This window comes from Sorex fumeus, unplaced genomic scaffold (assembly GCF_029834395.1).
Source record: "Sorex fumeus unplaced genomic scaffold, SorFum_2.1 ptg000122l, whole genome shotgun sequence".
NCBI lineage: Eukaryota > Metazoa > Chordata > Mammalia > Eulipotyphla > Soricidae > Sorex > Sorex fumeus.
The window spans coordinates 62,067,391-62,133,697 of record NW_026606179.1 but is presented as its reverse complement, the minus strand read 5'-3'; the positions used below and the strand labels follow the sequence as shown (position 1 = coordinate 62,133,697).

The window sequence follows — 66,307 nt, the reverse complement described above, 5'->3', positions numbered from 1 at the left end:
CATATTCGCTGCCAGCTGGTGACCCCGACCTGGGCCTCCCCCTGGGTCCCTGAGCCCTGGGGACTGAGGTGACAGACATCGCAGACCAACCCCCTCTTCTCTGCTGGGTCTGTGGCAGCCTGGTGTTAACCCTTTCCCAGCCTGTCTGCACCTCAGGCCCCGTTACCCGCCCGACAGGAGGGCTGAATGCAGGAAACTGAGTCATGGGGGTGGGATGCGTGCGAGCCAGAATCCAGTCTATGACACCAGGGCGCTTCTCAGGACCCCCGGGACCCCCCTGAGCTCCGCCCTGCTGTCACCTGGGGCCTGGCGCTGCCCGGCACCCCTGACGGCTCGCTTCCTCTGTCCCCGCAGAACTTCGCCAAGGAGTTCGTGATCAGCGATCGGAAGGAGCTGGAGGAAGCGGCCATCCGAGATGAGCTCAAGAAGGCGGGCGGCGCCAACTACGACGCGCAGACGGAGTAGCCCAGCCCCGGCCACCGCGCCGGCCCCACGAGCCCCCAGCGCCGAGCTGCTCCTTCCTCCTCCCGCTTCCCGTTTCTGTCCTCAAGGAAAGCCTCTTAACTCGGGGCTGCTCAGCTCAGAGCCGCCCGGGGGCCCCTTCCCAGCCTGGCCCGAGACGCCCGCAGCCTCCCCGACCCCGAGCCTGGGGGCCAGCACGGCCCACTGGCCAGCCACGCTGCTGCCCCCACGGCAGCCTCGAGCACACCTGCCCCTGCATCAGGCTGGACCCCGGGAAGACCCCCGGGCCCCTCCCTGCTCACCGCCTGAGCCCGGGCCCGGCCCGGCGGGGCTCAGTGCATGGCTCAGGCCTGACTCGGAAATTTGCCTTAAACTTGCTGGGCAGCACAGGGGCCCCCCCGGGTGACGGCCCTGCCCTCCAGCCGGGAGCGAGGCTGCCCAGACGTGAGGCTGTCGTGGGACCCCCAGCCGCCCGCCCCGCCCCTCAGGATCGCTTTCCTTCCCGGGTGGGAGACGAAACGGGCAGCTTCCCGGACCTTCCCTCTCGCCCCTCCCTCCAGGGCTCGGGCTGTGTGGGGCTGGGACGCATCTGGTCAGTTTACAGAAATAAACGGTCTGTGTTTTCCAAAGGATGTCGCGTCACTGGGTCGGCAGCCTCTGGGTCTGGCTGCCGGGGGTTTGTGTCCCCCCACCCTGGGGGCCCGTTTCTCCCCCACTGCGGGACGCAGCTGTGCCTCACTGGGCCGGGAGGGGGGTCTGGGCGGCCCCTCGTCCCCTGCTCGCCTCAGGAAGAGCAGGAAGTGCCTTCTCAGCCTTTGGGGCTGCTGGGGGCAGGTGTGGGCCCGGGGGCCCGGGCGTCCAGCTGTCCAACCCGTTGGCCTGGGGTTCTGGGAGCAGCACCACAGCTCCTGGAGCACTGCTTGGAAGCCCAACCCCCTCCTAAAGGAAGACTTCAGGAGGGCCCCATCCCTTAGGGTGCCCTTTGCTCTGGGGACAGGCACTCAGTCTGGCCCTCGGTGGCTGTCAGACAGGGCTGGGCTGTGGCCTGGGGAAGCCGGGGGGCCCATGTTGGGGCTGCACCTCCCCCCACAGCGAGGACAGAAAGGCGGGGACCTTCTCCCCTCACGTCGAGTCCCAGGCAGCACCTGGGGGGGCAGCGGTCAGGGCGACGGAGGTGCCCGCCTGGCTCCTGGCACTCCCCACCCTCGGTCCTGGCATACCAACCCCGAGAGGGACAGAGCCGGAGGGGGCAGCCGGGGGCGGGGGTGGCGCTGCTGGGCCCTGTGACTCGGACCCTCCCCCGGGCTGAGCCTGGCGGGCCAGCTGCTCGGGGCCGTGACCCCTGCGCTGTGACGGCCTGGTTGCAGGAAGGGCAGCGTGCGGCCGTCTCTTTCTGCAGCCGCCTGGCGCTGCTCCCACGGGCTGCGGCTTCAGCTCGGGCTGGGCTCCGCTGAGGCGCAGGGTGGCATGTGGCTGTGCGGGCCCAGGGGGGCTCGAACCCCTCCCCTCACGAGGTCCGAGCCGGGGCCTGAGCTCAATCATCCCCGGCCCAAACACCTTTGCATGAACCCACGGGAATGAATGAGCAGTTCGCAGCCTCGTGGAGGAAACCACTGAGGGGACTCTCTGTCCCCGGGGGCCCGGCCTGGAGGGCAGGTGTGAGCGGGCCCACTGGTCAGTGTCTGTCCACTGACCGGCTCTCCAGGGGCCTGAGCCTGTCCTGCAAGGCTGCCCCCTCATACTGTCCTTGGCGGCCTCCAGACCACCTGGTGAGTCCTGGCCCCAGCCGGGAAGGCACGTGAGGGCAGGTGAGGGCCCAGCTCTGATGCAAACAGGCACCTGGGGGCAGGTGAGGGTCCTGCCCTGAGTGATGTCAGCAGGTCCGTGTGAGCGGCAGGCACGGGCAGGAGGGAGGCGGGCAGCTGTGGGGTCTGAGCTCAGGGTGGGGGGAGGGGCGTGCAGAGTCCCTGAAGCTGCTTCCCGGGAGGGGGGTGCAAGGGGGGACTGCCTCCCCCGTAGGACTAAGGCACGTCTGACCCGGGGCTCCCAGGGGGGCTTCGTGGGGCCCGGGGAGCAGCCAAGGCTCAGGGGTGACCCAGCTGTTGGGGGCCAGAGTGGTGAGACCCCAGGACAAAGCGAGTGTGAAGGCAGGGGAGGGGTCGGCTGAGCCTCCAGGCGCTCTAAGGTGATGGGAGCACTCCAGGGTGGGAGGGAGGACCGTGCTCACTCACCTCCCAACTGCTGTGGGAGCTGGGGTCCCGAGGCATGGTCTGTCCGGAACAGAGACCTTCCTGCCCCCGCGGGACCCCTGGCGGACACACGCAGGCTGAGGTCAAAGGCGCTCTTTCCGCAGAGGTCCATCCCCTGGCAAGAAATCCGGGCAGGCAGACAAGACAGCTGGGGGCCGGCCTTGCACAAGGCCCGCCAGGTGTGAGCGCTGGCACCACCTGGGGTCCCGAGCCCTCCAGGAGTGACCCCTGAGCACTGTGTGAAGCCCTCAGCTGGAATCTAGAGACCCAAACGCCAACCGGGTGAAGCTGGCGGGTCTGGGGCTCACTGCCAGGCCCCCCCACCCCCCACCCCTCACTAGCCCTTGGGAAGAGAAGCCCCCGCAGTTGGCCTTGCCGACCCCTCCTGGCCCAAGCCCAGTGGCTGCTCTTCACAAACGGGGCGCCCATTCAGGCTTGCACCACGAAAGGGGGCGCAAAGGACCCCTGGCCACACGCGGCCAACCCACTTGTGTTTCTGAAACGGGTTCCCAGCGTTCTCAAACTCACAGCAGCCGGGCCCTGACTGGGGGTCCCACCCACATCACAGGGGGCCGGTTCCAGGCCTGGCACTGGCCGGACTCTGAAGCGGCCTCCCTGGGCTGGAAACTGCATCCTACTTGGGGTACAGACCCCCAGGTCGGGCAACAGTCGTTTCCTCCCTTTTTGGAAAATAAACTGGCGTCCCCTGGGACTGGAAGGCCATCTTCTCCGTCCTCTGAGCGTTCCTTACCTGACCAAGGCTCCCTCGAGCACAAATAAATGGGAGGGGCTGGGATGCAGAGACCTGGGTTGGTAACTCGGGAGGACCCAGGGTTAAAGGGCAGGGTCCCCAAGTGCATCATGCTCCCGGGGGGCTGCGTTTCTCTCAGACCGGTGGGAGCGACAGCACCGTGAGGAGGGCACCTGCCTTGCACAAGCCCCGCACGCTCCCTTCATGGCTCCTGGCCCTCCCTGTCTCTGAGCCTGCCCCCCAGGAAAGTATTCCTGCATCAGTGAGTCTGGAGCCTCAGGGACAACGGCAGGACCTTGCCGGGGCCAGACCGACAGTCTGAGCAGCCAGTCGTGAGCAGCCGTGAGCCGGCTGGGACGCCCTCCCCGACGGGGCTTCCCACGGGCAGTGGGACGATGGCTGCCCCCGAGTGATGCAGTGCCCAGGATCCCCCTCAGCACTGGGAACCCCCTCAATGTCTAACGATGAAAGATTCCCCTAAGGCCACCCAAGTTCCAGGGCCGCGGTGATGCCGGGTGCTTTCCCGCGGGGAGGCCGGGCCGAGCTCAGCCGCTGGACAGGGGCGCGGACAGGCCCCAGCACCCGCTGGCCAAGTTCCTGCGCGCTGACTCGCCCCTGCCCCCATATTTGTTGAGTGAATAAAGAGAATCTTCAAGGCCCAGAGAGGGTGGGCGGGACCCTGGTGACAGGAGCTGAGCCCAGATGCTGGTTGCTATGGCAACCCGGGACCGTATCCTGGCTGGCTTTGGGGAGATCGGAGTTCCCCCAGGGAGCAGAGGGACCCCGGAGGCGGGCGGGCGGTTGGGAGGGGACCCAGTTCCCATCTGCTCCCCACAACACTACCCCTGGGTGGGGGCCCCCAGGGCACTCCCGCCTCCGGAGGATCGAAGGATCGTGGGCATGGACGCAGTCTGACCCCTCATTAGAGGAAATCAGGCTCCCCTTATGGAGCGAGGGCAAGTGGCGAGGGAAGACCCTGAGGTTGAGGGGCCAGCCGATGACCTCGGTCCCCTGAGCAGACTGCCCGGCCAGCGCCCCAGGGACAGGTCAGGCCGGGTTCAGGCGCCAGATGGGCGTGGAGTGCTGCCTCCCTGGGAAAGGCGAGCCTTTGGCTGGGGGCTGTGGTTTTGCCTCGGGGACCGTTTGTGGTGCTGGGGTCGGGCTGAGCTGAGTTGTGGCGTGAGGAAGCCCTCCCTGCCAGCCTTGGCTTCTGATCAGCGCCTGCTTGAACCCTGCTCGCACCTCGGTTCCGGCAGACCTGTGGTACCTTCGACAGGCATCAGCCCGCAGCCTGCGACACTCACACCCGCATTCCGGAGCCGGTGTGGGCCTTGCTGTGGAGTTTGCTTGCTGGGGGCAGCGGCGGCGCCTGACCTGTGCTCCGCAGGGTGGGCGGCCGGCTGGAGCAGGTGCAGCCCACAGCCATGCCCCCTTCCTAGGCCCTTGGGCACAGCTGAGAAGCCTCCAGGCCTTGGTACCCCAAGGGCGCCCCAGTGGGCTGTCCCATAGGGCCCACTTCATGCTCCATGGGCTGTCCAGGCTGCTGGGGTGGTTCTGGGGCCCCAGCTAGACGCTGCTCCAACAGCCCCCTGCCAGGCCCTCTGGACGCTTCTAGAACGTTCTCCTGCCAGTGGCTGTTTCTGCGGCCCTGAGTCCTGGCTGGCGGATTCTACCCACAGAGTCTGGGCTGGGGGCTCTGGTAGGGCTCGGGGGAGACGGGGCTGTGGGGGTGCCCTCTCTCCTCACGTCTAGAACTTCTTTCCTGGGGGCAGAGCTGGTCTCGTCAGAGATGCTCAGAGCGGGAAACCAGGTGCCCCGAAGGGTTCCTTTGGAAACACAAACTCGAGTCTGCTCGGCCCACCCGACGGCCTGCATTCTGGGTCCTGCCCTTGCTGGTGGCCGGCGCACCATCCCGGCTCTCTTTTCAGAGTTCTCATTCTTTCTGCCAGGGCAGTGGGGATCTTTCCCGGGGAACACCGAGGCCGTCTCGGAGCGCGCAGGGAAGGCATGTGGGGTGACGGGAGCCAGCCCTGAGGCTAAGCCATGCACTGGGGTTGCCTTGGCCGGAACGTTTGCTTGTTGGGAAAACTGTTTCTGTAAGTTGTGAGGCCCAGAGGATCGAGCCTGGCAGGTGCAGACCCACGGCCCTCGGGGAGACCCCCGGGACACCACAGCCTTCTGTCTGCCCCAGGCCCTCAGCTCTTCCCTCCTCCCAGAAACAGCACCTGGCAGCTTCCGGTGGGGGGGTTCTGGGGAGCGCTGCTGCTAAGAACATTCTGGAACAAGTTCTCACATATGCCAACAGACTTCTGGTGTCTGTCTGTGCCGTTTTAGAGTCTCCCAAGTGGTTAGAACATGTTTGTTCGAGAAGCGACTTTCTTCCCTTTTCTTCCCCTTTTTTCCTTGGGGTGTGGCGGGGGGGGGCAGGCACTGGCTCAGGGCTGGCGCAGGGTGGACGCCTGGCTGTGCTGGTCTCTGCGGGGGCCTCCCGGTGCAGGGTCTGAGCTCGGCCCTTCACGTTCTTGCTCCAGCCCAGGACTGGCTACTTGCTTTTCTTTTATTCTTTCCTTCTTTTTTTTTGCTTTTTGGGTCACACCCGGCGATGCTCAGGGGTTCCTCCGGGCTCTGCACTCAGGAATTACTCCTGGCGGTGCTCGGGGGACCATATGGGATGCTGGGAATCGAACCCGGGTCGGCTGCGTGCAAGGCAAACACCCTACCCGCTGTGCTATCGCTCCAGTCCCGAAGCTCAAAACACTTGAGATTCTATAATTATGTTTGTTTTGGGGATCCTGCCTGCGTGCTTGGGGGCACCCCTGGGTGCTGGGCTGAGGCGGGTGTTTCCGCACACAGCAGCGCGCAGCCCTCGGCTCTCTCAATGAGTGAAGACAAACCCTCCGGTGGTCTCGGCCCCACTGTGGGGTCCAGCTCAGGCCTGACCCCCAGCCGCCCACTCCAGCTCACGCCAGAAGTCTGGACATAATCACGGAGATTTTTTTTTCTTTAACCTTTACGTTTTTGTTTGTTTGGGGACTACATCCCCTCGGTGCTGGGGGCTACTCCCAGCTCAGTGCTCCTCGGGGATCATGTGTGCTGGGGATCACCCCCGGGGCTTCCACACACGGAGCTGAGCTGCAGCCCTGAGTCAGCTCCCTGGCACGAGGTACTTTTATGTTGTTTTCGTTGGGGGTCACACCCGGTGGTGCTCAGGGCTTCCTCTGGGGACCGCCTCGTCTGTGGTGCCTGGGTGGAGCCCAGGTTGGCCACGTGCAGGGCAGACGCCCTCCTTGCCATGCCATCCTGTCCCTCTGGCCACGGGTCATTTTCTTTTTTTTTTTTTGCGTTTTGGGTCACACCCGGCGATGCACAGGGGTTGCTCCTGGCTCTGCACTCAGGAGTCACTCCTGGCGGTGCTCAGGGGACCATATGGGATGCTGGGAATCGAACCCGGGTCGGCCGTGTGCAAGGCAAACGCTCTACCCGCTGTGCTATCGCTCCAGCCCCCCCGGGGTCATTTTCTTAAATCCAACAAGTTGCTGTGCTCCTCCGGGCCCCGTTTCCCCGTCTGTGAACTGGGACTAAAATTCCTCGTGGCCTGCGTGGATGCCACGGGCTCCAGCTGTCCAGCCCCCTGCAGCTGGCACCTCTCCCGTGACCCCGTTTGAGCCCCCAAATGCAGCCTTTTCTGATGCTGCTACCCGCCTGCCCCCTGCAGGGCCCAGCCAAGCATCCTTGTGGGAGGGGGGGCTGGACGCGTCTCTGCACCTGGTCGTCACCCCCACAGAGGTCAGGAGCCCCCGCCCCCTCCCAGGCAGTACCGGCGGGGGGCCCTGGCGGGACACGCTCCAAAGATGCCTTTTATGGTCACAGAGAACCAGGCGGCGTCCCCAAAAGCAGAAGCTCGGGCGGGGCGTGTGCGCGCAGGGGCTGACCGCAGTGACATTTGGTGCCGTGTCAGCCCAGCGGGGGCGGCTGGCTCAGCGACCAGGGTTCAGCTTCCTCCTGCAGGAACTCACCTTCCACCGCCCTCCCCCACCACCGGGCCCCAAGGCGCGGGCTCGGCCTGGGGGCGCCCCCTCCCGCTTCACGCCTGTCCCTGGCAGGGCTGCAAGGGAGGAGGCAGGGCTTGTTGTGTGGGACCGAAGGGCGGGCGTGAGAGATGCTCCCACCCGGGGCAGACGGCGCGGACGGCCAGGGTGTCAGGGACCCTTGATTCGTGGTGGTGTTGAATCACGCAGCGACGCTCAGGGCCGGGTCCTGGCAGGGCTGGGCCGCAGACAGACCCCTGGCCTGGCCACTATTGCTCTGCCCTGTCCCCAGGCCTTGGCAGCGGCTTCTCAGTGGCGTGAGCGCCGCCTTGTGGGCACGTGGCTACACAGCGAGCCAGGACGGACCCCAAGGACAAGTGGCAGCAGAGCCGGTACAGACCGCCTGGCCCTCATCACCTCCCTGACAGCCTCGGTGACGCATCACGCGTCCTCGTCCTGCAGGGCCCGGCCCGCTGCTGGACACGGGGCGGGGGGGCGGGCGGCAGGCCGTCACTAAACGCCCTGTCCCCATCAGAAAGTAGCGTCCCCTCTCTCGGGGCTGACGCAGGCAGCACTCTGCAGACAGAGGGTATCAGCCGGTGACCGCTGTGTTCAGACTCACCGCCGTGGACACCTGCCCCTCAGCGTGGGCCCGGCGCAGTTTTGGGACAGTTTACGTGAAAACGGCTCGTGGCTTACCCTGGATTTGAATGACTTGAGAATCCCGGCTCTTATGTTCTACACGTGACAGTGCTTCTGAGCACTCCGGCGCAGAGGGAGGAGGGGGAGGCGGTGGGGGAAGGAGGAGGGAGGGCAGCAGGGAGGGGAGTGGGCCCTGTCCACCCTCTGTTGGCATTCAAGGTGCCCCTCAGCCGTGCCAGCTTTGAGGGGCAGGGGAAGAACCTGCTTTTATTCTTTTCTTTTTGGGTCACACCTGCCCGGTGATGCACAGGGGTTCCTCCGGGCCCATGCGCGCAGGAATCACCCCTGGCGGTGCTCAGGGGACCTTGTGGGATGCCGGGAATCGAACCCGGGTCAGCCGCGTGCAAGGCAAACGCCCGACCCGCTGTGCTGTTAGAACCCGCTCCTGAGTCCTGTGCAAGCCTCCTGGGTCGGCAGGGACAGGCTGCAGGGAGCCGCGCGGCCAGCAAGACACCCCTTTGGGGTGACCCCCACCCAGCGGCCAGAGGGGGCGGGGCTGGGGTCAGCAGAGGAGGCGGCGTCTGGTCGCCCGAAAGCCTCGGTGTCACCCGGCTGTCTCCCGAGGGGCCCTTCTTTGTGCCACGCCCCCCAGGGCCCCCCGGACTCCTGACCCCCGGCCCGGACACCCGTCGGCGCCCCCCGTGTCCCGCGCCTCGGACACCCGCCGGCGCCCCCGTGTCCCGCGCCTCGGACACCCGTCGGCGCCCCCGTGTCCCCAGCCTCCCGCACCCGGGCTCGGACACCCTTGGGTGCCCCCCTCGTCCCCAAGCCCGGTGGTGCCCCGGGCCGCGCGCGGCTCTTCCCGCGACTTCCGGCCTCGGCCCGGCCCCGCCCCCACCGGCCCGGCCGGCCCCCTTCCCACCAGCGTCGTTGCCATTGGCCGGTACGTCCCGAAGCCCCGCCCCCTCGGCGTCCGCGCCGGCGATTGGAGCAGCCAGCCGCCCGTCAGCGCTGTCCGCGCGGGGAAGGACGCGGCGGGGCCGGAAGATGGTCTAGGCGGGTCACGGTGAGCCGCGCCGCTGCCGGGTGCCCGGGGCGGCACGGCCCTGCTCGGGTGGGCGGCGGGGTCGTGGCCTTGGCCCGGCGGTGTGGACCGTGCCCGGCGTGGGCCTGGCCCTGCCCCCGGCTGCCGCCGCCTCTCCTGGTAGAGGGAGGCAGGGCGGGGACCCCCGTGTGCGGGGACGGGGCGCGACGCCCCCGTGAGCCCAGAGGGCCCCGAGCCGTCACCTCCCCTGGGGCAGGTCTCTGTCCCCTGAGCCTGGGGAGGGCAGGTCTATGTGTCCACTGGGTCGGGGGCAGGTCTCTGTGTCCCCTGGGCCTGGGGGGGGGCAGGTCTATGTGTCCACTGGGCCTGGGGAGGGCAGGTCTCTGCTGTCCCCGGGGCCTGGGGCAGGTCTCTGTGTCCCCTGGGTCTGGGGGGGGGCAGGTCTATGTGTCCCCTGAGCCTGGGGGGGGGGGCAGGTCTCTGTGTCCCCTGGGCCTGGGGAGGGCAGGTTTCTGCCGTCCCTGGGGCCTGGGGCAGGTCTGTGTGTCCCCTGAGCCTGGGGAGGGCAGGTCTCTGCTGTCCCCGGGGCCTGGGGCAGGTCTCTGTGTCCCCTGGGCCTGGGGGGGGGGGGGCAGGTCTATGTGTCCCCTGGGTCGGGGGCAGGTCTTTGCCCGCAGACCAGAGAGAGGGTCTGGGCAGGACCTGAGCGTGTATCGGGACCCAGGGCAGCTGCTCCCAGCGTGAGGGGTGAAGCCAGCCGTGGACGCTGAGTCCACCTTCCGGCCACACGGGCAGGCTGCGGGTCCCGGGAGCGCACAGTGCGTGAGGAGTGCGGGGCAGTGGACAGGCCGGGGAGGCCCTGGGAAGAGGCTGCAGAGCGCGGGCACCAGCACCAGTCACCCCGCCGGGCCGCCCCCGTGGCCAGAGAGCAGAGGGACGTGCTGTGGACTTGAGTCTCTTCTGCCCGGTGCTGGGCACCTTCCCTGCCCCCCCCAGCCAAGGGGTGCTGTGTCCTGAGCTCACATCTCCCCGCCCCACCCCGCCCCAGGCCCCACAAAAGTCCGCCCAGAGCAGCGGGGGGACTCTCAAGCCCCCTGACCCCCACTGCCCTCCCTGGCCCACGCTCATGGCCCCTCCTGCCCGGTCTGTCCCCCGATTGCAGAGCAGGGACTTGGGCGCTGCTGCTCGCGTGGGCGCACAGTGCCACCGGGACCCCGGGGACGGCGGCATGTCCCCTCAAACCCCCGACACCGGCTGTTTGCTCTGGAGCCCCTGAGCCGAAACGTGCTGGGCATTTCTTTTTTTCCCACGTGTGGGCCATTCTGTCCGTCCCTCTCCTGGCTGGCCACGCCCGACATGTCCCCTCCACCAGCCTACGGCAAGAGTCCGGGTCCCAGCCGAGCCCATTCCCCGTGTGTGTAGACCGCAGCTCTTTATCCCGTCGTCTGTGCCTGGACATTGCCAAGCGCGGCTTTAGAGAAAGGAGTGTTCCCTGGACACAGGCCTGTGTCCCAGTCCCCCGGGGACGGGCCCCATGAGGCCATGCAGGACGTGGCGGGTCTCCATGGCTGTGCCCCCGTGGCGCGCCGCGACCCGCCATCCCCTCCTGTGTGACGTGGCGGCTTCCTTGCAGCTCGCCCGCGCCAGCAGGAGGAGGAGAATGGGGAACACCAAGAGCCGGCCGGGGGCCCCCACCTGCCTGCAGCTGCCCCCCGAGGAGCAGGCCGAGGTCAGCAGGCTGTTCAACCTCCTTGCAGCAGACGCGCGGACCTTCTCGCTGAAGGCCCTCGAGGCAAGGACGCAGGGGTGGGGGGGCTGGGGGCCGCTCTGCCTGCGGGGTGTGCCCACCCACACTCCGCTGAGCCCGGGTCCACGTGCCCCCCTGCAGGGCCACGTCGGGGAGGCGCTGCCCCCCGCGATGGTCAGGCGGCTGTATGACGGCATGCGGAGGGCCAAGCCCGTGGGCCCCCACGACGGCGTCTCCCGCGAGCAGCTCCTGACGTTCCTGGCCGGCCTCCTGCGGGGGGGCACCGAGGAGAGGGCCCTCGTGGTGCTTGCGATGCTCTCTGCCAGCCCCGGCCCTGTCAGCACCGCCGAGGTCCAGAAGGTGGGTGGCCCGGCCCTCCCCAGGGCCCCCTGGGTGGGGTGGGGCCGGCAGAGGTGTGGGGGTGTCCCCCAGGAAGCCAGAACGCTGGCCGGCAGAGGCCAGGCCGGTCCCTCGAGGACCGAGGTCCCGACCCCGAGCCCCACGCCCGCGAGGCCCCAAATCCTGTCCCTGGACCACGTGGCCCCAGCTCAGGCCAGAACCGCTCCGTGGGCCCCGCTGGCCGGGACATTGTCCGGAGCGGTCAGGCCCATGGCTCCCTGGTCAGTTTGCAGAGGAGTTGGTGGGCGCCGCGGCGTGGGCGCTGCGGGGCTGGACACAGGCAGAGGGCCCGGACTCCACGGCCAGGGTGCGGGCGCTGGCGCTGCAGCTGCTGTCGGAGCTGCAGCCCCAAGGCAAGTGTCCTCGTCCCCTCGTGCCGGGCTGGCAGGGCCCCTCGTCGCGTCTCTGCCTCGGCCAGCTGGCCAGAGGGTTGCGTCTAGGTCAGTTCGTGGGCAGCAGCAGGGGCCGGAGACCGCACGGGGAGGGCCTGAGACAGCGCCCGGGGTGCGCCCCTCATGGTGGCCCAGGGACACCTGGACTGACGGGCTCCTGGGGGCGTGGTGAGGCCAGCACCCCGGTGCTGGGCTGGGCTGGCTGCTCCCCCGCTTGCTGTGTCCCGTCCGGGGGCCTAGCGTGGCTGTTCCCTCATTTGCATTTGGGAGTGACAGCACAGGTGACAGGAGTGTCCCGGCTTCCCGTGTCCCTGTCGCTGCAGAGCTCAGGGCCTCTCAGCCTCCCCTACGGCCAGCCTGGCTGGGTGGACCCGTAGCCCCAGGCGCTGTTCGTGCCTGTCCCTCTCTCCCCTGGGACTCCTTCGGTTCTGTGCCCGAGGCAGCCGTCCGCTCACCCACTCAGGCTTGGGGCTGGTTCCAGACATACTGGTTTGAAGGGTGGGCAGACGCCTTCCAGTTGAGTGTTTGTGTTCTCTGCCTGGATGCCGGTGGGGTTGCTGGTCCCAGGGGAATGAAGTTGGTGTTTTGTTTTGTTTTTTTGCTTTTTGGGTCGCACCTGGCGATGCACAGGGGTTCCTCCTGGCTCTGCACTCAGGAGTTACTCCTGGCGGTGCTCAGGGGACCACATGGGATACTGGGAATTGAACCCGGGTCGGCCCCGTGCAAGGCAAGTGCCCTACCCCCTGTGCTATCTCTCCAGCCCCTGAAGCTGGGGTTTTAACGGTGGGTTAGACAGGAGGTGCTTTCGGATATCAGGGGGTCTGGAGCTTGGCTCACGAATGTTCCACACGGTATTCGGGCCCTGGGGGCTCCACGTACTGCCCAGGGCTTACTCCCAGTGGGGCTCGGGGCACCCTCTGGGTGCAGGGACTGGACCGGGGGTGGCCGCTGTGGCCTCTCTCCAGCCCCTTCTCTGCTGTGGTGCCCCCTGTGCTGTGGTGCTCCGGCTCCTGGTGCCGACCCGGAGGTGTCAGCGGCCGCTGTCCCCCCCCCCCCCCCGCAGGCGACGGCTGCGACCGCGCGGCGCTGGAGGCCTGGCTGGGCCGCGCGCCCCTCGCGGGCACCTTCCTGAGCCTGCTGGCCCACGGGGCGCTGCTGCGGCGGCGCGGGGCGCCCGGGCCGGGCCCGCTGCTGCCCGAGCGGCAGGTGGAGCCGGGGCCCGGCTTCGGCGGGCTGCTGGACGCGCTGTCCGCCGCCTTCCTGAGCGCGCACCTGCCCTCCGCGCGGCGGCACCGCTGGCGCCTGCTCTTCGCCGCCGAGCGCCACGGGCGCAGCTTCGCGCAGCTCTGCGGCCGCCTGGCCCGCCGCGGGCCCTGCCTGCTGCTGCTGCGCGACCTGCAGGGACACGTCTTCGGGGGCTTCGCCTCCTGCTCCTGGGAGGTCAAGCCGCAGTTCCAAGGTCAGCGCCGCGCCGCGCCGCGCCGCCCCGACCACGCCCTCCGCACCCGCCCCGGCCACGCCCAGTGAGCCTGCCACGCCCCCGGGCCCGCCCTCCGCACGCGCCCCACCCTGACCACGCCCTCTACGCACGCCCCGGGCCCGCCCTCCGTGCCTGCCCCCGGCCACGCCCTCTGCGCACGCCCCGCCTCCGGACCCGCTCTCCGTGCCCGTCACGCCCCGCCCCGGCCACGCCCTCCGCACAGCCCCGCCCCCGACCGGGCCCTCTGCGCCCGCCCCGCCCCTGCCACGCCTCCGGACCCGCCCTCCGTGCCCGCCACGCCCACGGACCCGCCCCCGGACCAGCCCTTCCCGGGCTCGCCCGCCCCGCCCCCAGGACACGACCGGACCCGCCCCCCGGACCCGGGCTCCGCGGCTGGTCCCGGCGGGGTCCGCCGGCAGGGGGCGCCCAGGCTCCGTCCGCGTCCCGGGAGCTTCCCCGCCCGCCTCGCAGGAGCAGCCCTGGGGGTCCTTGCCCGGGTCAGAGACGCCGTGCTCCGCCCCCAGCAGCCCCCTCCCCCGGGCGCCGGCCTGGTGTCACGTGGTCAAGGCTCCTGGGGTGGGGGGGTGCAGCCTCCCACCGGCGCCCGCTGCCCTGCTGGCCCCACCCCGCCCCCAGGGAGGGTCAGGCCCCGGCCGAGGGGTCCGAGGGGCGGGCTGCCCCCCCAGCTCGCCCCCTTCCCCGGGACACGGGGGCGTGGCCACTGTCCGCTGACCTCCAGCAGGGCCTGGGCCCTCCCGCTGTGTCCCCGCGCAGGGACGCGCCCGTGGCCCGCCTGGGGGCGCCGGGTGGCCCGTTACCGTGTGCGACCCTCCCCGCAGGGGACAGCAGCTGCTTCCTGTTCTCCCTCGCGCCCACCATGGCCGTGTACCCCTGCACCGGCTACAACGACCACTACATGTACCTGAACCACGGGCAGCAGACCATCCCCAACGGGCTGGTGAGCACCGCGGGCCGGGGTCTGTCTGCCGCTTGGCCCGCGGGGGCGGTGGGTGGGCAGCGGGGGCGGGCCCGGGGGCAGCCGTGGCGGGAGCGGTCTGGCAGGCTGGACCCGGGTCCACCCGGGGCTGCCTGCGGGGACGGAGGGACGAGCCCCTTCCCACGAGCTCTGCTCAGGCTGGGGGGCTCCCGCGCTGCCCCCTGTAGGCCATGGGGTGGGGCTGACGCTGCCCCCTGCAGGGCACGAGGGTGGGGGTCTGACTCTGCCCCCCTCTAGGGCATGGGGGGCCAACACCACTACTTCGGGCTGTGGATCGACGTGGACTTCGGGAAGGGCCACAGCAAGGCCAAGCCCAGGTGCACCACCTACGGCAGCCCGCAGCTGTCGGCCCAGGAGGACTTCCAGTTCGAGCAGCTGGAGGTGTGGGCGGTGGGCGACAGCCCCAGCACCGAGGAGGTGAGCGGGACCCCCATTTGCCTGCGGAGCGAGGGTCTGGGAGGGACTTGGAGGAAGGAGGCCCCGGCCCAGGAAGTGCCTGGGGCAGGCTTGGAGCTGCCTGGGGGCGCGGGAGCCCCCCCGTCTCCTGGGGTGTGGGTGTCCCGGGCTTCCGTTCACTTGCTCCAGCAGGGCACCCTGCACTGGCCACGGGGACCAGGCACAGCCCCCTGGTCACCTGATGTCCCTCTGGTCACCTGATGTTCCCCTTACCCTGGTCACCTGATGTCCCCCCTGCCCTGGCCACCTGATGTCCGGCCCCCGTCCAGCAGAACAGGAGCAGCCAGAGCATCTTGGACAAGGACCCCGAGGTCCAGGCCCTGCTGGAGGTCAGCGGACTGAGCTTCCACAGCCGGGGGGTGCGGGAGGCCCCCGAAGACGCATGAGGGCGAGCCCTGGGCCCCCCACATCACCTCGGACAGCCCTGGTGGGGCTGCTTGCCCTGTGGGTCCAGGGGCGGGGTCCCCCAGAAACTCAAGACTCAAACCAGCACCCCAACTCTTGGTTCATTTTGTTTTGTTTTCTTGGGTCACACCCGGCGATGCTCAGGGGTTCCTCCTGGCTCTGCACTCAGGAATCACTCCTGGCGGTGCTCGGGGGACCCTATGGGATGCTGGGAATAGAACCAGGGTCGGCCGCCTGCAAGGCAAATGCCCTCCCTGCTGTGCTATCACTCCAGCCCCTCTTGCTGGGGTCGGCACCTGGGGGGGGTGCGTGTTCCTGCCGTGTGTCTGTCTGTTGTGTGTCTGTCTGTGATCATGTGGTCTCTGCTGGGGTTAGTGGCTGTTGGGGAGGTGTGTGTGGGGGGGGGCGGTCATGGCTGGGGGGGTCGTGGCTGAGGGCCCACCCCAGGCCACAGCGGCGTGGGCATGAGCCCTGGCCGGGCACAGTGCTCCGGGGAGAGCAGGCGGGCTGGGCGCAGACAGTGACTGGGGAACGGCACAGGGGGCTGTCGCCACGGGGTGCAGCGCAGAGGGCCTGGCACCGCAGCCACACCAGGAGTCCCCAGTGGGGCCCCCCAAGGGCCACGGAAGGTGCATGCGGGGGAAGGGCCCAGCTCTGAGGGGAGGGCTCTATGCTTCCGCCCCCACGTGGCCCTGAGGCACCTGGGGAGGCCACGCCCCCCAGATGAGGGCCCCCACTCCCTGGCTCGGCTCTGACCACTGCCTTCCGGCAGTCGCTGGCTACAGGACCTTGGCAGGCGGGCCGCGGGGCTTGCCCTGTGACAAGCTGCCCTTAGGTGGGGTCTGCACGGGCCACCAGGAGCACCCACAAAAGGGACCCCACCCCGCAGCGACAGACACGGGCGGTGGGCAGGAAGCTCGTGGACACAACGCGACGGCCACGCGCGGGGTCAGTGCTGCTCCGGCCACGCGTGGTTCCCACCGCCAACAGCACGCGGAGCACAGGCCGGGCTGTGAGCGCAGTGGGGGCGGGGGGTGCAGCTCACGCCGTGGGGGCGGGTGCTGGGGAGGGTTCGGGGACGCAGAGCGGGGGACACCTGAGACCGCTGTGGCCGAGCGAGGCGGGCTCTGCCGCAGGCATCCGCGCGCGCTGCTGGCTTCGATTTTTATTTATTTGTTGTGGGGTCGCATCCGACTGCTGCCGGGACTCTCTCCTGGCGGTTCCGGGGGATCGCGCGGGGTGTCTGGAGGAACTTGGGTCGGCTGTGTGCGAGGCGGGTGCCCTCCTGCGGGCCCAGGGGCCTGCCCGGTGCTGTTTCTGCTTGGGAACCATATTTCTGGGCATGATCTGGTGCAAGACGGGCCCAAAGAAGCCCAGTGCAGGGGAGGGACCCCCCGCTGCCTGGCCGTGCACAGCATGGCCCTGTGGGGACCCCAGACCCGGAGGTGCCCGGCCCAGCCTTACGCTGTGGGAAGTGGGTGCTTCCCTCCCGCTCAGCCCCGGTGGGGTGGGGGTGAGTGCTGGGGGTGCCATGCCTGCCCCCACCCCCAGGGCTGGCTCTGACACGCCACGGGCCCTCGCTGACCCTCGTGCCTGTCCTGACCTGTGCCCCCACCGAGGCCCGGAACCGGGCAGGGTTGGTCCCCCCGTTTCTCCCCGGCTGGGCTCCAGGACACGGACGGGACCTGCCGCCTGCCCAGCACAGGGGGCCCCAGAGCTGCCTCCCGGCGCCCACTTCCCGGGGCCGGACATACTGTAGGTCCAGGTGGGGTCCGGCTCTGGGCGTCTGCCCGCTGCAGGGAAGAAGTGGACAACCTGGGCCTGGACTGAGCGCATCCCCGGGGCCAGGCCTCGAGCGGGGCCGCCACTCCCCAAGCACCCCAGGAAGGAAGAGCATCGTGTCCGTGCCGGGAGCTCCGGGCCCCGCACCTTCTGGGCGGGAAGTGGGGCTGCCGGGGTCCCTGGACTCCCCCTCGCCTCCAGGAGTGGCTGCCCCCCGGGCACTGGGCACCAGGACGTGGGCACCGAGGGTAATAAAAATTGGGGCTTTAATAAATAGGCGTTCTAGGGCTGGTTCAGTTCTCCGGAGGCCCCCCAGGGCCCAGGCTGGCTGCAGGTGGCGGGGTCGAGGCCCCCCCAGGCCTGGGGCAGAATCTTTCACACACTTTGACGAGCTCAGACACGATGAACACAGACGAGGCCAAGCCGGTCAGCAGCAGCAGATCTGCACCAAGGATGAGAGAGGGTCAGCGTGGCCGGGGGCCCCCAGGGACCCAGCCGATCCCGGACGTCCACCCCAGACCTCGGGCTCATGGTCCCTCCTTGGCCCTGGGCCAGTGCCTGGGGCCTGGCCTGGTGACAGGGCAGCCAGCACCCGACAGTCTGCTCTTCGCCTGGGGCTGTCAGGGCCGGGGGTCCCGCTCACCCAGCACCCCCAGGTTCTCCGTCTGGAAGACCCTCTGCAGAGGCGGCACGTAGATGACGGCCAGCTGGCCCAGGACGGAACCCAGCACCGAGAACAGGAACATGCGGTTCCGCAGGCAGCCGAGCTCCACGATCAGCTGGGTCTGCGGGTCAGGGGTCAGGGGTCAGGGTCGGCCGCCCAGGCCTGGCGGGGAGAGCCCCCCGGGACCGCAGGGCCCACCTGAGAGCGGCAGGTCAGGGCGTTGAAGAGGTCGAAGAAGACGAAGCAGGTGAAGGTCATGGTCGTGGTGCGCGGGGTGCTGGACCTGTCCGCGGGGATCTGGGGACAAGGGGGGCGGGGGGGACGGTTCCGTCTCCATGCGGGCCCCGTCTGTGCGTGACCCCACCCCCCCGGCATGACCCTGTCTCTGTGATGACCCCGTCTCTGTGCGTGACCTTGTCTCTGTGCTGACCCCGTCTCTGTGGATGACCCCATCTCTTTGATGACCCCATCTCTGTGGTCAACCCTGTCTCTGTGCGTGACCCTGTCTCTGTGATGACCCGGTTTCTGTGCATGAACTTGTCTCTGTGTGTGACCCCGCCTCTGTGTGTGACCCCATCTCTTTGATAACCCCATCTCTGTGGTCAACCCTGTCTCTGTGTGTGACCCTTTCTCTGTGGATGAACTTGTCTCTGTGTGTGACCCCGTCTCTGCGATGACCCCATCTCTGTGGATGACCCCATCTGTGTGTGACCCCGTCTCTGGGTGTGACCCCGTCTCTGTGATGACCCCGTCTCTGGATGGCCCCGGCTCTGTGCATGGGGTCTCCTCCGTCCAGCGCAGCCCCAGGGGCGTTGGACCCTCACCTCCTTCCAGAAGATGAAGAGGGTCCCACTGAGGATGACGGCGGCCGACAGGAGCACCCGCAGCAGGAGTCCGCGACCCAGGATGGCGTCCTTGGCGCTGCGTGGCGGCTGCCGCAGCGTGTCCTTGTCCACGGGCTCCACGCCAAGGCTGCCGGACCGGGCGGACACCACTGGGACCCTGGCCCGCCCCGACTGCCTCCCCGCGGGGTGCCGGCCGTGCCGGGGCCCCCTGCTCCCGTCACCCCGAGGGCCACCCTCAGTGTGGGGCCGTGCCCGGGCAGCGGGGGCGCTGACCTCTGCGCGGGGGGGCCGTCCATGATGATGTTCACCCACAGGATCTGCATGGCATTGAGGGGGCTGGGCAGGTCGCACACGGTGGACAGCGTGACGAGGCTCAGGGCCGCGATGCTCCTGGGCAGACACGGCCGTCACCCCGCGTAAGAGGCGCGTCACCGTCGGGCGTGGAGGGGGTCCCGCCTCTACTTACGTGCTGAGCTGGAAACGCACAAAGTTCTTGATGTTATGGAAAATTCCTTTGCCCTCCTCCACGGCGTTCCTGCCAGAGAGAAAGGCCCTGGTCCCCGAGCGGCCGACAGCGAGGCTCAGCCTGTCCCCTCGGGGGGACGCCTGCCTGAGCCCACCCCCCGGCCCCCGTTCCCCCCGCTGCTCTCTGCAGACATGCGCCCCTCCCAGCCCTACGGAGGGCCTGATGGATGCACCCCGGGCCCAGAGTCCAGCGCCCTGATCTCTGCCACTAGGATGAGTCTGATGGGGCAGGGGTGGGGTGGGTGGGGAAGATCAATGGTCTTGTCAGAGCCTCTCTGCCAGCGTCTCAGGAAAGCTTGACCTTGGTGCTGCTTGTCAGAGGAAATGGTTTCGTCCCTCTTTTTTTTTTTTTTTTTTTTTGCTTTTTGGGTCACACCTGGCGATGCACAGGGGTTACTCCTGGCGGTGCAGTTACTCCTGGTGGTGCTCAGGGAACCAGATGGGATGCTGGGAATCGAACCCGGGTCGGCCGCGTGCAAGGCAAACGCCCTCCCCACTGTGCTATCGCTCCAGCCCCACGTCCCTGCTTTTAATGCAAACATTTTACCAAAAAGCGAATGAAAACTGCAGAGTTAGATATTAACTGGTGTTTTTTGGGGGCCCAGTTTTTTGGGGGGGCTGGAGCGATAGCACAGCGGGTAGGGCGTTCGCCTTACAAGCGGCCAACATGGCCGACCCGAGTTCGATTCCTCCGCCCCTCTCGGAGAGCCCGGCAAGCTACCGAGAGTATTCGATATGCCAGACACAGTAACAACAAAGTCTCCAATGGAGACGTTACTGGGCCCGCTCGAGCAAATCGACGATCAACGGGAGGGCCTTTACCTTACCTTTTTTGGGGGAAGGTATTTGGGCTCTTAGGGTGAATCCCTGTGGGAAAGTGAAAGCTCTTCCCATCACTGTCAGCCCGGAACCCTCCCCGTGGTTATAGGACCCGCGTGTCAGTGAGGCCCCCGGTGAAGACTCAGCCGGGAGGGAGGGTCCTTTGGCTGGATGGTGGGGACCACACCCAGTCACGCTCAGGGCTTCTTGCTGGCTCTGTGCTCAGGGACCACTCCTGGGGGCGCTCAGGGGACCCCACGTGGTGCTGGGGAGTGGACCCAGGCCAGTGCCTCACCCACTGTGCCATCTCATTGGACCCAAGGAAAGGCACTTTTTTTTTTCTTTTTGGGTCACACCCAGCAATGCACAGGGGTTACTCCTGGCTCTGCACTCAGGAATTACTCCTGGCGGTGCTCAGGGGACCATATGGGATGCTGGGAATCGAACTCATGTCGGCCGCATGCAAGAGAAACGCCCTACCCGTTGTGCTATTGCTCCAGCCCCGGAAAGGTACATTTTTATGGGAACCAGCAACAATAAAAACCTTGTATTTTGGGCCACCCCAGGCTTCTGCATTCGAAGCCTGTTCGCAGCCATTGAGCATCTCTTGGGCCCAGGAAAATCACTTTTCTTCTTTGTGTTTGGGTCCACACCCAGCTCAGGGCCTGCTCCAGGCTCTGTGCGTAGGGATCGCCCCTGGGGTGCTGGAGATCGCACCCATACTGACCACATGCAAGGCCCGCGCCCAGCCTGCCGTGCTGTCTCTGGCCCCCCGGGATCACTTCTGGGATAACCTGGGGTTTTTCTAGGGACGACACAGAGTGGCCTAGGGCCAGCACCAGCGCCTGCTCCCATGTGCGGTCAGCTGAGCGCACAACTCAAATGTGGTTGCTTGGTCTTTCTCCACCCACGGCCACGGCTTGAGCGTCTCCGACGTGGCTCCGGGGCCTGCCTGCTGGTCCCGTCCCCGGAAAGGCTGGGAGTGGCCCCAGTTCACAAGCCGGAAGCACTCACCCTGACAGCAGCCCCGGCCCGCACCTGCAGCTGCCGTCTGGGTCCAGCCGCAGGTGGACGTGGTCTCGGGGGAGCTGGTGTGGCCCACATGCCGTGACCCATGCACAGGGGCAACCCTCAGACAGGGCATCCCAGGAAGTCACCTCAGTGCTCCCGGGAGCACCCCGTCCTCTCTCAACAGCTGACCTGGGACGGCCTCGCCCCTGCCCAGCACTGCCCGGAGGAGCCCCTGAACCCCTGGTACCAACTCGGGAGGAGAGTGCAGTGGGCAGCGTACATGATGGCCGAAAAGTCATCCTCCACCAGGACCACGCTAGCTGCCTCCTTGCTCACGTCCGTGCCCGTCTGTCCCATGGCAATGCCGATATCTGCCGACTTCAGGGCCACGGCGTCGTTCACCCCGTCCCCTGTCATGGCCACGACGGCGCCCGACGCCTGCAGGGCCTGCGTGGGGAGAGGTGCGGATGGGGTCTGCAGCCCACCCCAGGTGGACAGCCCTGCCTGTGTGGGTACTGCCCACGTCCTGACTCGACCTCCCTGGGGACGCTGTGCGGCTGGGACTAAGGCAGGAGCATGGGCCAGGCCCCACCTTGACTTCCGGTACCAGCACTGCCCACTCAGGCTGGCATGGCCACGGGCCCCGCTCCCGTGAACAGGCGCTGGGTGCGTGCAGCTCTGGGACCAAACCCCGGCACCCACAGGCACGTAAGACCACAACCAAGGTGGGACCCGGACCCTGGGCGAGGTCCCACCCACTCTGAGAAATGAGCAGGGGCTGGAGCGAGAGCACAGTGGGGCGGGCATTGGCCTTGCATGCGGCTGGCCTGGGTTCGATCCCCGGTACCCCATATGGCCTCCCGAGCACCGCCAGGAGTGATTCCTGAGCGCAAAGCCAGGAGGAGCCCCTGAGCATCGCCGGTGGGACCCAAAGAGCCAAAAGTCAAAAAGGAAGCAGGGGCCAGAACACAGCTCGGGAGCGGGGCCCGGAGGCGGCTCAGTGAGTGGCCGGGGGTCCATCCCTGGGTCACCCGGTGCCCAGGCGCTGCAGGAGCGACCCTGAGCACTCGGGCCGCGTGAGTCCTCACCTTGATGATCTTGAGCTTGTGCTTGGGGCTGGTCCTGAAGAACACAGACACCTGGAGACGCGGAGAGTGTCAGGCAGGGCAGAGCCGAGTGCCCGCCTGCGCCCGCCAGGGTCCTCCCGCCTACGCCCCAACGGGGCGAGGACTCGCCTTCCCCACGCGCTCCGCCAGCTGCTGCTTCTCCATGGCCTCCACCTCTTCCCCCGACAGTGCGTCCAGCTGCCCAGAGCACAGGCCGATGGTCCTCCCTGGGCCAGAGAATCCACTGAGGGCCACGCCAATCCGCTGAGGACCACGCCAGGCCTGGCCGTGCCCACCAGCCCCGCCTGTCGGCTCCAGGGCAGTGCAGGGGCAGAGCCGGGTGAGCAGCCCTGACTGCCTCTTACCGGGAACCGGGCACCTGGCTGGCCTGTCCCCTCCTCCTCCCCCCGCTCCTCCAGAGTGCCAGACAGGAGGCAGCGCCCCTCAGGGACATGGCGGGGAGGCAGGAGGGTGGTCAGCGGAGGAGGGTCCGAGGGTCCGTGACTTGTGGGCACCCCCTGCTGGTCCCCTGCCTGCCCCCCTGTCTGCCCCCTTCTTGCCCCTCCTCACCCCTGCCCGCCCCCTGCTCATCCACCGCCCACCTATGGCCAAGGCTGTCTCCAGGGCGTCCCCCGTGATCATCTTCACGGCCACCCCGGACTCAGTGAGCACCTGCACAGCCTCCTTGACACCGGCCCGTGGGGGGTCGATGATGCCCACGAGTCCCAGGAAGGTCAGTCTGCCCAGCTCGGGCCCCGAGGCCAGCGCCAGCACTGGGGAGAGAGAGGGGGTTCTCGGGCCTGACCCCCGGGCTCCTCCCAGCTACTGGGGGAGGGCTTGGCTGGTTCTCCGGCTCAGGACAACCAGGGAAGACCCCTCCACCCGCCAGGCTCTGTGTCCACCCCTGACCCACCGGGTCCACATCCACCCTCCCCGCTGGACTCTGTCCACCCCCACCGGGCTCTGCGTCGATTCTTCCCACCCGCTGGACCGCGTCCACCCCCGCCCGCCCAGCTCTGCGTCATCCCTCCCACCGCTGGCTGCCCCCAGACTCGGGGCCCTCGGCGTGGGGGCCGCGCCGCCCGGCCCGCACTGACCGCGCAGGCCCAGCGAGCCCATCCGTCTCTCCTCCTGCAGGCAGCCGGCGCGCTGCTGGGGGGTCAGCGGCAGGGGGAGGCCCCCGTGGTTGTACGTGGCGCAGCAGCGCATCACCTCCTCCAGGGCGCCCTTCATGAAGTACACATCCTCCCCGTCCTGCCGACAGGTGGTCACGTCACCGGGGAGCTCTCCAAGGTGGGGCCACGTCATCCGCCCCCTCGGGACGGGTGAGAGGCTCCCAGGGCTGGTGGGGGCCAACGCGGCCACCAAAGGAGGCAGCGGGCCTCAGAGCCACGCCCCTAACCACGCCCGGCCAGGCCAGAAGCCACGCCCAGACACGCCCACACGGGGGTCAGAGCCACGCCCCGACCACGCCCCCAGCCTGTACTCACCTGACCCTGCATGGCTCAGAGCCACGCCCAGCCATGCCCTACATGGCTGAGCCACGCCCGGCCACGCCCCCACACGGGCTGGAAGCCACGCCCAGACCACGCCCCATCCTGGATCCAGACACGCCCCTACATGGGCTGGAAGCCACACCCTGACCACGCCCCATGCTGGACCCAGACACGCCCCTACATGGGCTGGAAGCCACGCCCTGACCACGCCCCATGCTGGACCCAGACACGCCCCTACATGGGCTGGAAGCCACGCCCTGACCACGCCCCATGCTGGACCCAGACACGCCCCTACATGGGCTGGAAGCCACGCCCTGACCACGCTCCATGCTGGACCCAGACACGCCCCTACATGGGCTGGAAGCCACGCCCAGACCATGCCCCATGCTGGACCCAGACACGCCCCTACATGGGCTGGAAGCCACGCCCAGACCATGCCCCATCCTGGACCCAGACACGCCCCTACATGGGCTGGAAGCCACGCCCTGACCACGCCCCATCCTGGACCCAGACAGCCCCTACATGGGCTGGAAGCCACGCCCCGACCACGCCCCCACTCTGGACTCACCTAACCCTGCATGGCTCAGAGCCACGCCCAGCCACGCCCCCAGCCAGAGCTCAGCCACGCCCCCAGCCCGGGCTCAAGGCCGGACTCCGGACAGGCGTCCAGCCTTGCTCTCCAGGGAGCACCCCTGTGCTCCTTCATCTCAGCCACGTGAAGTCCCTTGGGCACAGGCCAGCGGCGCCCCGAGTCCGTGGGGAGGCTGGGAGCCCCGAGCCGAGGGTGCTAGCCGCCCTGTGGCCCAGCTGAGTCTCCCCGCAAAGTGCCGGGTGGGGTCAGGATGGTCAAGTTGGCCACGGTTCCCCCCGCCCCTCCTGCCGCCCAAGGCTCTCCAGTCGCTGCGCCTGAGCTCTGCTTTATCTGCGGGCCACGGGAGCTGACCCTCATCACCGAGTTTGGGGGCTATGGCCTTGGGCCATGCGGGGATCACTCTGCAGGAAAGGGAAGTCAGCCCACCCTGGCAGAGAAGAACTTCAGGAGGAGACGACGGTGAGGAGGAATAGTTTTATTGAGGAAGGGGGAGACGGAGAGGGAGAGCACGGGGCGCAGAGAACCCCTCACTTGCTTGTTTTGGGGCCACACCTGGCAGTGCTCGGGGTTACTCCTGCCTCTGAGCTCAGGGAAAGCCCCTCCCCACTGTGCCGTGACCCGGGCCCAAGCCCTCGCCTCTGCTGCGGCCCTTACAGGCCGTTCCCCACTGCTTGGGCTCGGGCTCGTGCAGGGGAAGTCTGGGGCAAGGGCGGGGCTTGAGCTTTGGGTTTTTTTTCATCTTATCTCAGGGTCTCTGGCGCCAGCTGGTCCCTCCCCTTGGCACCCCTACTCCTGGTCTGCAGAGGGCCCTGCCCGCCTGGACTGGGCTGGCAACGCTTCCCCTTCAGACCTGATCTGGGAAAGCTGATTTCCATGACGCTCCCGGGAAGGCCGAGGGGTCCAGCAGGTGGACGGCAGAGCCGCCCGTCAGGGCTGCCCCCACTCCTGCGCCCACGACAGACACTGAAGGTTCTTGGGGAGAACATCCTACTTCTCTCTAAGCTGGGACCCGCAGGCCGCTCGGCGAGCCCTGGAACACTCAGACCCTGAGGGAGAAGCCTCTCGGGCCTGACTGATCACAGACAGGGAAAACGCTTGAAAAACTAGTTTTGCTCTTCCCCGAACTGTAGCAAACTGGAGAAGCCCAGAGCACTGAGAAAGGGAGAGCCCAGGCCCAGCCTCGTTCGTCCTGCCCCGGCGCACGGAGCACGCAGCCTGTCTGAGCCCCCGCCACGGCCGAGTAGAGGCCACGGAAGATGGACAGAGGGAGCGGGGGTGGGTGGACGCTGCGTCCTGGGCTGGAGGCCTGGCGGGGCGGCCTGTGATTCCCTCCCCCGCCACCCATCAGCCGCGCCTGTCTGAGCACTGTCCCTGGCCTTGGCACTCCAGGGCTGAGCCATGTCAGGACCTGCTCACCTCACTCCTGAGAGGCGTTACCTCTTTTTTTTTCCTTTTTGGGTCACACCCAGAGATGCACAGGGGTTACTCCTGGTTCATGCACTCAGGAATCACCCCTGGCGGTGCTCAGGGGACCATATGGGATGCTGGGAGTCGAACCTGGGTCTGCCGCGTGCAAGGCAAACGCCCTCCCCGCTGTGCTACTGCTCCAGCCCCGACGCGTTATCTCTTACCCCGGGACCCGCTCACCTCACTCCGGGGGCTGCACAGCACCGCCATCCACTTCTGCTCGGAGCTGAACGGAATCTCCTTCTTCCTCACGTAGGAATCTTTGACGTCACTCAAGTCCATCTGGGTGAGGGCGGGCCGGGTGCAGTGAGCTGGGGGCGCCCGTGTCCCCCCACGCGGACCCTCACTCTGCCCCCGGCCCGCCCAGCATCCTGCTCCCAGAAGGGACACTGGAGTTTCCATATGCGGGGCCACACCCAGAGGGCCAGGAGTGTGGGGTGCGAGGGTCGGGTGCAGGGACGATTGGGGGTGTGGGAAGCGGGGGCCTGGAGGGGACACAGGAGGAAGTCCCGAGGGGCAGCCGTGAGGGAGGGACCAAGGGGCACCCAGTCTGGAGGGCGGGGCCGGCTGGGGTGTCCGGCTCCCCAGGACGTGTCCAGGGTAGCATGACCACTGTGCCCTGTCCCCTGCACAGGTGGGGCCCGACGGCGGGACTTGGGGGGCACACTGTGGGGATTCACTCCATCTCTCTCCCACGCTCCAGCCAGCTCCAAGCTCGAGGGGGTCTGCAGAACTTTCTAGAGCCAGCAGCCCCTCGGAGACTCTCTCGCTCCCGGTGCAGACTGCCAGGACCCACCTTCATGGCCAGCGCCAGGAGGGCACCCTCGGTGGGCTGGCCCAGCACCGTGTCCTGGCTGATGGTGGCGTTGTTGGCCACGCAGCCCGCCTGGAAGGGGACAGACGTCAGGATGGCAGGTGCCGGGCCATGGGTCTCCGAGCAGAGCTGGGCACACGTGTGGGCGCCGCTGCTGCAGGCACTCAAGGTGGGGTGGTGGGAGGATACGGGTTTCCCCCGGGCCACTGACGGGCGCCCGCCCGTGGGAGGCAGGAGGCAGGCGCTGGGCCCGAGGGAGCAGCCCGGCCCCCCTGGGAGCTGCCCCAGGGACGGCCTCGAGTGTGGACACGGCTTGCTCTTTCCCAACCGGCCGCTCGCCTCCCGGGCTCACGGCGAGGCCTCTGCGCCCATACCTGCCCACATGAACCTCGAAGCCAGCAGTGCGACCCCCGCCAGGGCCACGGGCCCGGACATACAAGCTCAGCACATGCCATGGCTCCCCGCTGCCCGCCACACGCCCGCTCTGGGCTGTCCCCGGGTCACCGCCTGTCCTGACAAACTGCTGCTCTTTCCTGTCTGGGTCTCGGACCCGAGCCGGCAGGGTGCGGCCTGGCGCCCGAGGGTCTCTGCAGCGCCCGTGGCCACGGCAGGCTCTGGGGGGCGCTCGGCGCCAGTGAAGGAGGGGGACGGGGGGTTGTGGTTTTGCCGACATGCATGGGGCGCCCGACTCACCTCCACCAGCTTCCCCACCGACACGTTGGCGAAGGCCTTGAGGACCTCACGCGTGGGCAGGAGACACACAGTGCCCGCGCCGTTGTAGCCAACGCCGCTCACCTGCAGAAGCAGTGACATGAGAGCCTGTCCGAGCAGCGGGCACTGCGGGCCAAGGCTGGGCCCTGTCACAGCTGATGGACACCAGCAGAGGCGCAACGGGCGGGCGTGCTCCCGGCCAGGTCCCCCGGGGTGCCCTTGGCTGCTCTCGGCCGGGGCCTTGTTTCAGGGCTCCGGGCTGACTCCTGACTCTGCTCAGGAATCGCTCCTGGCGGACTTGGGAGCCATATGGGGTGGCGGGGCTCGAACCCTGGGCCAGCTGTGTGCAAGGCAAATGCCCTCCCCGCTGTACTGTTGTTCCGGCCCCTCTTCCTAATTGCTTTCTAGAAGATTCCATGTGCAGGATGGAGGGCACGCCGTGGCCTCAGAGTGGTGGAATCCGCACGACTCACCTCGGCGTGGAGCCCATCTGACGTCACCAGCTGGGTGACGGTCATCTTGTTGGCGGTCAGCGTCCCCGTCTTGTCGGAGCAGATGACATTGCAGCAGCCTGGTTTGTGAGGAGAGGGAGTGACCCCCGCCCCCAGCCCCACCCGAGAGCCCTCGGGCCCGACACCAGGGCCTGCCAGCCTCACCCAGCGTCTCCACGACGGGCAGCTTCTTCACGATGACCCTCTTCTTGGACATCCGCAGCACCCCGAGCACCAGCGTCACCGTGACGACGATGGGCAGGCCCTCGGGGATGGCGGCCACCGCCAGGCTGGACAGGAAGGGACAGGCCGCCCTGACCCTCACCTCAGGGTCCCACCAGTCGCTCTGAGGCAGCCCTAGCCTGCGGGGGAAGCCTCTGGGCTCGTGTCCCACCCCACGGTCAGTGCCCTTCCCTGCCCCCATGGCCACGTGCACATGAGCAGAGCGGCAAGTGGGGGACCCGCCCGTGCAGCTGGGCAGTCTCTGCTCTAGCAGGGCCAGACCAAGCCACGCCTACACACCCCCGCAGGGACCCTGGGGGCCTCCGTCCTGAGCGTGGCTGTGTGGCTTGGGGTCACCTGGCGGTGCTCAGGGCTGACCGCTGGCTCTGTTTGTCCCGATCCCTCCTGGCGGTGGCTGGTGGGACCCCATGGGTCCCGGGATCAAACTGGGTCGGCGGCACATGAGGCGAGGGCCTTCCCTCCTGCACAGCCCCCAGGCCCGAACCCCAGTTTCTCTTGGTGCAGATGCTTCCGGGGCCAGACAAGGCAGGAGCAGCCCTGTGGCAGCCCTGCTTGGTGTGACCGGCACGTCCGCCCACTCTGCGCCCTGCTGGCCTTCCCGCGACGGCCTTCCTGTGGGCGCTGTGCCTGAGGAAACACCGGAGGACCCTTTCTTCCTCGAACCCCCTCCCCACCCTGGCCTGGCCCGCGTGCTGACAGGGAGGTGGCCTAGTCGGAGGACGGTCGGGGGCACGTTGGGTGCTGTGGGGGGAGCCAGGCGTGGGCACGGGCAGCAGCTGTGGGCTTTCATGCCCGCCTGCACTGTGTAGAGATTGGCAACAGTGAGGCCTGGCCCCAGCCAGCTCCTGCCCACCCCGGGGCCATCCCCAGACAGCCTGAGGGCCTGGCCCCGCGGGTGGCCCGCCCAGGGAGAGAGGTGCCACTCCCGCCCACCCTGCACGGCTTTCAGACTCGGGGGCAGAAGGGCCGAGCGCAGGGGAGAACCAGCCTGCGTGCAGCGCCCGGTGCTGGGGTACCAACGCCAGCACCACCCAGCCCGGGCCCTGCACCGGGGCCCAAACACCAAGAATGAAAACGGGAGAAAGCTCTGGTCTTGGGATCAGAGACATGCAGCGTATGAGGGCGGCTGTCACCTGGGACAATGGGCCATTCAGCGGCGAGTTTCGCAAGCCTGCGCCTGGCCAGCTCGCTGGGCAAACATTTGCAGAGGGTCCCCACCCCACAGGAGGGCGGAGGTGAGTGAGCTGCCACCCCTGGGATGTTTTCACAGCCGTAAAGAACTTAAGCTGCGCACTAATAAAGATTAGAAAGGGCGGGCGGGCACACCCAGACAGCCCAACACCTGACGCTCCGGGGGCCGCGCTCGCCCTTGGAGGACGATTCCCAGTGCTGGTCTTGGAGCCTGTCCCCTTGCACGGCTCAGTAAGGGAGCACAGAAAGCTCCGGGCCCCGAGTGGAGCACACCTCCCGCTCGCCCGCCTCCCGGGGCTGGGCTGGGGTCGGGGCGCAGGGGCCCTGGTCGCTCGCTGGAAACAGGCTCTTGGCTTGTCCCTGCTGCTACCCCAACCTCCGGGCACCCCCCGTGCCCTTCTCGGGGGCTCTGCTGCGGCTGAGGCCCAGTTCGGGGTGCCCTGAGGAGCAGGTAGCACTCTCCACTCGTGGGGAGGACACCAGTGTGCCAGATGGACTCTCCCGGACCCTCAGGTCTCAGGACCCCCTCCGGCCACTGGGCTTCAGCCCTGCCTGGCCCCTGTGCAGACAGGCACTGCCAGCTTCCTGGGGGCTCCGAGGCTTCGTGCGTGGGGGGCGCTGCGCTCCTCTCTCCAGGGACCTCACGTGCCCATCTCCGCCGCCCTGAGCTAAAGGAGGGGCCACACTGCTCCCCTCCCATCCCGCACCCCTTGGGTTCTGGAAGACTCTGGAACCTTCTCTGCACTTGCTCTGCAGCGCCCCCTGCTGGCCCCGGAACTCAGGCCCCCTGGTGGTCTGTGGCCTCAATAGCTAGGTGAGGTCCCCATGGCGGCCTGTGAGCTGGGCGGTGGGGTTTCTGCAGCTGTGAGCCCCCAACTCAGCGTGGAGAGAGACACAAGCAGCCCCGTGACGGCCAGTCGGAGGGTGAACTGGGGGTGGGGGGGCTGGGGTCCTGCCCCTCCTCGAGGCCAGGCACCCTGTGGGCTGGTTTTGGTGCTCCCGGAGGCTGGGGAGAACCGGGCCACCGTGCGCCCCCTGCCCGGGTCACAGGGGGACACGGCCTGTCAGTGTTCAGGCCGGCTCTGGGGACTGGGCGGGTTTGAGGCTAGTCTGGGGTTAGGGGGCCGCCGTGTCCAGCTCCAACCCTGCCCTTGCCTGTCCTCAAGGCCAGGGAGTTGCACGGACACACACATGCATGCACACGCACAACACGCAACACACATTTACACGCCTATGCTCACATGCACACGGGCATGGAAACACACACGTGCACACACATTCACACAAGGCACCCGCATACAAGACACGGGCACATATATGCACACGCATGTGCTGTGTACACTTTTACGTGCACACACGTGCACAGAAATGGGCACACACGTGCACTAATACACACTTAGAGTTGACTGGAACATGTGCGGCCGTGCACTCACTCGCACGTGTTCCCACAGCATCAACTCCGCCACCCACTCAGCACACGCACTCCCGCTCCCCGCGTTCTCGGGCCTGCTGGAGGCGGCTGTGGTCGCCGGAACCCGCCCTGCTCCCCGGGAGGAGCCCCCCTTTACTGCAGCGGCTGGGGCTGTCTGCCGGGTGGGCTGGCGGCTTCGTGCGGGTGTCCTGGTGCCCGCGTCCGGCTCGGCTTTCTGCCCTCCCCCGAGCTGCAGGTCCTTTCTCCCGCCTCTGACTGTGGCTGCCTGTGCATGGGGCCTTGCGGCCGTGTGGGGGCTTGTGGCCGTGTGTGGGGGCTTGTGGCCGTGTGTGGGGGCTTGTGGCTGTGTGAGGGGCTTGTGGCCATGCGTGGGGGCTCGTGGCCCTGTGGGGGCTTGTGGCCGTGACAGCATCTGTCCAGCCGAGGCTGTGAGGTGCGTCCCCACTGCCCCTGCGGCCCTCCCATGGGCCACGTGGCCACCCTGCCTGACTTCTTGCTCTTGGCAGATGCCCCGAGGGCAGCCAGGCTGTCTCGTGTCTCTGTGCCACATCCCTGGCATCCCCGCCTGCCAGGTGACTCATGTCTGGCTCTCTCCTGCCTCTGGGCAGTGGCATTTGCATGCATCTGGGTCTGACGTGTGGGGGCCATGCGCCGATGTGAGTGGACGGACGTTAGTATCACATGTCATGGCAAGGGGCCACCGTCCAGGGGTCCCAGGCCAGGCCATCACATCACCCTGGGGCTGAGCAGACCGCCACGTCCTGCAGCTCACTGGCCCTTCCCTGTGAGCCCGGGGCTCCGTCCCCTCACCTGCCACTGAGGTGGTCATGTACCAGCTGCGCCACCGCTCAGCGCCAGGCCCCAGGGTGGACACTGCTCAGACCCCCCTGAGTGGCCACTGGTCTCAAAGCCACGTGGCTCCTAGGACTGCCCCTGCTGTGGGGCTCAGTGACGCCTCTCGTCCTCCCGTCACCCCTGAAACGAGGAGGGCTGGGGGGTCTCGCGCTAGTGACGGGGTGGGGGCAGGAGGTGGACACACAGCCCCCCCAGCATACACACCGTGTCCCTCCAGCCGTCCCCCGTCTCCACAGGGGGGCCCAGCAGGGTTGGGCCCGCAGACGCACCCCAGGCCTCTGCAGTCTGTGACACTGGGATCCTCACCCCCTGGGCCTCCTCCCCAGGCCCCCGCGGGAGGGTCCCGGCCCTTACCTGACCCCGACCGTGAACATACTGAGCAGCGGCTTCCCCTGCAGCCAGCCGACAAGCACGATGAGCCCTGGGGAGAGACGCCGTGAGCGCAGTGACACATTCTTCCCGGGGTTTGGTTTTGGGGTTTGTTTCTGGGCTACATGTGGTGGTGCTCAGGGCTGACTCCTGGCTCTGTGCTCACTCCCGGGGGGCTGGAGAGATAGCACAGCGGGGAGGGCATTTGCCTTGCACACAGCCGACCCGGGTTCGAGTCCCAGCATCCATAGGGTCCCCTGAGCACCACCAGGAGTAGCTCCTGAGTGCAGAGCCAGGAGGAACCTCTGTGCATTGCCGGGTGTGACCCAAAAAGAAAAAAAAAAGATTCACTCCTGGTGAGACTCGGGGTGCCGGGATGAAAGCCGGGTTGTGGGCCTGCAGAGCACACAACGCACCCCGAGACTCCCTCCAGGCCCTTCTCTTGAGTCCGAAGCCTGGCTACTGGCAGGTAACATGCCTCTGCCCACGGGCCATGCAGAGCTGCGGCAGGCGAGAGGGGGACCTGGATCCCACGGTTCCGGCCACTGCTCTAACCAGCAACGGCTCAGGCGGTGGACCACATGGGCCCCTGCGGCTGCAGAGCTGCCCGGCTGTCAGGCAACCCCAAGACTGGCAGAGGTTGGCGGTGCCCTCCGGCTGCTGTGCACGACTCCCGTGGTCTTGGCCACCGCCCCCCACGATGCTTCAGAGTTTCCCCGGGAAGGGGCTGAAAGGCCAGGGTTCACTGTGGCAGAGGGGATGTGGGGGTGGGGGCGAGCCCCCCTCCTGGCTCCGGGGCAGGGCAGAGTTGGGGTGCGGGAGAGAACACAGGGCTCAGGCACTTGTCCTACACACAGCATTCGATACTCGGCACTGTGGATGGTCCCCAAGTACAGTTCGGAGTGATCCCTGAGCACAGAGCCTGGAGTCGGTGCTGAGCACCTTGGGGTGTGACCCATAAGACAAAAAGACCAAGGGAAGAGAGCAGCAGTGACCCTCGTGGGCAAGCGAACTGGGTCAGGGCACGCTGCCGGAGCGGGCATTCGGAAAGCAGATGAGGAATTGGATGTGGGAAGGGGTGGCAGGGAGGAAAGGGACAGCTGTCTGTGCCCGGCATGGCCCTGGGTGCCAGGGCACAGCACTGGAACTGCTCGCTAGCTCTGCCAAGCTGGAAGGCTGGAGAGGAATCCCCGCCCCCTCCTCAGGGAGACTCCTACACATCCTGAAAAACCCCTCCTGAAAAACCCATGTTAATGTCGCCTCCTCCTGGGAGCTTCTCAGCCCTCTCTAGCAAGACTGACTGTGACCTTCCCATGGCACGTGTGTTCTGGTGTCTCCTGTTCTCCTGCCGCCCCTCAACGAGGAGAGGCTGTGTCTGACTCTCCGGAGGGATGCCAGCTCCTAACCCTGGGTCTGATCTGCCTGGCACACTAAACAGTTCACGGCCTGGTGGCTGGCACGGGAGAACTCTCCCTGCCCCGCCGCCTGCCTGACCCAAGGTGCCGTCTGCCTCCTGCGTGCCCTGGCCAGTGGTTTGCTGGTCTGCTCCCGGACCCCTGAGGCTTGGGTGAAGGCACAGCGTGAAGCCACGGCTGCAGACAGGGGGGGGGGGGGGGCACGTGGAGGCCCTGCCACGCCGAGGGGAGACCTCAGTTTACGTCTGCAGCACCAGGAGGGCACTGGCTGGTGTGTGGCCAGCACTAAGGGGCTTTAGCCCCTGACACAGACCGCCAAAAGGCCAAGCAGCTGACATGCGGCCGGGTGTATCACCGAACTACATTTCCCAGTGTCCTTTGCAGCTGGGTCATGTGACTCCTTACGACCAATCAAGAACCAGTCACCGGGAAGGGGCCACTGTGACCCACTTCGCCCAGCCTCGCCCGGGTTCCCACCCGGCCTCTCCCCTGCACGCACCGATGATGCCGAACGAGAAGAGCGTGAGCTGCTTCCCCAGTTTGTCCATGCTCTTCTGTAGGGGGGTCTTGGGGGTCTGAAAGAAGAACGGGGTGAGGACAGGCCCGCAGAGCCCCGGGGTCGCCCGCCTTGCTCATACTTGAGCGAGTGACAGTTACAGGGGACACGCATGTGAGAATTCACTGTCCTCCGGCTCAAGATTTTCCCACGTGCTCTGGGTGCGAGCTGAACCAAGAATTCCCATGAGGGCTGGAGTGATAGCATGGCGGGGAGGACATTTGCCTTGCTTGTGGCCAACCGGGTTCGATTCCCGGCATCCCATATGGTCCCTGAGCTCCACCAGGAGTGATTCCTGAGCCAGGAGTAACCCCTGAGCATCGCCAGGTGTTACCCAAAAATACAAAACAATTCCTGCGTAAGTTCGGAAACAAAACGTTTGCATGCACATTCCCAGGCCCCCAGGGGCCTCGCACCAGGGCGCTGGTACCGCCAGCCCGGAAAGATCTAGAAGAACCCCAACCCCAGCTTGTGGGCAAGCAGGGACCCCGGGCACCCACCTCTTCAGCCTGCATCATCTTGAACACTTCTCCGAACTGAGACTTCTCCCCGGTGCCAATCACGACCCCCTGGCAGGAGAGACGGTGAGGCAGCCGGGTGACCGCAGGCGGGGGGGTGGGCGGGGGGTCCAGCCCAGCCAGCCTGGCCATCTTACCTGCCCCTTCCCGCACTGCACCAGGGTCCCCATGAAGACGATGTTGTTCAGGCTGCTAAGGGCCCCCTCGCCCGGCAGCGGGGCGTCTGTCTTCCCGCAGGGCTCAGCTTCCCCCGTAAAGCTGGACTCGTCCACCAGGAGGTCCGTGACCTGGGGAGCCGAGGGGGAGCCCGACGGATTGGGTACTGCCATGTTGCCTGGCAACGGGATGCCATCAAGGCCCACCCACCCCAGGGGAGTGTCAGGGGTGGGGGAGGTGCCTCCAGGGACCACACACAGGGAAGGCCTCAAGTGGGTCTTGGCTCCAGGAGTGACCCCTGAGCAGAGCAGGGTGTGGCCTCCCCCAGGTACAATGTAGTAAAAATAATGGGTCAGTCCTGGGAGGGGGCTGGAGGCTGGCTGAGGGTTGCTGGTTTGGGTGTGTGTGTTTTTCATGTTTCACTTACACCTAGCTGTACCCAGGGCTTTCTTCTGGCTCTGTGCTCAGAATCACTCCTGGTGGACTCGGGGCACCCTGTGAGGTGCTGGGGGTTGAGCCCAGGTGAACTGTGCCCCAGGCAGTACCCTACCCACTGCGCTCTCTCTTTGACCCCTCTTGGCTGAGTGTAAGCTGCCGAGCTGCTCCCTGGCCCCAGGGAGAGACGCGCTGGGAGGGCAGGGGGCCGGAGGGGGCTGCAAAGCTCTGTCTGATCCTGAGTGGGTAGTGGTGGGCGCTGTCCCGGGTGCTGAACCACGGGCGCGAGAGTTCCCCGCACTTGGGAGCACTCAGTGAGGGCCGGAACTTTAATGGGGGGGGCATGGCAGAGCCAGGACGCCGCCCTCAGAACACAGGGGCAGGAGGGGTGGGGCAGGGGCTGTGCATGGGAGACACACTTGACACTTCAGCCCAACTCTGAGGGCACCCGAGGGCCGCTGCCGTTTAGGGCTGAAGCTACTTTGTGAGTTTAAAGGAAAGGGCCAGTCTCCCCCCAATTCTGTGTCTGTGGGGCTGGAGCGATAGCACAGCGGGTAGGGTGTTTGCCTCGCACGCGGCTGACCCGGGTTCGATTCCCAGCATCCCATAGGGTCCCCCGAGCACCGCCAGGAGTGATTCCTCAGTGCAAAGCCAGGAGTAACCCCTGAGCATCGCCGGGTGTGACCCAAAAAGCAAAAAAAATAAATAAAATTCTGTTTCCGTGCCGAGGCTGAGCCTGCGCCCTCGCCTCTGAGCCCCGTCTGCAGGTTCCCGCGCTGTTCCGCCACGCCGGTACACGGCACGCGGGCACCTCGGCCCTGCCCCTGCCCACTGCACCGAGACGGGGGCTGCGCCCTCTGTGAAGTGAGAGGAGTGGGGCGCTGCTCCAGCTGAGGTGCTGGCCTCCGAGTCCCGTGACTTCTCTGAGGGCAGCGGGGGTGGCAGGGGGTGGGGGCATTCTCACAGGGAGGAACCAGGGTGCGTGTGTGCGTGCGTGTGTGAATGTGTGAAAGTGAATGTGCATGTGTGTGTGTGAACATGCATATGTGAGTGTGTGTGCAAGTGTGTGTGAATGTGTGAGTGTGAGAATGTGAGTGTGCATGTGTATGTGTACCAGGAGTGAATGTGTGTGTGAGTGCAGGTGAGAGTGTGAGTGTGTGCGAGGATTTATCCAAAGCCTTCCCTGAGCCTCCTTTCCGGAGCTTTTCTGAGTCTCTAAGTCCCCCAGCCGGGCCCTAATCGCCGAACCATCCCCTGAATGAACAAAGCCGCTGATTGTGCGCGGAGCTAACCACCCCCAGGCTTACTGCAAGCAAATCCTCCCCTCCGCCCTCTGGGGCAGCTGAGGGAAGTGGGGAGAAGGACACCAGGGGCAGGAGGAGGGGTTTGGCCCAAACATGGTTCCAAAGCAGTGGGAAGCCGGAGAGACCCTCAGAGCCGCCTTCTGAAGCTGCCTCAGGCTGCGCGCCAGGAGCAGTGAGGGGAAACGCGGCTCTCCCCTGACAGGGCAGATCCCCAGGAGAGCAGATCCCCCAGAGAGTAGATCCCCGACTGAGCAGATCTCCTGGAGAGCAGATCCCCAACAGATCAGATCCCCAGGAACAGATCCCCAACAGAGTAGATCCCCGAGAGCAGATCCCCAGAGAACAGATCCCTGGAGAGCAGATCCCCAAACAGAGCGGATCCCCTGACAGCAGATTCCCCAATAGAGCAGATCCCCAATAGATCTGATCCCCAACAGAGCAGATCCCCAGAGAACAGATACCCAACAGAGTAGATCCCTGGAGAGCAGATCCCCAGAGATCAGATCCCTGGAGAGCAGATCCCCCAAAAGAGCAGATCCCTGGAGAGCCAATCTCCAACAGAGAAGATCCCCCAGAGAGAGATCCCCGGAATGCAGATGCCCAGAGAACAGATGTCCCAGAGAGCAGATCCCCTGGAGAGCAGATCCCTGACAGAGCAGATCCCGGAGAGCAGACCCCACAGCAGGTCAGGAGCGGGTCTGGGAAAGGTGGCACCTCTGCCAGAGCTGAGGGATTGGAGGCCCCCGGGTCACAGGGTGCATGAAGGGGAGCCCCAGGGCCACAGTGGACTCAGGGCCACTGACTGCCCGCATCCAGGCTCCACTCTGGAGCTGGGACCCCCACAGCGGAGGAGGAGCCAGTTACTCCTGAGGGAGGCGTATCTAGAGGTTGTGCCTCTGTGAGGGGTGAGGCGGGGAGCTTAGGAGGGCGGAGGGCAGGGAGTCTGCCCAGGCAGGGCTGGAGCTGGGCACCCAGGCCGGGGAGCGTTTCTGGGAAGCCTTGACGGACTGACTTCTGCCCCCATCCTCTGAGCCTCAGGCCTGGCCTGCGTCCCCTGAAGCACCTCTCCCCGCTTCCCCACCCCACTGGGCTCAGTTTGCCATGGTGGTTGCTTCAGCTAGGAAATCACGCAAGTTCGTGCAGAAATGAGGGTCACTGGTGGAATATGGCTGTGCTCACGGCTTGCTCCGTCACTTGGGGGGTGTGTGTGGGAGGGAGAGAGACAGAGACAGAAGAGAGACAGAGACAGAGGGAGAGAGACGAGGAAGCGGGATAGAGGGAGAGAGAGGGAGAAAGAGAGACAGAGACAGAGAGAGAGGAGGGAGCGGGAGGGAGGGAGAGAGGCAGAGAGAGGGGAGGGAGCTGCAGAGACCGTCTTGCATGTGGTCTAACTGTTCACTCCCCTGCCCTGAGCCCCACCAGGAGTGAGCGTAGGGCCAGGAGTCGGCCCTGATTGTGGAGCCCTGGGGAGAGACGCAGGAGAGAGGGAAGACAGAGACGAGAGGGAGGAGGAGGAGGAGAGGAAGGGCAGCAGGGAGAGGGGGGGAGAGCTGGTCGCCAGCCACCCTGTGCGCGGCCCCCCGCCAGGCAGGGACACTCACCTCGGTGAGCCGGATGTCGGCAGGGACGCGGTCTCCGATGGCCAGGGACACGACGTCTCCGGGGACCAGGTCTCGAGCCAGCACGTGCTGGAGTTTCCCGTCTCTGATGCTGCATCGGAAATGGGTGCCCTCTGGGACCACTGGCTTCAGGGGCAAGACGCCCCCTCAGCCCCGGCACTTGGGGAGGTGTGAGGTTGCTGGGGAACCCGGGCCTAGCCTGTGTGTGTGACGTGTGTGCATGTGCATTTGTGCATGCAGGCATGTATATGCACTGAGGGTGCAGGTGTGCATGCATACGTGTGTGCATGTGTTTGGCGTGTGCCCACATGCGTGTGTGTGATGTGTGCGCGTGCATGTGTGTCCAGCTTACCAATTGCATTCGGGAGGCACCAGCTTCGTCAGCTCCTCGAGAGACTTCTCCGACCTGTACTCCTGCCGGAACCACACCAAACACTGAGGGTGAGACCCGCTGGGCTGCCCTCACCTGAGTTGGGGACCTCGGGGCGACAAATACGCACCTGGACGAAGGCTACGGTGACCACGATCAGCACGGCCTAGAGGGGACGGCGGGGGCGTCAGGGCTCAGCACATGAACTGAGTGTGCTGTGCAGGGGTGCAGGGAAGAGCAGCCTCGTCCCAGAGAGCAGAAAACCCAGCCCCGGGCCCGCCACTGTGTGTGGGGAAGCCTTCTAGAATGTTCTGTGGATCCTGCAGGGTGGCCATCGTGCCCCTGAGCTGCCTTTTCACGCCACAACATGCCATCCCTGTTCTACTGTCCTGGAAGCAGCCAGCCCAGCCTGCGAGTTGGGGTCTCGAGCATCAGGGGACCCTGTGGGCCTGGAGACTGCACCCAGGCCTGGTGCGTGGCACCGTCTCAGGAGAGTATGGGGGGGGGGGGAAGGTAGCCTACATGGCAGTGCTCCGGGGCACGATGGAACCTGGTCTCCCGCACAGAAAGCACATGCCCCAGCCTCGTCCACCTCCCCGGGCCCCAACAAGGTCATATGGGAAGGTCTGGGGTTGGGTGAAGACCCTCAGTATCACACACGGGAGGCAGGAGACCCCATGGGGTCTGGGCGAGGGGCATCCAGACACACCCACCCTGGGGGCATGAGGGTGCAGCCCCGTGGGGGTCCAGCCAGGGATGGCAGGTGACCCTCCTCACACCCCTCTCCAGGGCCGTGGGTTTGCATCTCGCTATGGGTTTGCGTCTGGCTGTGGGTGTGCATCTGTTGTGGGTTTGCGTCTGGTTGTGGGTTTGCGTCTGGCTGTGTGTGTGCGTCTGGCTGTGGGTGTGTGTCTGGCTATGGGTTTGCATCTGCTCTGGGTTTGCATCTGCTCTGGGTTTGCATCTCACTGTGTGTGTGCGTCTGGCTGTGGGTGTGCGTCTGTTGTGGGTGTGTGCCTGGCTCCCCAGGCCAGCTCTCACCATGGCGATGCTGACGGCGTCCTCGTACTCTTCCGTGAGCACGCTCACCAGGGCCGAAGCCAGCAGCAGCAGGATCAGCGGGTTCTTAAACTGGAAGGCAGGAGCGTGCCCGGCTGCCCTCTCGGCCCTGGCCCCCTGCCTGAGCCCCCCCACCCCCCATGTCGCTGCCAAGACACCGGCCGCTCCCACGCCCGGCTCCTGGCAGCCCAGCCCTCACGATGCCCCGAGCAGGGCTGCTCTCTGCCCACTGCGGCCTGCAGCCCTGGCAAGGACGGGCCCCTCTACCACACCTGCCCCCAATCTCTGTGTCACTGGCAACAGCCTGTCCCTGCCTGGGGGCGCCCTGCAGCCCTCCTGAGAGCTTCCAGACGCTCCCGGGACCCTTGCTTGTCTTCGCCTTCTGCCCTCGTGTCTTTGACAGGGCCGGGCGAGCACTGCACTGAGAGCACGGCCCAAGATCAGTGCGGGCGGGAGCTTCATGTCAGCTGAGCTGTGGGCCAGGAGAGGCTCGCTGGGCCCCATTCCCAGCACCATTGCTGCAGCCTGCCAGCTCGGACCTCGCAACATGGCATCTGCAGGCCCTTCCTAAAAGTGCGCCCCCCCCCCCAGCTTCCCGAACAGCCCTCGGGGACCCCCTGCCCCCAGCCTCCCACCCGCCCAGGCGCTGTTTGTCCCTGGGCATGGCACAAAGGGCAGTGGGCAGTGGGTGTCCGGGCTCTGGTCGCCCTTTGACGAGCAGCGTGAAGACTTCTGCACCCGACTTCCGCCTCCTTCCGCCCATTCCCAGGCTCCACACAGACGCACAGAAACAGTCCTGGGTCACTGACCATCCCTGGGTGCCTGCAGGCAGGGTGGGGGGAGGGAGGGCTGGCGGGCCCCTCGTGGCTGACCTGGGCTTGAGCCCCAGCACCTCATTTGCTCCCCAAACCGCTGCAGTGAACCCTCAGCGCAAAGCCAAGAGTCAGCCCTGAGCACTGCCAGGGGCATCCCCCCCCCCAAGGGGTCAGTGAGCAACGCTGGGCAGGAAGGTTGGAGAATGACCCACCCGGGAGGCAGGTGAAGACCGAGGCCAGCCTCACCCAGGGGGATCGGAGCAGGGCACCGTGCATTGGGGGGTCTGTGCCCGCTGCTCATACGCCCGCAGGGCCTCTCCTGCCCACCCCCTCTCACCCTGGCACCAAGCCTGCCTCCCGCAAAACACAGGACCCCTCAGGCCTGTCCTGGGTCTGCATGGGAAGACGGAGGCCAAGAGGTGAGAACAGGCTCAGCCTCCGACCGCCACAATGCGGGCAGGGGTCGCGGGGGGCGGGTGTGGGTGCTGAGGGGTCATGGGGCAGGGGCCCCGGGCGGGTGCGCGTGCTGAGGGTCGGCGAGCCGGGAGGAGGGGTGCCCGGTGCGGGCCAGGACAGGAGGGGTGCAGCCCCGGCCCTCCAGAGCGAGGTGAGCTACGAGAGGAGAGCGGGTGCAGGTGGCAGGCGCCCTGCGGGAGGAGGGGTCCCCCGGGGCGGAGGGCCGCCGCCTTCCCCGGACTCCAGCTCCCAGGAACTCCCACCTCGCGGGCATTCCCAGAAGCTTCTGGGCCGCCCGCAGCCAAAGGCAGGTGCGCCCGGAGTGGGCGGGCTGCTGCCGCCCGGAGCTCTGATTGGCCAATCAAGACCTCCAGGAACCAGCCGGGTGCAAAGGGCCGGAGGAGACCCCCGCCGCGGTCCAAGGATGGGGGGGGGGGCTTCTGAGCTGCGGCTGGCAGCAGGGAGGGCCAGGCCGGGCACCACGGGCCCAGCCCTGCCTCAGTAGGGGACCCGCGCCCCTGCACTCATGCCGGCCAGGTGCGGGCCGCGGGTCGGGCCAGGTGCGGGAGGGCTCCCGCTTCCCACGTGTCGGGGGCAGCGATGCCGCCCAGGTCCTCCGCCCACCGCGGGCCGGTGTCGGGGTCCACGCCCGGGCGCGGCCGGGACACCTGGGTCAATATTGGGAGAGCGGCCGCCCCGCCCTGCGCACGCACCTGGTCCAGGTATTTCCTCCACACGGGCTCCGCGTGGTCGGCCACGAACTCGTTCCAGCCGTGGGCTTTCCTGCGCTGGACCACCGAGAACTCGGACAGCCCCGCCTGGAGGTCCACCTGGGAGGCAGGTGAAGACCGCGGTCAGCCTCGGCCCAGGAGGACCAGGGGGGCGGGTCACGGCAGCCAGTGGTGACAAACAGCCCTGCGGCAGAGGGGGAGTTTCCTCAGAGACCCCCAGGCAGCGGGGAGAAGCGCGGAGACCTGAGCGCCCTGCCCTCCCCCCACCTGCCCAAGAGCTGCTCTGCCCTGCCTGCAGGAGAACATAGCCAGGAAGCAGGCCAGGGAGCACCGCGGGGAGCACAATGTGGGGAGCACGGAGAGGTGAGCACAGCAAGGGGAGCACGGACTCCGGGGACTCAGGGCCGTGCCTTTCCTCTTTTTCTAAGCAAGCCGGCCTTGAGCTGGGGAGACAGCGCAGGGGCTGAGGCCTGGCGATGCTCACAGACCCCGGCTTGATCCCCACACCCGCCACCTCAGGTCCCCTGAGCCCCCTGGGAGTGGTCGCCGCGTGCAGCGTCCGGAGTCAGCCCCAGCACGGCGGGTGTGGCCCCAAAACTAAAACTCCGAAACCAATTTCTTTGTGTTTGTTTTTGTTTTGCTGCCACCCCTGGCGATGCTCAGGGAGCACTTAGGGAACACTGCGAGCAGTGCTCGGGGGGCCATATGGGACGCTGGGGATGGACCCCAGGTCAACCGCATGCTGGGGAAATGCCCTCCCCGCGGTACGACCGCTTCAGACCCCAAACATTTTCATTTGAAAAAGGCGTCGGGAGCACACCGTGATGCGGCTATGGGAGAGGCCTTTGAGAGGCCTGGAAGGTTCCACAGGCAGAGCACGCGCCCAGCAGGTCCCAGGCATCTGCCCTCCCGCTGAGGGCCATGGGAGCGCCCCCGCTCCCCCAGCGGCCAGGGCTGAAGCAGCCCGTCAGGGCTCAGCTACCCAGATGGGGTCCAGAGTAGGACCCTGAGCAGGGTGGGGTGCGGGGGGGCTCCTGCCTGGGTGGAGTGCGGGGCAGGGCTTCCCTTTCGCAGGGCGAGCAGGCCCTGGACGGGGCAGGTCATGCTGTGCTGAAGCATCCAGGCCCGAGCTCCTGGCCAGTGTCTCATCATGGACATAGTGCCTGGGGTCCCACAGTGGGGACCTCGGAAAGGCGCATGAAAGGACAGTGCATGGCCCTCGGGGGTCATTCCCGTGGCCTGGAGACCATGTTTGGTTCCAGGGACCGGCTGAATGAACCCGGGGCGGGATGCTGAGACAGGGGCCTGCCTGCCCCGCCATCGCTCCACCTGAGTCTAAACTGTCTCTCAAAGGCAACAGCAGCCCCCGGGGCGTGTGGGGCTACTCCTGGCCCAGTGCTCAGACCTTTGAGCTATCTCCCCGCCCCGAGTAGCTAGATTCTTGAACGAGAAAGAGACGCCCACGCTCATGTCCAGTAAGGGGAAAGGAACAGTCATGTTCTTCCCTCTGCTAAGGGCAGGGCCGGCCAGGCCGGAACCAGCGTCCGTCCGAGACTCTCAGCAGAAGAGCTTCAAGGAGGCGGCGGCCCTTGATGAAAGAGCTTTTGTGGGGTCCAAGTGCGGGGCTGAGCACACACTAGAGTTTGCTCCGTCTCCTGAGTGAAGATGATTAGAAGCAGACCGAGTGCTTCAGCCTTAGAGGCGTGTACAGGGGGCCGGGGGCAGGGGGGTGTCTTGGCCGGGCCTGGCTCTGGGGGTGGGGCAGGAGTTTCCCTGGAGGACCTCTGGGGAGGCGGGAGGGGAGCGGCTGGGGCTCAGTCCTTCCCTGCTCCAGTGCGCCAAGGCCGCAGGGCGTCTAGGAGGGGGGTCTCTTCTCCCCCACACCCTCAGCTCCCCCCCCCCAGCTTTGGCTTCCAGACCCGGAGACAGCGGCCCCGGCGCGAAGGTGGTGCTCACGCAGAGTGCTTTGGCCAAGTCCTCTCGCTGGCACTTGCTCGCCTCCCGGGGGGCCAGGCCCACCACCAGCCTCTCCCTCTCCACGGCCTTCAGCTCACATTGGTCCCCGATCTGCAAGGCAAGCGGGACGGGTCATCACGCAGCACATGGGGGCCGGCAGCCCCTCTCCACGGGGGTGCACAGAGCCCGCGGCCCCACCACTCCCTGCGCCCCTCTTCCCCGAGGAGAGGGCCACCTGGTTAGTGCCCAGCGGGTCCTTCCACAGCTGGGTTCCAACTCTGTACGGGTGACACCGGCACCCCACACTCGCCACACTCCCAGGCACGTGTCACGTCCTGCCTCCTTCCACCCTCCCCAGGCGGGCAAGGGGCCCACAGGCCTGGGCTATGACTCTGAGAGCTGATGCATCGGGCTCGGAGCACGGAGCTGCCAGAGCCAGGCTGTCCGCCCGCTCCCCAGGCCCGAACCCTGAGCCCTGGGTCTTGGCGGTGCCCGAAAAGGGGGCTCAGTGCTGCAGAGCGCCCCCGCTGGCGGCCCCTGGTACTACAGCCTATTCCTCCAGCCGTTTTGCAAAGGGAGGTCTCCAGTAAGGGGCGCCGGAACTGCCTGGGAGTGTGGGGGTCCGCACCGCAGAGGGGGGGATCAGCACGGGGATGCGGGACAGCAGGGGAGAGGTAGAACCGGGAAGCGGGCGTCTCTGGCACCCTCCTTCCTGGTGCTCAGTCCTGCCTGTGATAAGGATCTTTCCCTCCCGAGGTTCTGGGAAGGAGGAAGGGGCCTCAGAGGGAGGCCCCTTCCTCCTCCCCGACTGCTGAGCCTGCCAGTCCCTGCTCCCCTCAGGCTCCTGCCCTCCCCCAGCTCCCCTGCCCCACCCCTGCTCACACCCTCCCTGACCACCCCTGCTCACACTCTCCTACTTCGCCCCTGCTCACATACTCCTGCCCCACCCCTGCTCACACTCTTCCCCCTCACCCCTGCTCACACTCTCCCCCCTCACCCCTGCTCACGCCCTCCTGCCCTTCCCCTGCTCACACTCTCCTACTTCGCCCCTGCTCACATACTCCTGCCCCACCCCTGCTCACACCCACCCTTCTGCCTCACCCCTGCTCACACTCTCCCCCTCACCCCTGCTCACACCCTCCTGTCCTTCCCCTGCTCACATTCTCCCCCTCACCCCTGCTCACACTCTCCCCTACCCTGCTCACACCCTCCTGCCCCACCCCTGCTCACGCTCTCCCCCTCACCCCTGCTCACACTCTCCCCCCTCACCCCTGCTCACACCCTCCTGCCCCACCCCTGCTCACACCCACCCTTCTGCCTCACCCTTGCTCACACTCTCCCCCCTCACCCCTGCTCATGCCCTCCTGCCCTTCCCCTGATCACATTCTCCCCCTCACCCCTGCTCACTCTCTCCCCTACCCTGCTCACACCCTCCTGCCCCACCCCTGCTCACACTCTCCCCCTCACCCCTGCTCACACTCTTCCCCCTCACCCCTGCTCACACTCTCCCACCTCACTCCTGCTCACACCCTCCTGCCCCACCCCTGCTCACACTCTCCCCCTCACCCCTGCTCACACTCTTCCCCCTCACCCCTGCTCACACTCTCCCACCTCACCCCTGCTCACACCCTCCTGCCCTTCCCCTGCTCACACTCTCCCCTGAGAGATCCCTTGTGCCCCTGCCGGCCCCTTTGACCAGGGCCTCTGGGCACACTGTTGGGGGACTAAGGCTGTGGGACCTGGCGGGGCCCAGTGCCCATCTCTGTCAGTGGGGCGACCCCTCAGCACCCCACACTTCCTCTGCGTCCCCCTCGACCCCCCCGGGACCAGCCATGGACGCTGACCCTCTTGGCACACCAGCCCAGCAGGCAGACTGTGGGGGCTGTTCGGACCCCAGGATAGGGGCTCACAGCTGTGCCTCAGTGACCCCACGCTGCTGCCCTGGGCAGAGGTCAGTGCCATACGCCAGTGGCACCTGGGCAATGCCCAGCTCTGGCCGCTGCTGCCGAGAGGGCACAGTGCTGTAGAGAAGGACGTGTGGACACTGCTCCCAGACCCCCGGGCCGTGTGGGGCCAGGCACAAGGCAGGGATGGCGGGGGGGGGGGGTCACAGTGCAGGAGGCTCAGCCTGGCTCGAGAAACTCCCCCGCAGGAAGGGACCCAGAGTGAGGGACACGGCATGCGGACACTGCCCAGCGCCCAGGGCCAGCAGGGAGACAGGTGTGTCTGTCTGGGTCTGTCTCAGGAGCGAGCCCCCGAGGGCTTGCAGGTGGCGGCCCTCCCGGAGTGGAGGCATCGCCTGTGACCTGGCCTGAACCCTAGCTTCCGAGGGCCGGGGAAACGGTACGGGGCAGGCGCTTGCCTTGCATGCAGCTGACCCGGTTCAGTCCCTGGCACCACGTGGTCCCCAGGAACGCAGATGGCAGAGGGAGCCGCCTGCTGGACACAGGCTGAGCACACAGCATCCCTTCCTTTTTCACGGTGCCCTGAGCACAGAGCTGGGAGCAGCCTGAGCACAGAGCTGGGAGTAGCCCCCCAAGCCCTGCTGGGCCCCAAAACAAAAGGGGAAAGTTACCAAAAGGAGCCACCTGGCAGGAGGGATGAGGGCCCGGTCAGACGCCCCCACCTCTGCCAGGAGCCCCAGTGGTGATGGTGTGGCCGGACGGGCCCCTCACACCGTGTCAGTCCACCCCTGCTCTGGGCTCGTGGGTGGGCTCTGAGCCTCGTCAGACGGTGCTGGGAGGGACAGGACCCCCTCGCCTCGTCCTCTCCAGCCCTGCGTCCCGCAGCAGAGGGGGAGCGGCAAGCGGGCACATTCTTGTGTATTTGTAGGAAAGAACAATCAGAGTTGGTTGGAACGGTCTGAACGTCCCCTCCAGAGGAAACTGCGAGACGGGGGCGGGGCAGCACGGATCAGTGACCCGGGCACCGTCCTGGCCTCCAGAGGCAACACCGGCTGGTGTTTGAGAAGGGAGGAGGGAGCCCTGCAGAGAGCCCGGGAGGGCAGGTGGACAGGGAGGCTGGGGTCCTGCCCCAGGCCGTGCCCCAGGACACACACACACACACACACACACACACACACACACACACAATGCCACTGACAGAAACATCTCAAGGACAAATACAGAAGACCGGAGGCCAGTTTGCCAAGCCGATGCCACCTCGTCCAGGAAGTCTTCCCAGACTGCACTGGTGGCAGCACCTCTGTACACAGCCTCTCCGACTTCGTTTTCCTTTTGTTCACGGGGAGGCGTCCGAGCCAAGAGTGGCTGGATCTTTGCAAAAAGCCGGTGGAAGGCTTCACTGGGGGCAAGGAGGAAGTGCAGGGCGGAGACAGCCTGGAGGGTGCAATCCAGAAAGGCTTCCTGGAGGGGCAGCAAACACTGGGCAGAGACTTTCCCTGAATGTCACAAGAAGCATCTGGCCCTTCAGACTGGGCGTCTGCGGGTGGGAGAGGGTTAGGGGCGCTGGCCCCACCAGACCAGACCCAAGCTTCCTGCTCAGGAGGCATCTCCCAGCTGATGCCCCTCCAGCTGCAGCCCCTCCCCCATTCATTCTCAGTGGTCCATCCTGATCCAAGGGGGGCGCCCATGGCCAGCCAGAGGGACTGACCCCAAGTCCAGCCCGCTCTGCAGGTCCAGCTCGGCATCACACCCTCCTCTGGCTGGGCTCCCTCCCAGGGAGGTCATGGGAAGGTGACCGAGCTGGAGAACCCAGTCTGGCCGCTTCCTGTAGGCCGGGAGGCCGGGTGCCTGCCACCTGTCTCGCAGGCCTGTGCTGGCGGCCGCCGCCTCAGAAGCCTCCTTGCAAGGGGCCTCCTGTCCAACCTGGGCCGGGCAGTGCTGCCACCTTCAGACAACGGACGGACCCCGGGAGCCCAGGCGTGGCTGTCTGTGGACACTGAGGCTTTGTTTGATTGAAATTCAGTGGGGGGGGGGGAGCGGAGCGATAGCACAGCAGGGAGGGCGTTTGCCTTGCACGCGGCTGACCCGGGTTTGGTCCCCAGCATCCCTTATGGTCCCCTGAGCACTGCCAGAAGTAATTCCTGAGTGCAGAGCCAGGAGGAACCCCTGAGCATCACCGGGTGTGACTCCCCCCCCAAAAAAGAAATCCAAAGGGGGCATGTGGATGTGTGCTGGCGCTTCCTGGCCAGCAGCTGAGATGAGGAGGGCAGAGGGTGCCATCCAGGGAGGTTTGTCCACACGCCCGGGTCAGAGGCCACTGCTCAGGGCTGCTTCCCACTGCCCATATGGGAGGCAAGAAATCCCTGTGGCCACAGGGTCACAGGACGCCCGTATCCCTGGACGCACAAACGCTCAGATAAGCAGGCCGACCCCCAAGCTCACAGGGGTGGGGGTGTCACCGAGGGGGAGCTTCCCTCCCGGGGTCAGCCCCCAGCTCCCCTGAAAGACAGGGTGGGGGAGGGGCAGGGCTTGCGCCTTCATTTGAACACAAGCACCACCCAGCCTGCTGTGCTGCACCCACGTGGCCCCCAGGTGCCAGGCGAGGGGGTGACCCCAAACCAACACCCCTGCCCCCAAACTTCATATCTGCTGCAGGGACCCCCACCAGAAAGCCTTGTTCCTGCTGTCGTCGGCTCCAGAACTGGGGTTCCAGCAGCTGGACCCTGAGCCTGCCCCCGCCTGAGCCCCAGGAGACCAGGGACCTACCCAGTGGCTCCAGGCATGGCCCAGCCGGCCCTGAGCCCCACCGCCTGGCCAGAGGGAGGGAGTGGAGAGACCGTTCCTCAAAGATTGTGAAAATCAGGGCGACGCGTCAGGACAGACTCAAACTCCCAGCAGGACACACGCGCTGGCTCGGGGCTCCTCACGGAGGCGCCCGGGTTCAATCCCCAGCATCCCGGAGGGTCCCGCAAGCACCCCCAGGAGTGATCCCTGAGTGCAGAGCCAGGAGTAACCCCTGCGCACCGCTAGGTGTGACCCCAAAACCAAACTGAACCGAAGTGTCTAGTCAATCCTGGCTACACTCACTCACACCCACTCACACATGCTTCCACTCCCCAAGCACTCACACATGCTGACACCCACATACATGCCCACCCGCACATGCAAACGCCCCTCCCTCGTACACTCAAACATACTCCACACCACAGGCGCTTGTGTGCCCAGGCGTGCGCGCACACGCCCACACCCGCGCGTGCACACGCCCGCACCCCCGCGCGCGCAGGCGGCGTCAGTCACCGCACCCGCGAGTGCCCAGCCAGCCGCCTGCCGGGCCGAGTGTCACGGCTCCTCCGGGCACGGCACAGGCCGGCGTGGTCCCGCGTCTGTTTCTCGGCCACTCCGGCGGCATCGAGGGCTCGCGGGTGCAGTTTCCTCGGGGGTTTCCCTCCTCGGCGCGGCGCTGGACGGGATCCCCGAGGCCGCCTTGGGCATCCCCAGGGGGCGGGAAGGGGGAGCGCAGGGGGTCTCCGGCCGCCGGGGCCCAGAACCCCGCAGCAGCCCCGGGGGGCACCCGGGGGACACCGGGGGCCGGAACCCCGTCGGGGGGTGGGTGGGTGGGTCCCCGACCGCCGCGCGCCCCGACTCACCAGCGTCTCCAGCTCGCCGCGCTCCAGCGGCTGGTAGCGGCGCGCCGCGGCGCGCGGGCAGCGCAGAGCCCGCAGGAGCCCGGAGAAGCGCCTCTCCACCATGGTGAGGCCGGGGCCGCGCAGTGCCCGTCGCCGGCCAGGCCGGACCCGGCCCAGGAGCCGCGGGGCCGCCTCCCTGCCCGCCCAGGTGACGCCCCGCCCCGGGGTGGGGCCGCGCCCGACGCACCTGGGCGCCCGCCCCGCGGGCCCTGCGCCGGGGCCGCTCCGAGCGCCCCGCGCCCACGCAGCTCTCGACGCGCCTTGCCGGACCCCTCCCGGCCGTGATTCACCCGCCCGGGCCGGCCCGACGGACCCCACCTGCCAAGCCCCTCCGCGGGGACCTGGGCCGGCTTCGCGAATGTTCCCAGCCTTGGGGTCACCGGGCTGCCCAAGGGCAGAGCTTCCTGGGAAGGGTGGTGGCGGGCACCAGGTAAGGGGAACACCAGGGTCACCATCGCTGTCACCGCGCAGGGAGATGTGGAGCTAGGGCTGGTGGGGGCGGGAGATGACCCGCCCACCCTGGCCTTGCAGCTGCTGACCCAATTCAGTTCTGGGCACCTCATGGTCACTCAAGCACAGAGCCAGGATTCAGCCCCGAGCACCACCGGGCGTGACCCCTGAGAGAAAGCCAAGTGGGTGGTGGGTGCAGTGTAGACCCGGCAACCAGCAGGTTCCGGCTTCATCAGAGGGGACAGGAGCCTAATCAGGCGGCCCCCACCGCACTCCTGGCCCTTCTGGTCTGTCCAGCACAGTCACTTGGGGCCACTGGACGCCGGGGCTGCCCCTGGGGAGCAAATCAGGCTGTGCCTGAGTGCGGGGACCCCAGCCCTGCCTCCCGCACCCCCTTCTCTGCTCATGGCTGTCACACGCTCACTCCCCACCTCCCCAGCCAAGACCCAGCTGTGGTGGAAGAGCCAAGCTGGGCGGGGCGCTCCCTGCGACCTCCGGGCCCTGCCGCAGATGTGCGCCCTTCCCCCATCCTTGTGTGGCCAGGAGCCCAGCCCGAGACAGATGCCACCCAGGGCAGGCCGGGGCGGTGTGAACGGGCGGCTTCGCAGCCACACCCGGGAGCCCGGCGGGGAGGGCAGCTGAGGGCAGGGCAGCCGGAACTGACCGCCAGGTCCCATCGCAGGGTCCGAGCTGGTCAGGGGGACAGAGGCGGTCCCCAGGAAAGAGCCAGTGATTGTGCCAACGCGGGGTCCCGCCCCCTTATCTCTCCGTCTTTTGGAACCAGCAGGGGCGAGCGGGCTGGCGGCACCTGGTCCTGCGCGGGGCAGTCCATCGGGCACTGCAGGCCAGGGGGCTGGAGGCGAGTGGAGGCCGGTGCTCCCCAGCCCCTCAGAAACGTCCCGGCTGGAGGCCTGAACCCGTGTGAGGAACAGGAGCAGCCGAAACCCCCACAGCACAGCAAGGAGGCGCTTGCCTGGCATGCGGCTGACTCGGGTTCGATCCCCAGCATCCTGTACGGTCCTCCAAACCCCGCCAGGAGTAATTCCCGAGTGCAGAGCCGGGAGCAACCCTCCCTGAGCACCGCCGGGTGTGACCTCACAAACCAAACCAAACCAAACCAGCACCCCAGGCCCCAGCCAGCAGCGGCTGTGTGAGACCCTGTTTCTGGTTCCCCGGGCGCGGCCCGCCCCCTGGACAGACTGAGTCGCCCTCTGCTCTCTCTCCCTCTGCCCAGCCACCGTTGATGGGGACCGTGGGGGCCCACACTGCAGGCGTGGGGAGCCCCCTCCCCCCTTTGGTGACACTGTCTTATCGGTGTTTCAGGGGCGTCGCTCCCGCACCAAAATTGCTTTTCGCGGCCCGTCCAGCTGCAGGAAGACGGGAAAGTGGCCATTTCCCAGTCCAGCTGCTTTCCTGGTGGGGCTCAATGACAGTCTGGGGCGACACGCTGTCCCGTGAGCACCAGTGAGGGGCCTCCTTGGCCCTGCCCCTCGGCCCGCAGGATGGACTGTCCACACTTCCTCCTATGCCCGTGCCGGGGACTGTCCACCTTACTTTTGAGGGGCTTGTTTTTGTCTTGTTTCTATTTTGGCATCACACCCAGCAGTGCCCAGGGCTTACTCCTGACTGCGTGGGAGTCACTTCTGGCGGGGCTCAGGGGTCCCTCTGGGGCCGGGGATTGAACCCGGGGTGACCGCCTGCGTGCAAGGCCAGTGCCCTCCCTGCTTGCTGTCACGCGGGACCTTGAGGGGCTGTTCACTGGTGGCTCTGTGCTCCATGAGCGTCCCCCTGGGAAGGGGTGTCCGTACCCCCGTCCCACCAAGCGTGTCACTCAGAGCATTGCCTGTGCTGTCTCATTCCGTGATGCTGCACCACAGGCATCGGGTCTTCAGCTTAAAGCCGGGGCAGCCGCCGGCTCTAGCAGCCTGATCGGGCCCAGCTCCACTCCCCGAGCCCGTGCTCTGCTGTGTGCCAGGCCCTTTGGTGCCAGGGCTGGACGCTGGGCTGCCCGCAAGCAGAGCTCCGTGACTCCGCCCCTCAGCACCGTCCCCAGCCCTGCTATAGCTTCTTAGTCTGGACTCAGGACAAACCTCATGGAATAGCCCCCCACGGAGACTCCTAGCGGGATCTGTCTGAAAGCGTTTCGGAAACAGACGCAGAGTAGCGCTGGGCTGTGGTGTGGGGGCGTCCCGGTTCCCTCGGGGGCTGCCCCAGCCGCACCCGCATTTCCCGTCTTGGTCGCCCGTCACCCTCAGCCCCTGGTTCCAGTGCTTCTCCTTCAGGTTTCCCCGGTTGGGTCAGAGGAGGGAGGGCCCAGAGGTGGCACGGCCCACAGCCTCGCATGCGGCTGACCCTGATTTCATCCCGCACAGCCTAGGGTCCTCGAGCACGGCCAGGGGTCGCCCCTGAGCACAGAGCCAGGGACTCCCCCCAGCCCCTCAGGCCCCCCATCCTGGGGCCCACTGTCAGATCAGGGCTGACGGGCCATTGGCTGGGGCGCGGCCGAGGAATCCTGCAGCTGGCAGCCGTGGGGAGCCCGGGGCAGGCCTCAGCCTCAGCCAGGCATCCTGCCTTTCTGGAAATGTCTGCTCCAGGTGCCCCGGACAGGGAGGTCACACCCTCGTCTGCTCTGGGGCCTCTCCTGCCCGTGCGTGTCCAGCTGCCGGGGCCCGTGTCCCTCGGCACTTTGCTGCTAATAAACCACACGGAGAAAGTGGGCAGTGTGGCCTCCCGCAGCTTGGCTCCCGTCCAGGCCGCTTGGCCAAGCAGGGGAGGGCGGCTCCTGGCAGAGTGTAGGGGCGTGGTACGCGGCCCTGCGGCCTGTGTCGCTGGGATACCGGCTCTGTCTCTCTCTCTGCCTCTGTCTCTCTCTGTCTCTATCTCTCTCTGTCTCTTTGACTCTCTGTCTCTGTCTCTGTCTCTCTCTGTCTCTTTGACTCTCTGTCTCTGTCTCTCTGTCTCTCTCTGTCTCTGTCTCTCTGTCTCTCTCTGTCTCTTTGACTCTCTGCCTCCATGTCTCTCTGTGGAGGAGAACGTTGGCTTGCCCTGGCCGCTGGGAGCTAGCGTTTGTTGATTGCACCCAACCTGTCAGTTACCTCTGTCTCCTGATCAGACTCTGACTTGTAAATATTGTCCTTCTCTTCTCCTTAATGTCCTTTGCGTGGTTAGCTAATTCACAGCAGTTGCTTTTTGTATGGACACAGGAAGACAGTTAAAAAAACAAGCCTGTGGCTTGGGAGTTGACTGACTCCAGATAATAGACCTCCCGGACATCTGCTCTCTCGACTTAAGCCTCAGTTGTCCTTACTTCCTAGATCCCCAAAAGCAGGATCCCGACGAGGGACTGGACGGACCCAGGGCGAGCGGTGAGCTATGAGATACCCTGGCATCGAAATGGGCCTGGCCAAATGCCCTAATGCTTAACTATAAGTTACGAGCTTGGTCATGGGCAAATTCTGTCACGATCCAAAAGCAATAACTAGATTTGAACTCTGCTGGGGTTAGAAATGATTAATCTGACCGGAGCACTGTAGTCTGAGTCTGTAGTGAGACGTCACCAGGAGAGTCACCCTACAAGCCTGAACGTGTCTATTACTGTGTCTATACAGAATGGTAAATATCAGGAAGGAAAATTAAAGATGTTAATTAAGTTGCAGGTCTAAGGGGAGGAGAAACACACTTTCAGGGCTGATTTGCCCTCGTGGGCTGCAGGTGGTCGGTCGGGAAGACTGGGAAGACGTTTTTGATCACGCTTCCCGTGGGGAGAGGAGAAAAAGAGCGGCTGTGGGGAGAAGGGGGGATTGAAGAAGACAGAGGAGAGGAGAGGAGAGGAGAGAGAGAGAGAGAAAGAGAGGAGACAGGTGCAGCGGGGAGAAAGGATTGGGCAGTTAGAGACACGGATATAGACACAGAGTGAGGGTTGGAGGGAGCTGGGACAGACAGAGATGGAGTAAACGGAAACTGATCAGCAACCCCCACTCCTCCAGCCCCCCAACATGGACCCCTCCCCCCTTCACCCCCCCCACGAACCCCTCCCCCCTCTCTCCCTCACCCGGCCACCCTACATCACCCTACCTCCACCCCCACCCACCCCCCATCCTAAACCTGGCCCTGGACCCTCCCCCCTCATCCCTGCCTCCCGCTTGGCCGCAGGGAGCGCCCTCTGGAGGCCTCGAGGACGTGGCTCTCACAGCTCAGAGCCCTGGGGACAGTGGCGAGTCCGTCACCCGGCAACGTGGCCTCCTCCCTCCTGTCCCCGAGGAGGGCCCGCTGCCTCCCTTCCTGCCACCTCCCGGGGCTCCCAGTACTGTCAGCCCCCACGGAGCCTCCGACCCCTGCCTGATCTTCACCCCAGGAGCCAGAGCCTTGCACCCGTCCCCACGGGGACACGGGGACCCAGACACGATTCAGCTCCCAGCACCCGAGGGCCCACATAGAGCACTCCAGGCCCCGCCCCATTGGGGTGAGAGCCCTAAACCCACACAGCCCTGCCAAGGAGAGGGGCTGCTCCTGCCACAAGCCCCCCGCTCCAGCCTGGAGAGTGAGAGCCGGGTCATGCCCTGATGGGGTCAGAGGCAAGTCTCTGAACTGAACCCAGGGCTGCTGGAACCCGGCCGGGGGCTGGGGGCAGCAGGGTGTGCCCCTTTCCAGCGATGTGGGCCCCGTGGGCACGTTCCCGTGAGCTCATTGCCCAGAGAACAGTGCTTGGAAGATCCTGAGACCCGGGGCTGGTGCCATAAGCAACACTGCTGGCAGCGGCCGGACTGGGGCCCAGGGCATGGCCCTTGCCTGCCCTGCTGGACACCCCGCTGCCTGCACACCCCTCTCTCCCAAATAGATTCCGGGGGCTTGAAAGACAGGACAGCAGGCAGGGCACTTGACCGGGTTTGATCCCAACATCCCATAGGGTCCCTCGAGCACGGGCAGAAGACATCCCCGGGAGCAGAGCGGGAACAGGCCCCCTGCGTCGCTGGGTGTGGTCCCAAAGCCAAATTAAAATCAAAATGTCTTCCCACTCCTGCAACAAGCGGAGGGTCCCCTCGCGGGAGGCCAGTGCCCGTGTCCACTCGTGTCCGAGGGCCCCAGCAGCCCTTGAGGGTTTATGTGAGAGTAAGGTGCGTCCACCCCACCCCCGGGTCATGCCTCTCTGGGCGGCTGCTGGGAAACTCTGACACTCACACTCCTGTGTAGGCGCTGCCTCCGTGTCCAGACAGCCCTGGCCAGCAGGGAGCTTGTCCACTCGCTGCCTTTCCGTGCTGGGAGCCGGATCCTGGCTGAGACTGCTCAGGGTTCCAAGCCAGTTCCCTGCCCGTGAGGCCCCTGTGCCCTGGCTGGGCCTGCACGGCCCTGCCTCAGTTTCCCTGGCTGCCAAGTGGGTGTCCCTCACGCCTGACTCTCGGAAGGTGCTGCTGTTTGTTTACGAAGGGCTCACGGAAGCCAGGCAGGGAGCAGGGAAGCTTCTGGAACACGGGAAGCTTTGTCCTGAGGCCTAAGGCCTTGGCTGGGCCCCTGCAGTGGGGTGGGGGTGTCTCTGGAGACTGCACCTCCGCCCCGGGCATTCTCCTGGGACCGCGGTCTGCTCTGGGCCACCCACCGCTCTGCCCTGTCCTCCCCTCCCAGCCTCAGTGACCACTGCAGTGCCAGGAGGGGCGGGGGCAGCAGCCCGGGCAGCAGGGCTGCACCCGCCATCAGACAGACCCTGCCTGGGTAGGACTGAAGCCGCCGGCGCCGGCGGGCACCGCGTGGGGAAATCCCGCCCAGCCAAGGCACAGCGCACCTCCGCACTGATCGCCAGTCTCCGTGTGCAGAAGGGAAACCGAGGCACGGCGGGCCACTGAGGCGCGTCAGAGAGGGGACGGGAGCCCTGAGAACGCTCCCCGCCGCACCCCTCTCACCCCCGCCCAGGGAACCCATCCCCGCACCCCCCCCACCCCCCACCCCCGCGGGCGGCTGCAGCGGACCCTGCCACCGTCCCACGCCCACCCGAGCGCTCCGCTGCTCCCCAGCCCCCTCCCACCTCGGACCCGGCTCGGCCTGTCTCCAGGCTTTCCCGCCTTGGCCGTCCCGTCCCCGGGGTGCGGTGACTCAGGGGTTCCCAGGAGACGGCGTCTGCGTGTGCTGGAAGCTTCCACCGCCGTGACTCCCCAAAGGCGCACAGCACCCAAGCGCAGCCGTGGCCCAGGCTGGGCCCCAGGTGCAGGGGCTGGGGCTGCCCGGGAGGGAGCAGTGAGTCACAGGGACCGCGGGAGGATTTACTGGGGTCACAGGGCGATGCTCAGCGAGGGCCTCGGGGTTCTCAGGTGGGCGGGGGATAGCGGGGCCCTGGAGCCTGGCGGGTGATGCCAGTGTCTTACAGCTCCAGGCAGGGCAGCTGCCCATGCGGCATGAGTCTAAAATGTGAGTGGGGCCAAGTTTCAGGCGCCCGCCTTCAGCCAGAGCTCTCCCTTAACACGCAAATCTTCCCAGACTGAGCAGATATTGCGTCGCCACCTCCAGGGAGCCCTCTGTGACTGCCCCTCCACTGTCCTCAGTTTCGATTGAGCCTAGTTTCTTGCCTGACTCTCCCTGTGTATGTGGGTGTGGGGGGACGGAGCCAAGGGGGCGGGGTGGGCTTGACGCTTTCGCCCAATCATAGCAGCCCTTGTCCCATTACTTGAGGGGGCTGGGGCCCTTGCTCCGGGCCCCTCACCTGTGAGCTGTGACCACGGGGGCCATTAGCAGAAGGACATGCAGCCCTGCTCCAGTCCTGACAGTCTCGGACGCCGCCCGGGAGCACCCCTGGGACCCCGACTTCTCTCCCACCCGCTTCCTCCCCTCCCACCCGGGCTCCCCCGTTAACCACCCCCCTCCCCGCCCCCGCCACCGGGTCTGCCCAGAGGGTTCGTGGTGGGCGCAGGGCTGAGCTGCCACTCCCCCAGCATGGCACCGGACCCGGCGTTGGTGAGGACACTCGAGCAGGGACGCTCAGGTCCAGGCTCCAGAGCAAGAGACCGAGTCACCAGGAGGACTGGGGGATGCGCGCTGGTGCCCGCCCAGCCTCACAGGCGACCAGCAACACAGCACGCTCCGGCACGAGGTTTACTCTGGACGCTTGAGGGGGCAGCAAGGCAGGGCTGACCGCGGAGGTGGCCCCTGGCTTGGGGTCCGAGAAGCTCCGTGCCCCCCAGCTCCATGCTCCAGGGAAGGTGTGTCACTGCAAAGTCACGTGCATCTTCATCCGAGGGGCAGGGGCAGCTTCCGGGGGCCCCAGGCTGCAGGACCCAACGCTGTCCACCCCCCCGCCCCGGGCCATGGGTCCGTCCCCTCACGCGGCTGCTCCGGAGTTCAGCGCCAGGTGCCGAGGACGTCCTCTCAGGTGGGCTGCAAGGAAGCCGGGAGGGGTGAGAGGAGGCGGGGCGGGAGCGCCCTCCCAGGACCCCGCTGCCAGCTCCCGAGGGCACCCCTCGCCCTCAGGCCTGGCGCGCCGTTTGCTCCCTCCTCCCCGCTCCCGTGTGCTGGATGAAGAAACGGTCTGGCCGGTGGAAGTCTCTGGCCAGGATTCCGGGTGGACGGGGGGGGGGTGGCTCTGCCCAGCCCTGCTTCGTGCTCTGCCCAGCCCAGGGGTCCCCCAGCTGCCACCAAGCAAGTGACAGAGGGGACTGGGGACCTTACGCTGGGCCCCTTGCCTGTGAGGCTGGGCGGGCACCAGAGCGCATCCCCCAGTCCTCCTGGTGACTCGGTCTCTTGCTCTGGAGCCTGGGCCCTGCCGGGCTGACCAGCACACAGCACGCCCGAGGGGCTCAGGGGGTCCCGCCTGGGCCCCCACGGGTGCCAGCTCCTCAGATGCTGAGCGGACAGGCACCGCCCCCTAAGGTCCTTTTTGGGCGACAAGCTGCTAACGGCCCTGTGGGGAGAGCCCAACTCCTTTCCCCCTCCCGGCTGGTGATTCAGGCTGCCTGGGACCCCCATGCAGTCACCCACCTACCTGCCGGCTACGGTCTCTCTGGGTGAGCCCCCTTGGGTCCCGGGCCCTGTCTGACTCGTCCTCCGGGTCGCCCTCTGAGGGAAACCGTAGATCAGGGCCAGGTCACCCTCTTGGCCCGTGCGCACGGCCCCACAAGGGCACCCTAGGGCCTGGGCCCACCCCCTGCCCCCCACCCTTGTTTCCCCAGCCTCAGGGGTGGTCTGGCTGCTCCTCTGCCTCCCTGTTCCTTCCCGGTGGGCTTCGAGACCCTTCCTTCGAGGGGCTCCAATGGCCAGTGAAGTCCACGGGGGCTCCTGAACCCTGAATGACCAGGTCGATGTCAGGGGCGTGGGGTGGGGGGACTGGCCGGGCCACATGCACCACCAGCACAGAGGAGAGGGCTGTGTGCCGACAGCTGTGTGTGACCGACGGCTGTGTGTACCGACAGGCTCATGCAGAAGTTCTGACGATCCTTCCACTGTCCGGGCCGCACGGTCAGCGCTCGGTGTCCCTCCCGACTCTGCGCTCAGGGATTCCCCAGAGGTGCTCGGGGAGCCACACTGGACGTGAGGATCAAGCCCGGGTCAGCCCCTCCCGCTGTCCTGTTGCTCTGGGCCCTGCCCTGCCGGTGCTCAGGGAAGCGTCATGAAGGATTGAGGACGATGGACAGAGGAGGGTGCGTGGATGGACACGGTCGGATGGTGCGTGGACACAGGGTGGCAGAGACTCGGGTATGGATGGACGCCGGGTGGACAGTGTGGAGGGGCTGAGAGGGAGGTATGCGCGATGACGGCTGGAGAATGGGGGGGGACACGTGTCCACGGGGGACAGATGGATCGGGGGACATGCACGTACGGCAAGATGATGGTGTGACGGCACGGCAGTCCATCTGGGACAGGGTGTCTGCTGTGTTTCCCGTCCCCTGGGTGACGCAGGGCACAGAGCAGGGGGATCTGCCTCCCCAGCCCCCAGCCCCAGCCCTGCCGCCCTCACTAGGCCTCTGTGCAACACCCCGTTTGTCCTCTGCACACATTCCTGCCACGGGGGGTGCCCGGGTCCCAGGGGCCATTCACAGCAGGACCCGGCCCCTGGGGGAAGCGTATCTCCCCTGCCCCGGGGGCCTTCGCCTCTTACCCAGGGTCTCCGGGGCGCGCTCACCAGCATCTGGCAGGAGGGAAGTGGGAGGGAAATGCCCCCAGGGAGAGGGTCAGCCTATCAGCATCCCCCCCCCCCCAGGCCAAGGAGACATCTGCATCGTTCCTGTGCTCTCTGGAGCATGCGGTAGAACTTTCTAGGGGCTAGCTGTGTGGCATGTGATGTGATACTGTGGCTGATTGAAAATATTATTTGTCCCCAGAGGAACACAAAGTAGCCGCTCTGGGATGTGAAGCAATTGGGCGGGAGGCGGGGGCGGGGCTTCTCGCCGCGGGGAGGGGCAGGGAGGCGGGGCGGGGCCTCCTCCCGCGGGGGAGGGGGCGTGGCTTCTCCCCTCGCGGAGGGGGCGTGGCTTCTCGGCTCGCGGAGGGGGCGTGGCTTCTCGCCTCGCGGAGGGGGCGGGGCTTCCTCCCGGGGAGGCGGGGCGCTCACCTGGCGGCTGCTTCACGCACTGCCCGCGGTTGGGGACCCCCCGGGCCGCATCGCCCGGGCTCAGGATGTGGCACTCGTAGCCCGAGGGGCAGCGGAGCGGCTCGGCCCCGTCCTCCGTGGTGCTGCAGGCCTCGGCTGTGGGGACACGGGCCCCCTCTGCGTGCGTCCACGGGTGCACACGCTCACTCACGCAGCCCGAGGCCAGGTCAGCGCAGGCACGCGAGGGTCAGGCTCACGGGTGGGTGCACACGTGCGGCCGAAACAGCCTGCACAGGTCCACACGCGTGGCAGGCGAGCACGTAGCCCGCCCCACCCCACGCTCCACCACCACCGCCACACGTGCTACAGCACACGCACGTGCGCACCTCCCTCCCAGACACACGCCCACGAGCACGCGTGTGTGCGCACTAGCCGCACACTCACGCGATAGCCCCCCGCACCCCTTCGCTGCTGCACCCCGTGGCCACCGCCCTCAGCGGTCAGCGCACACCTGCACCGCAGGCCGCCCTGCAGCGAAGCCCAGCCCTGTCTGAGGGGTCGGCAGCGCCCAACCCGGGACGGAGCCCCGTCCCTCACCCCAGGGCCCTGGGAAGGTCTGGGGGCTCTGGGTCGGGCCTCTCCTGCCCAGGATCCGAGGAGGGACCAGAGCTGCTGTACCTGGCAGCGTCTCCTCCGGCCCGTCCAGCAGCCAGACGTTCCCGCCGAGCCATCGAGGTTTCGGCTGCACCAGCCAGTCTAAGACTAGAGCACAGGCAGGGTAAGGCGAGGCCCAACTCACGGGCCTCGGGGGTGCGGGGGGCTCCTGCCTGGGTCACCCCTCCCAGCAGGGTGCCGGCGGCCCGAGGAGACTACAACTCCCAGCCTCCCTTGCAGCGGCCGTGGCCACGTGACCGGGTCTGGCCAATGGGCGCGAGGACAGGTGAGGCGCTTCCTGCCCGCCCCCCTCGGCTCCCTCTGGGCAGGTGGAGCAGCCGGCCAGGCGCCTGTGTCCTCCGGCCGGGGTGGCCGCCCCTGGCCTTGTGGGTGTGTGCGGTCGTGGCCGGAGTGAGACTTAGCGACACTCACTCTTGTCTGTTGAGGTTTGGGTCGGTCCTGGCTCTGCTGGATCCGGACGAGCGGGAAGGTGGTGGCCCCCCCCCCCCCGCCCCCTGCAGCTCAGCATCCCCCCTCGGACCCGGGCCCCGCTGGTCAGGACCGCCCTGGAGGCCCCGGAAGTGTCCTGGAAGCGGCAGGCGGGACGGGTTCTCCACTCCGCTCCGTTGGGGCCCCGCATCTATCTGGGGCTCTTTCCTCTCTGGACAGCTCCCGGGCTGCGTAGCTTTTTTTTTTTCTTTTTGGGGTCACACCCGGCGATGCTCAGGGGTTACTCCTGGTTCATGCACTCAGGAACTACTCCTGGCTGTGCTCAGGGGACCATATGGGATGCTGGGGATCGAACCAGGGTCGGGCCGCGTGCAAGGCAACCGCCCTATTCGCTGTGCTATCACTCCAGCCCCAAGCTGCGTAGCTTTGAGACCCCACAAGTGGCCTCCCTGCACGGGGCCAAAGGCAGAGGACATTTCTCCACACTCTACCTTTGCGTGACCGTGGGCAGCGGCTCAGCTCAGAAGCAGGGCTGGGGGCTGCCGGGCGGGGACGGCTGAGCCTTGCTTGGCCGGTGGGAGGCCCATGTGCCCCGAGCACTCCCAGGAGTGACCCCTGAGCAGAGTGGGGGTGAGCCTCAGCACTGCCAGCTGCCCCCCGGAGCCTGTGAGCACTGAATGAGATATGTGGGCCAGCCCCAGCTCCAGCGTTTGGGCATAAAACAAAACTTGGGGGTCGTAGTGAGAAATTCCCCAGTCTCCCCCTCCCTCCTCTTGGAGAGGGCACTTTGTGGGGGGAGGGAAGTCACCCAGACCCCAACTCTCAGACGCAGGGAGTACCCCCAGCAGGCTCAGAACAGCCCCGATGCCCGCTGGGCTCAAGGGCCAGGCTGGGCCCTTCCTGCACCCCCATCCCCCACCCCGGGGCATGACCCACCTGGGGGGTCCGGGACAGTCTCCAGGCAGGCGAAGGCACAGCCATTGTAGCAGCAGCGCTGGGGCGGGGAGCACTCGGCGTCTGCCTGACAGCGCTCAGCCTGGCAGGCGCCCACGGGCAGGGACTGCGGGGGTGGCGGGCAGTGGTCAGCGTGAGGCTCATCCTGTGGGCACAGGGCAGCGCTGGGCTCAGCGACCCCATCCTGGGCTCCCACAGATGCTGTTTCTCGCGGGACAGCCCAGCCGCAAGGCCAAGGCCCAGCAGGTGGGAGGGCCCTGGGGTCTGGAGGGGGTGGGGCCTCAGGGCTGTCCCGAGGAACACGGGCCAGCAGGCTCTCAGCAGACTGGACAGCTGTATGTCCCGCTGCACATGTGACCCGCACACGCACACACACGCCTCTATCTGCATGTCCTATCCATGCATGACCTACACACACATACACACTTCTTATCTGAATGTGATCCTGCCCACGCATGACCCACACACCTGCACACACATGCCTCTATCTGCACGTGCTCAGGTTCACATGTGATCTGTACACACGAAGACACGCCTCATTTTGCACATGCTCCTATCCACGTGCTACCTGCACACACACACACACACGCCTGTCTGCACGTGCACCTTCCCACGTGTGACCTATACATATGCAAACATGCCTCAATTTGTACGTGCTCCTGCCCACACGTGACCTACACACCTACACATGCACACATGCTACAATTTGCATGTACTCCTGCACATGCGTGACCTGTGCATGTGCCCGAAAGTCCCGTAACTCAGCTGAGCCTCGTCAGCGCAGCGGTGGGGAGGCAGCACCTGGAGGACACAGCAGGGCCCACTGACGCCTCTAGCTCACAGCCAGGCAGTCGGAACCTGGGGGAGCAGGACCCCACCTCGACACCACCGGGAACCCGCTGCTATAGCCCTGGTGGACCCCGGGGAACCACAGCCCAGACAGCACAGAGCCGCTGGGCAGAGAACGGCCGAGGGAGTCCCCAGCACAGGCGCACAGGGAACACACCTGGGATGTGTAAGGTGACTTCCAAGTGCAAGGCGAGACATTCCCCGCCGCCGGGAGCGCTGACGCATGCACTTCCCACGGCGCCCTGCAGGTGGCGCCAGGCCACTGAGAACGGCCCTGGGGAGGAGGGTCCGGAGCCGGAGGGGAGGGGCGGGGCGGGCCTGGCAGGGACAGGTGCTGGGGCCCAACCTGGTCTACCCAGAAAACTCCATTTGGGGGTGTCCAGCCACGCCCAGCGGTGCTCAGGGTTCACCCCTGGCCCGTGCACGGAGCCCGGGGCCCACAGGCGGCTGGGCTGTCCCTCCAGCCGGTCGGGGACGGTCCTCGAGACTCACTTAGGTCATCTGACCTGGCAGGGGTGCGGGGGTTCTCCCAGCCAGCCGGAGCAAGGCCCCCAGGGGCCCTCGCCCTGCCAAGAAGCTCTTAGGTCTTTTCCTCGGCATGAGCAAAGGGAGCCCCATGGGCGTCAGTGAGACGCTCTGACACTGTCCCTGCAGGCAGAGGAGCGTGGGGGTCCCCGGGGAGAGCTGGGGGGGGGGTCGTTGTGGAAGGGCCTGTGCCCCCCCGCAGTCAGCAGAGAGCCAGGAGTGAGGCGGAGTGTTTGGGGCCGGGACGTTCTGGTGCTTCCTGGGTCTGAGACAGGACGGGCGTCGCCGGACGGGATTCTAAATAAACCCCAGGGTGGCCTCCCGGGGACGCTGGGCTCAAAACCCCAAGGCCAGTCCCACCAGAAGGCCAGACCAGAGCTGTCCAGCCCCCCTCTGGCAGCGCCCCCTCCCCTCTCTTGCCTGCCCTGCCCTGATGGCCAGCCTGGCCTCTGGGGACCCTGGACCTCACACGCCCAGGGTCTGTGCTGAGGCCACCGCGGCCACCAGCTCAGCTTTGCGGGTGGACCCTGAGTCCTGGAACTGCCCAGTCCTGGCCTCCAGCCTGGGGAAGTGGGGGCCTCCCCCTGGGGCCAGCCCCAACTCAGGGCACAGCCAGCTCCCCCCACGTATTCCTCCTGCCCCCGCCCACCCCTGAGCCTCCAGCCAGCCCCAAGCCCTGAGTGGACATGGAGGGGAGGGTCCCCATGCCACTGTCTGGCCACACCCTTCAGGGCCCCAGAGCCAACGAGTCACCTCTTCTTTTCCTCCCCAACGAGGAGTACTAAAGTGGGGGGTTCTGGCCTCGCTGGACAAGGCCCCTCCCAGCCCAGAGGGCCCCGTCACACACGGTGATCAGCTCTGGGCCCCGCCCCTGCAGGCCCCCAGGAGCACTGTGGGAAGAGAACTCCTGCGGGGTGCTTGTGGGCAAGGCTGGCTCCGTTCCACTGAGGCACGCGGCCCCAGGGTCCGATCTCCTGTGCTTCCTGATGGAGGCCACGAGACCTGCCATCCTCCAGCCGTGGAAAAGCCACGGGCAGGTGCAGGGACCTCGGCCACAGGCTCAGCCACGCAGATTCCAGGCGCCTGGATTCCACAGGGGCAGGGCGGGGTGCACAGACCCGGGTCCCCGGGGAGGGCCTGGGCAGGCCCTTAAGGCTCTTACGGCCTGGCCGTGCCTCAGTGAAGCACATTAGCTGGAGGAGTCAGCGCGGCTTCCTGGCAGGGCCCAGCACCCCCTGGAGCCGGGAGCCGCCTTTCCGCGCCGTAAACATCCTTCCCTCCAGGAGACCCGGCCATGAAAGGAGAAGGCAGATTCCGGCCTTCTCTGGAATGTTCCAGAGGCTTCATCACCAGACCATAAAACCCCCAGCCGGTCTGCCGGTGTGGGAGGGAACCAGCGCTCTGGCCATCGCACGTCCTGGGATGTGGACAGAGGCCTCGGCTGGGGTCTCCACACTGGGGACGGTCCCCACCTCAGCGCCTGTCCAGAACCTGCACTCCTGGCTCCTGCCATGGGCCTCCCCCTACCACGGCCTGTCCCCAGGCCGGCCGTGCCAGGACACCCCTGCGTCCCCCCGCTGCCTGCAGGACAGGCAGCCAGGGGGCTCGACCCAGCACAGCCACGAGGAGTGAGAGCCCCCAGGAGGCAGGGGCGTCCCCCCAGGAAGCCGCCAGGGGCCTGGTTTCCCTGGACATCACTCAGGGGGCTGGAGCAAGGCACAGCGGGGGACTCGCGGGCACCCAGCCACCAGCCCCCGCAGGAGTGACCCCCAAGCACTGTCAGGAGGGGCCCCCTAAACAGACCGTGTCCTCTCCAAGAGGCAGAGAACTCCTCACCTGTCGGCCGGGATCCTGGAGCCCAGAGGGGCCTGCAGGGAGCACGTGGGCGGGGCCGAGAGGCTGGGGGCAGGGTCGAGCATGGGGGTTGGTGGGCGTTTGGGGTCCCCGAGGCCTGGCGTTGACCACAGAGCCCCTTCTGCGGCCTCCTGTCCAGGGCTTGCTCACAGGGCTGCTCCCTGCCAGTCGCGATGTCTGCGGCCCCTTCCCGGGACCCCACTGTCCCCTGAGCACCTGCTCTCCCGCGGCCCCCTCCGCTGCTGGCTCTCCTCCTCATCCCTCTGTTGTGTTGTTGGTTCGGGCCGCACCCCGGGATCCAGTGACGCTCGGGGCTGGCCCGGCTCCGTCACAGGAATCGCTCCTGGGGAGCTCGGGGTCCCCATGGGGTGCCGAGGACTGGACCCGGGTCTGCAGGCGCGCCCTCCCCGCGGTGCTATGCCTCGGCCCCTCCCCGGGTCCTTTGTTGCGGTCATTTACCAGGTGACTGCCCGAGAATCCCCAGCATCAGTGCTCAGAGAGCTCAAACACCTTGGCTGAGGTCACAGAGCCGGGGAGTCTGGATTCAGACCCAGTGTTGGCTCGAACGTGAGGTTTTTTTTTTTTTTTGGGGGGGGCGCACCTGGCAGTGTTCAGGCCTTGCTCCTGGCTCTGTGCTCGGCCTGGCTCTGTGCTGGCCCAGCACCTTCCCCACGGCCCCACCTGCAGGCCCCACCCACGTGTCCCCGTCGGCCCAGCACTGCTGACCGTGTCCCGCTGCCCTCCCCGACGTGACCGTGCGGCCCTCGGAGGGGCTGAGCTCACGACCCCACGGCCACCCTGCTGCCAGTTTCCTGAGGGAATGAGCAGCCGTGCTGGGCCTGGGTCACCCCGGACCCGTGTCTGAGCCGGCCAGAAGCAGCCACAGGGCCCTGCCTGTCCCCTCGTGCCTGGCTTCAGAGGGACCTGCCTGCCTGCTCTTCAGGGACAGGGGGTCTGCAGGTGGACAGAACCTCCCCCGCCTGCCCGCTCGAGCACTCACGTGGGGCTCCTCTGCCCGTCCCTCACGCAGCGCCTGTTTCCAGAAGCTTCTGGCAGCAGCAGCCTGGAGCAACAGCAGGAAGCCCAGAGTTCGAACTGTCCAGCGGCCGGGCAGAGACATCTCTGCGCTGCCCCAGGGCGAGAGGCCCCTCGAGCTGTGGACGCCTGCTGGGTCCAGGCCACTTGTCCTGGCCTGGGGACTGGGTATTCGTGCCAGGGCTGGCAGTGGCTGGCAGTGACAGCTGGCCTGGAGCTCGCCACCCAGACGTCCAGACAGTGGGAGGGGCCCCCCACTGGCCAGGGACGTGGCTGGAGGGCGGCTTCTCCGGATACTGAGACTTCCTTGCGGCCCCTCCCGAGGGATGTGGGCTGCGGGGGCTGCTGGGGGCTCCCGGTGCCGCCTCGCCCATGTTTGGAGCGGGGCTGGCAGGGACTGCCCTGCAGGCAGCGGCCCACGAGGCCAGTGCCAGTCCCCGGGCACTCCCGCCAGCGCCCAGGGCTCCAGCATCTCGGCCGGGGCATCTACTCGCCACAGATTTCCCGCCCCTGACATCTCCCCGCTCTAGTGCCCAGTCCACGGCAGGAACAGAGGCCCCACGTCCAGCTCGGGCAGTCATGGAGCAGATGACGAGCAGGGACCTCAGCCCCTGTCGCCCACCCCGGGCAGCCGCCTGTGCAGCCTCTATCCTGCTTGGCTGCGGGGCCGCCCTGAGGTGCTCGGGGACCCTGGCCCCAGTCGGTCACCAAACCCGCTCTTGGTTCCTTGTTCTGGTTTTTGCGGGGGGCGGGGGGCTTGTGTTTGTTGCTGGGGAGGCCACACTGTCCTGTGTGCTGGGGATATTTGTCCCCTGGTGCTTGGGACTCTCCACGGGCAGTGTGGGGGGGGGGGGGAGGGAAGCTGGGGATCGAACCGCAGCCAGAGTGCAGGGCCTTTGGCCCACTGCCCAGTGTGTCAGCCCGCCCCCGGCCCGCCCCAGCCCCCCCCCCCCGCCCGCGGCCCCACCCTGCCCACGACCCCCGCCCCGCCTGCGCCCCTGGCCCTGCCCCCCCACCCCCCGCAGATCCACCTAAGGCCTGCAGGGGTGAGGGGTGTTGCTGCCCTTTACTGCACAGGGGTGCTCCCTCTCTCAAAGGTGCTCCCTGCCCTCATCCCCCTCAGCTGGAGGGTCCCTCCCATGCCCTGGTGGGTTCCGGGGGCTGCAGCCCCGTCTGCCTGTGCCCTGCACCCCCTCCCCACTGAGGAGTGGGTGCGAAGAACCACGCACAGCGGGAGGGGCGGGGGGTCGGGTGTGCCAGGGCCCCCTGAAAGTCCCTGTCCTCGAAGTCTTATGGGCCTCCACCATATCCAGCGTGCTGGTGGCCTGAGCCTGCATTCTAGAACGTTCTAGAGCCTGCCTTCTCGTCCTTTCTGGGGAATAATCGCGCCCCCTTGTGGAGGGTCCTGGATGCGCCGCTGCCTTCCCCTCGTGGCCCCACAGGCCTTGACGCACACAAGGCCATGTGGTCTGCCTGTGCCTCAGTTTCCTTATCTGTCGATGGGTCGCGAAGCCGGACACTCCCCCATAGGTCTGTTCTGAGGATCAGCTGTGACTGCAGGAGCACTTGGGGCTCAGAGCCC

The 66,307-nt window shown here is 66.8% G+C and overlaps 4 protein-coding genes across 5 annotated transcripts in view; 2 read left to right on the top strand and 2 right to left on the bottom strand.

The window, feature by feature from the left end:
* COTL1 (coactosin like F-actin binding protein 1) overlaps positions 1-987 on the top strand; it is a 20,504-nt gene extending 19,517 nt beyond the window's left edge. Inside the window, exon 4 of the mRNA XM_056137003.1 lies at positions 355-987. Within this exon, the coding sequence (XP_055992978.1) occupies positions 355-465 (111 nt within the window). The 3' untranslated portion in view covers positions 466-987. The remainder of the gene's footprint in view (positions 1-354) is intronic.
* Positions 988-9,142: 8,155 nt separating this feature from the next.
* On the top strand, positions 9,143-15,117 carry MEAK7 (MTOR associated protein, eak-7 homolog). 2 transcript variants are annotated; one of them, XM_056136994.1, is made up of 8 exons: positions 9,143-9,198; positions 10,811-10,969; positions 11,066-11,284; positions 11,550-11,676; positions 12,779-13,174; positions 14,035-14,153; positions 14,430-14,609; positions 14,921-15,117. In XM_056136994.1, exons 2-8 carry the CDS (start codon positions 10,838-10,840, stop codon positions 15,032-15,034), a joined length of 1,287 nt encoding a protein of 428 aa, XP_055992969.1. In that variant the 5' UTR covers positions 9,143-9,198; positions 10,811-10,837; the 3' UTR covers positions 15,035-15,117. The 2 variants fall into 2 exon arrangements, with proteins under 2 accessions (XP_055992969.1, XP_055992968.1); XM_056136993.1 differs by having other exon boundaries at positions 14,918-15,109.
* Positions 15,118-17,128: 2,011 nt separating this feature from the next.
* On the bottom strand, positions 17,129-48,509 carry ATP2C2 (ATPase secretory pathway Ca2+ transporting 2). Its single transcript, XM_056136148.1, has 27 exons — positions 48,408-48,509; positions 42,857-42,967; positions 40,883-40,999; positions 38,881-38,970; positions 37,970-38,005; positions 37,822-37,883; positions 37,452-37,560; positions 34,093-34,242; positions 33,938-34,006; positions 33,381-33,456; positions 31,452-31,518; positions 27,542-27,666; positions 27,359-27,456; positions 26,868-26,969; positions 26,157-26,246; positions 25,541-25,642; positions 22,903-23,059; positions 22,408-22,578; positions 21,935-22,032; positions 21,788-21,838; positions 20,980-21,146; positions 18,811-18,879; positions 18,618-18,734; positions 18,324-18,471; positions 17,698-17,796; positions 17,479-17,620; positions 17,129-17,277 (listed from the first exon to the last, which is right to left on the bottom strand). Exons 1-27 carry the CDS (start codon positions 48,507-48,509, stop codon positions 17,129-17,131), a joined length of 2,874 nt encoding a protein of 957 aa, XP_055992123.1.
* A 7,690-nt stretch (positions 48,510-56,199) lies between these two features.
* Positions 56,200-64,810, bottom strand: WFDC1 (WAP four-disulfide core domain 1). The gene is made up of 6 exons (XM_056136147.1): positions 64,691-64,810; positions 60,445-60,607; positions 59,083-59,166; positions 58,426-58,560; positions 57,973-58,002; positions 56,200-56,255 (listed from the first exon to the last, which is right to left on the bottom strand). Exons 1-6 carry the CDS (start codon positions 64,808-64,810, stop codon positions 56,200-56,202), a joined length of 588 nt encoding a protein of 195 aa, XP_055992122.1.
* Between the last annotated feature and the right edge of the window lie 1,497 nt (positions 64,811-66,307).

Excerpts from the sequence above, each read along its gene's own strand:
- MEAK7 (XM_056136993.1), top strand. The coding sequence starts at position 10,838 with ATGGGGAACACCAAGAGCCGGCCGGGGGCCCCCACCTGCCTGCAGCTG. Across the intron at positions 10,970-11,065 it reads TCTCGCTGAAGGCCCTCGAG|GGCCACGTCGGGGAGGCGCT; the intron begins GCAAGGACGCAG and ends GCCCCCCTGCAG. Across the intron at positions 11,285-11,549 it reads GCACCGCCGAGGTCCAGAAG|TTTGCAGAGGAGTTGGTGGG; the intron begins GTGGGTGGCCCG and ends CTCCCTGGTCAG.
- ATP2C2 (XM_056136148.1), bottom strand. The coding sequence starts at position 48,509 with ATGGTGGAGAGGCGCTTCTCCGGGCTCCTGCGGGCTCTGCGCTGCCCG. Across the intron at positions 38,971-40,882 it reads GGAGGAAATACCTGGACCAG|TTTAAGAACCCGCTGATCCT; the intron begins GTGCGTGCGCAG and ends CCTGCCTTCCAG. Across the intron at positions 17,621-17,697 it reads CCCTGACCTGCCGCTCTCAG|ACCCAGCTGATCGTGGAGCT; the intron begins GTGGGCCCTGCG and ends CCTGACCCGCAG.
- WFDC1 (XM_056136147.1), bottom strand. The coding sequence starts at position 64,810 with ATGTCTCTGCCCGGCCGCTGGACAGTTCGAACTCTGGGCTTCCTGCTG. Across the intron at positions 58,003-58,425 it reads GTGCGTGAAGCAGCCGCCAG|ATGCTGGTGAGCGCGCCCCG; the intron begins GTGAGCGCCCCG and ends CCCTCCTGCCAG. Across the intron at positions 56,256-57,972 it reads GCGCGCCCCGGAGACCCTGG|CCCACCTGAGAGGACGTCCT; the intron begins GTAAGAGGCGAA and ends GCTTCCTTGCAG.